Here is a 72089-nt window from a genome sequence, read left to right as displayed (position 1 = left end):
TGGACGTGGTTCTGCTATCATGCCATGCCTTGTCAATGTCATGACACTTGGAGATCAGAGACAGAATCTGTGGGAGTGTTTTCTCCAGTTTTCAAGCTGTCAAACTGCTCAGCCTGAAAAATCACATGCCAGAAAAATATGAAAGAAAAATATGTATATGCCAGGGTGCTGGGAAGGAGGTTCAGACCAACTGTTAGACCTCCATCCATGAAGAGACAATGCAGATTCTTTCCTGTCCAGCTTTTCACTCTTGTAGGATTGCTGTAAGGGTAATGGGAGCACGCTCACCCAGCCTATATGAATTTTGGAGAAACTTGGAGAAAGCTTATGAGTGTGTTGGACAGGGGATCTTGTGGAACACCTTACTAATGTATGGGGTACTGGGGCCATTGATAAGAGCTGTCTAGTCCTTATAAATGCAGTGAGAGTAGGCATCGGCATTCATTAGAATGTGTGCTCTTATTGTAGTTGCAATTCTTTTGGTATCATGAGACAGACCCCTTTATGCATGCACTGCAGAGATTTGCAGTGACTGTAAAGCAGTTAGGATGAGAATCAGCTCCATTAAGTCAGAGGCCAAGGCTTTCAACAGTTTGGGCTGGAAATGCCTCAAGTGAAGGAAATGAAATATCTTGGGCTGAGCCAAAAACTCAAAGCTTTAGATTTACCACTTGACCTGTTTCAACCCTCACCTACTGTATTGTCATAAGCGTTGGGCAGTCATAGACTGGTAGCTGACAGTTGATAGAAGGAAGGATGGATGAAAAATATAGAAATCAGCTAACAAAAAAATTCACCCTGTCTAGTTTACCTAATTGTATCTAATAACCTGGCAGCTGAGTGTATATATATATATGTGTGTGTGTGTGTGTGTGTGTGTGTGTGTGTGTGTGTGTGTGTGTGTGTGTGTGTGTGTGTGTGTGTGTGTGTGTGTGTTACTTATCCACCATGCTTGTTGAACAACAGATTACAGAGCTGCTTCCATTTCCATAGCAGATCTTAAGCAGTCATAAGAGGCCCTGGCAGCTCTAAGTAGGAACCTGTTAAAGTGGCCTGCTGGTAATGCAGTCAGTGTACAGTAGGACAAAATCTCTCCATCTCTCTCCCCCTTCACTCACACTCTCTCATACACACACACGCGCGTCACACACCAGGCAGCCATTTGTTGTTTAGGCTGTAGCTGGTGCTCTTGGGTAACATCTTTATCCTTTCAGCTCAATCTGGCCTGCATCTGCCGGGCAGGAATTACACTGATCTACTGTCACACAGTGCCCTCTCCACCCGCTACACCCACAATGCTCCCACCCCCACCCCTTACCGTGCTATTAAAGCCATAGAAATGCACATTTTAGAAGAGAAAGCAAAGTCACTGATATGCTGAATCACAAGATACATCATTAACAAACACAAAGCATCCTCAAATATATAGAAAATGGCAGCATAGATATTTAGATATTAAAGAGAAATTGTAAAAAACTGTAAAGAAAGAAACACATTTATAAACATATATAATTTTTAATTCAATACATTTACGTATTTTTCTTTTATTCATTACTTTAGTGTTGATAGTGTTTTAAATATGCAAAAAATATAAATGAAAGTCTAATAAATAAATTCTACTTTGTGTTGTGTTGCCTTATTATTAAAAAAAAATGAAAGCGCTCTTTTTAAAACCGCACATTGTGGAGTCATCTGAGATCTGAAGGATTGGGGTTAGTTTTGAGGAGCTTTCCTTGTAGCTTGCTATGAGCTGGGGATAAATACATCCACACTTTCTCTCTTCGTCTCAAGCTGCTAATCCACCAGCGGCTCAGCCATTTAGCAGCAGCACAGGACCTCTCAACCTGAAGAGCAGCATGCTGCGAGGCAAAAAGCAGGGGGGGGGGGGGGGGGGGGGGGGGGTTAGGGGTATAGCTGAACAGCTGCTTGTGGAACAAGACTCGGCACACACACATACAGACACACACACACACACACACACACAGGCATAGATACACATGCATCAACCCCCATATGGAAAGGGGCCAGATGACAAAACCTCAGCCAGGGTCACAGTGGGTACTGACTGATCTGCATTTAGGGTTCCACTCACCAGAGGATTAAGACCACACTGTTTGTGTTTTCGTATGACAGTTTTTGTCTGTTTGCCACAGGGTGCACAATGAAAACAAAGAGCAATTTAAGTCTTCTGAAAGGCCACAAAACATTTAGGAAATCCTGAATGAAAAAGCTATTAATACATGTTTTTTTATTGCTAGGAGTGGATAAAATGCACAAAAGATTCTACCACAAGATCAATATTTATATTGATATAGCTGATGCATATTTCTATGTGTTTTAACAAGGCAACGTGCCATGTGTGCTGCTCTTCAGAGGTAACTGGATTCTGCCCAAACGTGAGGCTGCGTTTTATCATTTTGTCCAGCATTTTTGTGATTAAAGCATTTTTCAGTTTGCAGATTTAAAACAAATTTTGACTTCAATGTGCAAACCTATTTCATCCTAATTCATTACAATGTGTTTTACTACTTCTTTGTCACAATCATTATTAATACTTACAGCAAGAACTGTTAAGGTCCACACATACATCCATGTCCAACAGGTTAACAAAGATGAGTAGTGAAACGGGTTGGAAACAAGCCACGCTCATCTAGATTGTGTAAACCAATCCACATGGAGGACAAACAGAAATAAGTGCATCTTTATGATGTCTGTATAATCTCCTGCAGAACAGGAAAACTGTGAAATACAATAAGTGTGGTAGGTCAAAGTTGAAGCAGAAAGAGGATCGTGATGGATGCTGACAACAGACAGCCTCAGTAATTATTTAACTTTAAGCGTAAAACAGTTGTTTTTTCCTCAGCCTCAAAATAAAGGCATGCTGCTTCTATGCTATTTTAATTTCATTTAATTGTCAATTTTTTGTCAAGTTTTGATCTCACAGGAACAAACTTCTGAATAGTAGTTTAAACAATCAGATTTATGTGCTTAAACACAAGTTAAATACAGAAATTCTTATTACATTTTGAAGTGCATGTTATTATTAGTCATTTCCACTGAGGTCATGAAACATCGGTCCACTTCCTGCCATAATGTCCCTCTACTACTCTCCCCACTGTAAAAATTCAATCTTTTTGTGTGTCCACACATGCACATGTAACAGAATACCGCAGGGATACACCATGTGATCCCTGTTTTACCCACTGTAAGCCTTGGTGTCATCCATCGGGATATCAAACAACCTACTCAGATTAATAACAACCTGTCATTGTGACCAGATCTTGGGATTTATGGGATGGAGGTAGAGCAGAGATGTTGCCTGTGGCCAGCAGTGCACTGGGAGCGCTGCCATTACTTTGAAGTCGATCTTGCACAGAGATTAGTCCTGGACAAAGACCAGCAACCAACAGCGACGCGTCCCACCGCTGCCTCAGTTGTGACAGGCAGATTTCTACTGTGATTAATCACTGCCTGTTAGCTGCTTGAATGGCCTGACAGACAGGCCCTCTGTGTCTCTGTGGATGAAGGATACTCTATAGAGATTCTATCTGTAATAATGAGAGCTACACACTGTCCCTCATACACTGGGCTGCTACTTATTTTTATAGACTCAAGCTGCTGATTGAATATGTATTGTAGCAACAATCAGGACTTTTCAATATAATATATAATTTTCATAGAAATCAGTCTTTCAATCAGAACCCAAGCACCATGATTTTCATTCCACATACATAAGCTTTAGGCTTGATGAAGAAACAATCCTCTGGAAACTTAAATGTTCTCAGTCCAGTTCAGTCTACCAGTAAGATTATGAAGTATCCTGTGTGCTAATGTAATTTGTAATGATCCTACAGTTCCAGTGGGAACTGTACACAGTACTGAATTAGGGATAGATTTTACTTATCAGTGGCCCTAAAAGAAAGGTAAGTTGTCACTGTTAGACTTAATCCTCTTGGGACTATGAGTCTCCGTACCTATTTTCAAGTTACTGCATCTACGTCTCACCTAAACCAAAGAGTAAAATCCCAGACAGTCTGGTGATTGGCCCACCATTAGTGGAGCAAAAACACTCCTGAATTATTCCTTACAAAGACGAAACCTAAATTATTAAAGCAAACATTATATATTCAAAAATATCCAGACTTCACCAGTGAGAGTGGTCGGACAGGAGCATCCATCTCATCTGAATGAATGACTTGACTAGCCAGCATGCAACATTTAACAAAAGCTCAACTTCTATATCAGCGCGGCGCTGGAAGTGCCCGCTGCTCAGATCAATAATCACATGCACCCAGATGGAAAATTCACTCATGTCATATTCAGACAGGGCTTTAGACCGCCTTGACTAACTTGTCATTTCAATTTAATCTGATTCTGAAAATTCACAGACCATTTTTCTCACATGGTAAATATGCATAGTGCATACTGCATCAGTTCAACCTAATTACCAAAGAAAGGAACTTAAATCAATTTCACACACCTCAGTTGTTTCAGAGAAGAAGCAGAGAAGCTGTTACTGTTACAAGCCCTTTAAAGTTTAAAACAAATCTGAAATCAGTTTTAAAATTCCTACAAAATATCGGAAAATGTGCGTACAAGGAAATAATACATGGATCTTCATTCTTCACAGTTAAATTAACACTTTTGTCTATGACAACATGAAAGACAAATGCTAAGACAAATGCGAAATTGACAAAGTAAAAAAAAAAAGCCACAAAAATAAAACCCACAATCAAAAATATTTTGTGGTATGTATTTATGGTGCATTGTATCATTAATGCAATATGGTTTTGCAGAGGTGTTATTTTTATCATTATTAATGTTCTCATTATTGTGTAAGTATTGTTATATAATTATTGTAAATAGGTAACATATTGCACAGGATGTATTAAAAAAATCTAAAAGTAGTCAGTTGTTCAATTCAGTTCAGTTCAATTTTATTTGTATAGCGCTTTTTACAATTGACATTTTCACAAAGCAGCTTTACACAACCAAAGAACAGTACATGAACAGTGTATGTGTATGAATCATAATGAAATGAGATTGAGTTGTTAATTAGTTAGTTGTAATTGTAGCAACCAACATGTCCCTCTCCAATGTAAATGATCTATGTAATTTGTTCCCTCTCACAGGTCCTACAGAAGCATTTGGTGAAACAGTGCCCCTTTGTCAGCAGGCGTCAGATGAAATTGCAGCCCTTTGGTGGCAGGTACCAAAATGGTTGCTGGCAAAACACAATTTTTAATTTCTACTGAGTCAAAAATTCTGGATTACAACTGTGCAAACATAAAAAACAAAGAACTGTGTTTTCATTTCTAAAATGCTTCAGCTTTAAAAAGAGCCTTAACAATGTACTGCTTTAAAAGTCCATTGAGTAAGAAACTTTGTCTCCAACAGCAGCAGCGGTAGATTTTCTACTGACAACCTGCTTTCAGTTTCATCACCTTTCCATCCATCATACTACACCGTTTCCTAGTTGTGCTTATGAGTAATGATAGTGGAAAGAACCTTGATGCGTGCTGTCAAAATGACATCCAGTAAATCATAGTTGACCTTTATGTTTACCTATGTTTTAGCTGAAGCTTTTAGTAAAGTAGTATAGAGCTCAGTATAAAGCTTCTGGAAGCTGTCCAACCAACCAGTTTATTGATGTGAGAAAAATGAAAGCTTAATTGCTCTTCAACTTGCTTTACCTGTGTTTGTTTCTCTATATTTTATGGTTTAATTCTCTGCCTTTATGGACGGCAGTTTTCCATTTTTCCATCCTCTAGGTAACCATTAATAGTTCATTACAGTAAGCTATGAACATGTGAATTTAAGATACACCTGTGTGTGACTGAGATACAGTTACAGATGTTACAAATTAAAAAATAAATAAATCTTCTCCTTGATGAAGGTGAGGAGGTTTTTACTCAACTAACACTAATGGTGAAAAACAAGAAATTGAAACTGTACTATACAGAAAATGTGCACACAGTAAAAAACATTTTTATCCACTCAAGTCATGTTGCATATTCTTTAGTAAATTGTACCTCTTCAACAATCCACAGACAACAAATAGCACGAAAACTGTGTATATATATGAATGTGTGTCTGTCTGTGCGTGCACGTGTGTGTGTGTGCATGTGAGTTTCCCTTCATTACCCCAGAAGCTGCTGCAGGGAGGAATCATTTCATCCTTTCCCTTCAAAAGAGAGATGCCTCCAAGGGAAATGTTTGAAATCCACTTAAACATACTACGATATATTAGACGATAAACATGTGGCAACCATCTCTGTTCCTTCACCTCAGTACACAGGCTCCATAAGACACAAGCCGCTCTGAGCAGCGGGCTGCTACTGCCCCCTGTTGGTTAAATGCAAAACTGAGACACTTCCTGCGAAGGTGAGCAATTTGTTGATGAACAAACAGCATGATCACAAATTGCAGCTTCGCTAATACATGTGACACTTGGTTTCTCTAATTATTCTATTTTATTAGTTTTCTCGCTTCAGCTCATCTGAAAGCTTCATCAACAGCAGGACATGTCAGGGAAGGCACAGCCCAATCACTGAACACCAACTCCATTAAATGAATAACCAATAGAGCATCTAGGTGCAGTAATGAGGGCCACAGGTATATTGTTTGGGTGGGTGGGGGGGCTGTGTGTGTATGTGTGTGCAAAATGAATATTTTAGAAATCATCCCTGTTGAGGAGAAGTGTACTATCAGGTTTATTATATGTGTAAGCTATTTATCTAGCTGCACTGTAGAGGCTTTGTTTATATGTATTCGTTACAGTACCCTTCTTACAGTACACTTCCATGCACAGAAATTTGCATTCAACTTTTGCATTCAACCAAATTATGATTGCTAAAAAAGATCAAGTATTTGTGTTTGTGACAACAAAGTTAAACATTTTAGTGTAGAATAACACTTTTTGTGTGTTTTTGTTAGAATGATTTTAAGCAAGAAACAGACAACATATCTAAGATATTTAGATATTTTGACATCGATGTCGAAGTTAAAACAAACATGAGAATGTCTAAAAGAAGTCCACAATTTATATGTTGTTTATTGAGCGCCTGTGATGTATAATATTCAATTTGTACTTACAGAAATGTAAAATAAATTTGATGTAGCTCTGACTAATGTTTGCCAAATTATTTCAACTAGAAAACAAAATTTGGTAAAACAGATATTTGTAACTGCCAACTATAGAAATTATTAACTTGGTGGGTGGCTGTGTAAATGTGTAATAATGGACAGATTTATGTGAGATTATGAATATTAAACAATAAAAGAAACAACAACATACAATTCCAGTCCCTTTTTTAGATCAAACATGTTTATACATGTTACTTGTCCTGTTCTTACTTTATTTTGTATTCATGAACTTCCATTTCTATCTCTGTATGAAAGCATACTGTACTTGATGTAGAAAGTCACTGGGTCACATTTTTGCCTACAAAAGTAGGTCAGTTACATATGTGAGAGAGAACTTTATCCAACTTGTGTTTCTAAGCAACCACATGCAAATATATTGAAAGGATTTTGGGCCTATCACTCAGTTTCTTCAATCTGTGATGGAGAAATGCATTTTAACAGCACATACTGCTCCTGTAGTGGTTTAGGAAAGAAACCAAACGCTCCATATCAAAGTGCAAAAGACATCATGGTCCCATGGTCCCATGATCATAGGACCAATCAGGATGCAAAGTTAAAACACAGTAGCAAATGTGTTGGCATATAACACTGTATCAACCATAGATGCAGGGCTTCAGCAGTGAGAAATTAACTGACTGGTGTTTACTGGTAAAAACACATGGGTGACCCTATTTTAAATGTTGTAGCAGCACATTATCTTTCCTGGCATCAGTTATAGCGCCTTTGGTTTACATGTACACGGCTTCTGACTCCAAGCAGTTGTTTTAACAGTTCAAATTATTCAAATATTGTACTGCACGGTAAGAATTTGAATTGAAAGATAAAGTGCATGCTGTGTGGTTTGTCTGTTGTTAATCAAAATGAAAGTGAGAGCAGGTTCACATCCAATGAATCAGAAGCTGTTTAGGAATCTAAATTTGAATTTTGGGGTTAAAAAAGAGTTCCCAATATTAGGGGGGTGAGGTAAGTTAGACTGTTATGATACAGGTTAGTTTTACCCCACAAATCATGTGTTGTTGCAGTAGTAATTAACCCGAGTCGGCTAAGACTTGAATTGTAAGTCATTTACAAATTTGGATTTCAGGGGTTGATTCACTTTTTGCATTGTTTGGGTGTGACACTACACCCTGCAACAACATCCCCAGGCTTTTTCTGGATCTGAGAGTGTGAGAGAGATCATCACATGTGAGAGACACACACTCCAACCTTTCATTCATCTCTTTGAAGACAAGTCAGGACTCACTGATTCACTGGGCCTCTCTCCAGCTCTTATTGATTTATTAATCACTCCCCCAAAGAACTAACAGATACTGACCTGCTTACAGTCCCTGAGCATCCCCTCCAAACCCCTGAAACCAGTTGAATTGATCATTTAATGGAACATCAAGGCCACACAGATTATATGTCAGCATTTTGTCGTGCATGCCCCCCATATCCAGATTGGTCAATACATTGACCTTCCCTAAGAAGTGTGTAAACAACAACGGACGGGAGTGAATGCCATTATTAACCTCCGTCATCCCATTTAACAGCTATTTAGACTGTATGATGATGAGGACAGACTGGCTGCAAGGGTCCCTGCTCCTTTATTGAACTTTATGCTTGGCAAAGCCTATGTTTCTGGGTTGTTCCACAAAACATAAAACATAATGGTCACATTTGCATAAATACAAACACACACACAGATTACAGTACAGTATTCACTATATACAGAGATGCTTCAAAGACAGAATGTTCCCTTTTTCTGGACCTCAAGGGGAAAATAGAATGAGGTATTGCAATCAATTGATGCAATTCCCTTTATTATCAAGGAAAGAAACAAAGCAGGGCTACTCACGTGAAAAATAAGAGCAGATATAAATAATTAACAGTACAGAATATAAGATTTCTTCATATGCAGATAATATTACTGAATTAATGTTGTCAAAACCAAACGATTTTTACTTAAATTTGATTGTGCAGCAAGTATTGAGGAGTCTGGCAAAAAAAAGTAGCAGTAACATGGTGATGATAGTACCAAAGATAAATGACATCCTTAAAACTGGAGAACTAAGAAACCTCAGTCTCTGTTTACTAGTACTTGCAGTTCTATTAATAGAGGTGGTTTACATGCCAAATGTGTATTTTTATTGTCTTTTGTTTCCACTTGTATATGTTAATACTATGCTTTGACTCATCTATAAAATTGAAAAACAGACTGCTATATACCAAGGAATAAGTTAGACTACTTTATACTATGCTAATACTTGTACTACAAGTTGTGTCACACACAGGTTGGAGCTTCATTTAAACATACACACAACATTGCACACATAAACCCAGCTCACATTACTTTCTAAACATGACATAAACAGTCTAAAGTAAATCCTTCTCATGGTGGAAACCCAAGTCCACAGTGTCCTAAAAAAACAAAATGGAAACAGGCCAGCTGGAGCTTACTGTAGAGCACAATGGCTACTGTGAGGGCTTGGAGGTTGCAGTATTGTCCCCTGATTACTGCAGGCATGAACTCAACTGGATGCACAAGAAAAAGAGAAGGGGGGCTTGGAAACCAAACAACAATGCGTCTACACTTTGGCCCAAGCATGCCACGCTGGCCCTATCAGCTGGCTAGTGTCAGAGAGCATTGGCTTTCTCAATGGATGTCAGTCACTGCTCCACTAATGGTGGATGACATGGAACATAATGCACCAACTAGATCCCAGGCCGGCAGGAGTAATGGCTCATAAATTCAGCAGCCCTGGAGCAGGAACCTGTCAAAACTCAGCAGTGCATTGTGGGTTAATGTTTTTCATACACCTCCCCTCAGCCTGCAGACACTACAGTGTGCCAATCAGCATGTGCATGTATGTGTATGAATGTGTATACTGCCCCTCCCCCTCTGCCTCACTGCTACTGCCACTCTCCATGCAGCCAGCCATACTAAAAACCATTTTCTTTTTAATTAATCCCGCCAATACTTTGGAGCAGCTCTGAGCAGGGTTTGGTCATGAAGCTTAAGCTCTAATCAATTGTACTAGGTTGAGAGCTCAGGGAGGGTCAATATTTTCCAAAGTGCAAAAAATAAAAGTCCTGGAGGCTCAGAGTGCCCCAAATAAAGTGCCCTGAGGATGCAGGCGTCCCAAAAAGCCCCTGACTCCAGCCTGTTTCTCCACCATGCTACTCTGGTCTTTTGTTCCTGATAGCTGGGTGTAGAGGAGGACAAGGGCTGTGACCCACAGAGCTGCCTTTCAGCATTTGGCCCACAAAACATGACAAAAGATATGGACAATATTCACAATAAAACACAGTCAATTAGTCAACACAGTCAACAATTACTTTCATTTCATGACGTATAATATAACCTTTACAATTAAATTAGATGTTAGCTGCAATCATCAATAAACATTTAAAATACTGTCATCATTCTATTTACAGTTCTTACCATGGACATCCTGCCACACTCTCAGTCTATCATTTAAAAAAAACAATACAAAACCTGAACAAGCAATGTTCTTATGATAGTGGACTGTAACATTCCACCTGTATAATGCAAAGCAATATGCAATGCTTAACTCAGTTTGTTACATTTGATGCTGTGTCAGACAGCGGTGAAAAGTAACTTTTAGGTTAATACCACTCAACTATTGGCTCTACTGCATTTTTGGATTTTGTCTATTCACATGCTTTTGTTGTTTTTTGACCTAGTGAGAAAGAAGGGTTCACTCAGAGCAAACATCACATGATTTCTGTCCTGGGGTTGAAATAAACAGATGCAGAACTGAAATGTGACCGAAGTTATTCAAAGGAATAAGGAAAGTTCAGCCATATACAGTGGCAAGAAAAAGCAGGTTTCTGCATAAACGGGCCATGAAACATGATTTGTTGCTCACTAAATTCACATATATGAATAAAAACAATATTTCTAAGCTGATAAAACATAAACATTCATGAAAGTCAGTGAAACTGTTTTAACAACTGGTTGAACCAACTTTAGTAGCAATAACCTCAAGCGAGCACTTCCTTTTGCTGTGGAGTAGAGAGATATATTTTGGAATGTCTTGTGTCTGGTTTCATAGCATCTCTATTGGCCTTAGGTCTGGGTCCTGACTCCAGGAGGCAATTTCAAAAGGTGGATTTTGTGTTTTCAAACTTCTGTAAGGAAGACTCTGACCAACACTTGCTTTTTTGTGAAAGTGTATTAATTAGTGCATTGAATTACAGCTGTAGAAATCATCTGTTTCTACTACATTTTAAATCAGTCTTAAAACATCAATCATACAGTAAAAAAAGTATTTACATTTTAGAATGTTTGGTCATTGGCATAAGCTGCTATTGCTGTTCAGTTCTCATCCAGTCTATTTGCTTGCTGTTAGCCCAGTTCCAAAAATCTGCACTGCAATCAGTGATGCTTACGCTTCAAGGCCTAAAGATGCAAATCACTCAGATGGCTTATGAGCCATACCAAGTGTGAAAATCTTTACCATTATCTAAAGCTAATGAGGCAGATGTGGACAGTGGAAATGATCCAGTAGCTGTGGTACTGCACTTCAGGTCCTGTGTATCAGTCAGGCTCCAGTGTAGCCTCAAACTGATTAAAGGAATCCAGTCACTGTTGCAATGCAAATGACTGAGATTTGTCTAATTGACTTCACTTGCTGCAGCAACAGCTCTGACAGCCGAGTGAAAGCACATTATCTGGGTGTCGTTCACGTCAGTGCCAGTAAGATTTAATCTGAATGAACTTTGACCTGTTAAATCTTGTGGTTCTCTAATGTTCTTTGAGAGAGGGGGTGGGACTGACCTCTGCTTGCCTACCTTGTCTTTTTATACCTACAGGTAGAATAAGCTAAGTAGCAGAGAAGTAAAGGTGCTGTTTGTGCACTGTTACCCTGTACGCAGTTAGCAGTGGCGGTCCATAGCACTAATGTGTGAGAGCTACAGAGCAGTCATCAACGTCATCTCAGTTTTTTTTCTACATGATTCTGGACAGTACTGACATTGGTAACGTGCTGTCTGCTTTTCAGTGAACTGCACTGACACGCTCAACATTAAAAAATGACTGATATTCCCACAACGCCCTCTAACACTGTCATATTATTATAACACAGTAAATGAACACAGGCTGTATTTTGTTCAGTAGCCAAATGAAGAGACATGTTTTCAGCGTGGCCTTCCCTATTGACCAGCTTCAGTCTGAGCAGCTGACCCAGATTGATTTTAGCTCAGTTTTCTTTTCAAACAAGAGTACCACTGGCCACCGTGGGACAAGACGGCCTAGACACACTAACCAATGCTCATCCAAGCTCCAGAGGTCAAGAGAAACAAGATGACAGAGCATCTGAATCACTGGACATTTGCTCTTTCTTTGTATTTTATACAAATAAAGGCCAAAGCTAAAACACTAACATTTTCTTTTCATCTGAAACTCACATCTTTACTTTATTTGAGTATTTCAATTTCATTACTAGTTACATTGTCATACAATACTGTCATACAAATTAGAGACTTCATTGATTCACAAGCTTCACAGCAGCATACTGTATATAGTAATTCAAAATAAAAAGGTAAATAAAATCTATCTCTATCTCTTGCTTATCCTGGCTTACAATAAAATAGTTTTCACAAATGTATTTAGTGCATCAAAAGATGAGAGAATAAGAAGGCATGGCTGGCAGACTTGTACTTTCTGTTAATATTGACTCATTTATTGGGCAGACGGTATTTTACTTTGAAGTCTGAAGTAAACATAGTAACTGTACCAGTGTGAGTGTAATGACTTAATAAAACACTTTTATTATAGTCTCTGTGTCTGTGCTCTGTCAGGGTAACTTTGACACACTAATCATTTACACATCAGACATTTATTTTATGCAAAAACCATTTGATACTGCAGTGCATAATGAAATTTACTGAAAAAAACAATCATGCTCCCAAACCAGCTCCCAGTTCAGGTTCGGGAGGCAGACACCCTCTCTACATTTAAGACTAGACTTAAAACTTTCCTTTTTTATAAAACTTATAGTTAGAGATGGATCAGGTGACTCTGAACCATCTCTTAGTTATGCTGATATAGCTTAGTCTGCTGGGGGAACTCTACTGATAAACTGAGCTCCTCTCCTCTCTCCTTTCTCCTGTATCAATGCAAATGCCACCATTGCATGTCATTAACTTTGTGTCTTCTCTCTCCTGTAGTTGTGTTTCCTCCTCTCTGTCTCCCTCTCTCTGTACTTTTCTGCAGGTATCCTCGGCCTGGAGCTGTACATCTCCAGAATCCAGTTCATCTGCCCAATGTTCTTGATGCTTGTTGTTGTCTTTATTGCCTGCTGTTCTTTTCTCTCTTCTCTTTCCACTCACCACAACCGGTCGAGGCAGATGGCCGCCCACTATGAGCCTGGTTCTGCTGGGGGTTTCTTCCTCTAAAGGGAGTTTTTCCTCTCTACTGTTGCCTAAAGCTTGCTCAAATGGGATTGTTGGGTTTCCTCTATAATTTTTTGTATAAATATTTTCTGTAAGGTCTTAAACCTACTGTAAAGTGCCTTGAGATAACTTCTGTTGTAAATTGGCACTATACAAATAAAATTGAATTGAATTGAATTGAAAAATAGATGACCCACCACAGTACGGTGGCTCTGAGGTGCAAAAAGCAACAACAATGTACAAAAGCTAATAACAAAATAGAAAGTAAGACTCAACAACAAAGCAACATCATGGAAAACATGCAAAACCATACAAAAAATGGCCAAACAAACAGTTTTATGTCAGTTTTTTTTGTTTAATACCACTGGTCAGCGCAGCTGAACAGGAGAAATCAACACCCGAGATCTTTGCAGGCCGGTTGCAGGTGTAACTACAACTGCTGCTCACATGATGCACAATGGCCCAAAAGCATTTTCCCCCTAGAGAATCGTAGTCAAAAGAGCAGCTATGACATTGTGAATCATTTTTCTGAGCATGACATCTCACAAATGTGCTCTTTTTATTTTCAAAATTTGATCCATTTAGTCAAATACCTTTTGGAAAATCTACCAGAGCTGTAGGGTTATTTTATTTTAACCCCAATCATGTGTGGGACACCAGCAAGCATAGCTGGACAGGGTTGAGAGTGCACATGCTCCTCAGCCGAAAAACCCAGATTTTTGAGATATGGACATTTATGAATCTGGAACTTCCATAATTTGACCATGAATCTTTTTCAAGGGAGGTTTTTCAAGAACAATTTAATCCACAGGCACTGGATCAGATGAGAACAAAAGAATGCACTGCAGTGAGCTGATCTTCAGAACTGTACTGTAGGATTACATCATGTGTGTCATAAATGTTCAGTCAAGTGCAGATATGAGTCATCAATCTAAGTTAATACTTGTCTGCACTAAGATTTGCGTCCCTATGGGGGAAATATCAGCCATGTGTGACTGAAATAACACATTCAAAACACCTCACAATAAACCCACACTAAACATAGCAATTACCTAAAGTATAATCCTGTAAAGTAATCCAGAGACTAATAATACAAAAAATCTGGTAACTGAATCCCTTTTGTAAAACTTTAAATACTTACATACAACATACTTTAAGTCACAAAGCAGAGGTCCTGCATTGAGTTGTCTGTGTTACAGTTTGTCCCAGAGGATTTTTATCCTTCTGTCCTGTATTTTTCTATTTAAATTTGACTGCTTTTAGGACAACAGAAATATAAATTGAATTGAATGTAAAATAAAGTAAACCACATTTTGGGGACTCTCAGATCAGGATTAGCGTTAGACAACAGTGGAGAGGAAATGGGGCCTCCATGGGTCAAACTCCCACAGTGCGTCCTGGTGCCCTCTCTTCCCTAGGTGAATACAAACACATGCATATGAAACAGGATTAATCCGACCAGGCCATCTTCTTCCAATGCTCCACGGTCCATTTCAACACTGACATTCCCACTGCAGAGAAGGTTTGTAAGAATGTTTTTTATTTAATTAAAAAGCTGCAACACACTTTACAATGTCATATAGTAATCAACTAATCCTTTTGCAGCAACTCAGTGTAAATATGATTTTACTTATTTCAAGACAAATCTGTATAGAAGTGTTTTCCAGTTCACATAAGAACTCATAAACATTGATTATTCTGACATAAGATCTTTTGATTTGAAATTATGAAATGAATGAATAAACCTCAAAGAGAGGACTCAGCTCAGTAATTTAGAAAGAAACAGAGATTTTACAGCACGTACTATTAACCTTCCCGAGACTCCCATTCAAAACAGAATGTGCTCATTAAAAAAAAAAGTTGTTGCTGTTGATAATTAGAAATGCCATGATCAAAGTTAATCTCAGTGTACCCATATTTACACACAATATAGACTTTATTAGGCTGGGTTTCCATTGGAAAAAACAATTGCTATTTGCAGTGAGATCGACCTGGTAAAGTAAAAGTTAAATTAAAAAGAGGAATTAAAACATTAAGTACATGTGGTGGATATTTTCTTATGTTCTTAAGTTCAGTTAACTTGACTGTGGTAGTTTCTATTTTCAAATCTCATACATTGACATTAAACTATTTTGTATTAATTCCTAATTTTAGCATTAGAGCGCATGTAAGTTAACTCACATCTTAAAGACAGCAGAGGAACTTGTAATTCTGGGTTGACACAGCTTGTTGTCTTTTACAGTTATTTTGGATCTGGATAATAATTTGGATAATAATTATATAGTGACTGAAAGTGTGAATACATACAACAAGAATTTCAGTCTTTAATGAGCAGCTAAAATAAACACAGTAAACTGTATAGAGTAGTTAATATATACAATATGACAAGCTGAAAAATGGAATCAACCAATATTATTAGCAAAAAGGCAATGCAGAAATAAACCTGAAATGTTGACATAGTGATCAGGTAAGAACGTGGGTTTATTATAGTTGAACAGTCCAGTCAGACACTGGAACATGTTGATGTTTGTTCTACTTACTTACCCAACAGGAACACACACATACACTGTCACCTTACATGTGGATGCTGAAAGACAAATACCATAAAGCTAAATGACTGTATTGACAGGGCTCACACTGAATGTGCACAAGAGACAATTGTGGACAAACACTGTCCTCATCTGGTCACTTACTGCACAGCATGCTGTTACTCCTCCTGAGTGTTGTTCATGTTATTGAAAACATGTTTCAACGACATTCATAGTCCCAAGATACAATAGAGTTAAACATTTAAATTTCATTTCATTTTTTCACAGTAAAAAATTTAGCTAATAACCTTAAAAACTCCAACTTCTAAGGTCATTATAGCTGTGGCCAGATCTCTAGGTAATGATATATGACCTAAGTCTTGTAAGTGATGCTTTATTGATTTGTTAAAGCAGCACAGTCTGATAAGTGGTGGCACACAAATAGTGAAAATACTGTATGACATGTAACTTCCAACCAAATGCTCTTTTTAAACTGATAGTCACTGTATTACAGTATCACAATAAATCATCAGCACCTTTTATTTTTCCCGAAGTGTCTAAAAATACACTGAAGAATATTCTGTTGTGTGTATTGTACAGAAGTGGGTATAGCAGGGTTGAGAGTGATGGTTAAATTTAGTGCTGTTAAATAAATAAGTCAAATGCTAGTGACTTGTGTGTGTGTACAGTTATGTTTCATTTAGTCTCTTGTTGACATCAGTGTGTTTTTGTCATTATGTTGGAACCTTCTGTTTTGTGGCTGTAATTTGGTTTGTGATCCTGTTCTTTCCTAATCTTATGTGTTATGTGATTATCCTATAGTAAACCTACACCCAGAAAGTATTCATAACACAACTTTTTCCACATTTTATTATGGTACAGCCTTATTCCAAAATGATTTATTTATATGTCACATAGAATTAATGAATGTGAAAGCAGTTTTTTGAAATTAAAAAAAACGAAATAAATGGACATCACTTAGGGCTACAGTTATTCCTGCACCACAGTTTAATAAAATACCTGAACACACTGCATTGATCTTACATTTCAATGTTTTACTTTCTCCACTCCACTAAATAACAGTGCGCTTTCATTTTTCTACAGAAGTGAAAGTACTAAAGTAGGCTACATGCTATTACTTTAATTATAAAAGTACAAAGTACTAAAAACCGTGGATATAAATACTGTTGAATTTGATGCTGGTGGTAACATTAATATAGAAGTTTAGTCAAACAGATATGTTGAACTATTATATATTGTATTATTATTATTATTATTATGTATTCTAACATTCTTAAAGATTAAAATTACAGTGGAATAAAAACAGCAGTGGGTAAAGTGGGATGGAGTAAAAGTGCTTTTTCCTTTTTGAATTTGTAGTTGAGTAAAGGTAAAGGTTTGAGTAAATGTACTCCGTTACTTTCCACCTGTGCAGGAACAGTCACGGGTTCTGTTGACTGTTATTTCCATAGCAACCAACAGGCGTCGCTAACACAGAGAAGACAACATGAAGCTGAAAGTGAAAGTGGAGGAGTCGTCAGGAGTCGTCAGGAGTCGTCAGGACTTCACCGGACTCAGAGCAACGACGAGGGGGAGCTGAGCTTTCACCACAGCTCTGCAACATGTCGGCAAGTTTCCTTCTGTTTACATTTCAACGGTTTCACCGGTCAAGGAGAGGTGGTGTGTGAGAACAGGGAAAGGACAGGTTTCCAAGTCGGTGCAGGTCGAGTTTGATCTTTTAATTATCACCGCTGTGGTCGTTTTATCAGAGGAAGACGTAGGAAAACGCGGCAATCTGACGTCTCTCTGTTTATTTTCAAAAGGGATGGATGTGTTTGGTTTTTGATCTAGAGAAGAACACTAACTTCTAGAAAACTGAAATAAATGACTTCCGGCTTGTGCTTTTAACCTTCAAATTAAAAGCGCGCACATTCAAACGGATACGCAAGATTTTAACCACTACAATAATGTGAAACATGAAGGATTTTTAAATTGTACATCTTGTTTACAGTTCATATTGCAAACTTGTAGAACAGTGTGCCTTTAAGTATTTTGCTAATTAGAATTTCGCTGGTGTCTCTTTTAAATATCTTTAAATATCTTTCAGCTCAGTCAAAAGGCAGCAGCCTGATTCCTTGAACAGTCTTTAACATCTGCAGTCTTAACATCTTGTTTTGATTCTGATCACTTAGGTTATACAGTCATATCACATTACTGCATCTGCATCATTTCTGAGCAGAACTGTGTGGCATTTATTGGTTAATGGAATGCACTGTATATATGCAAAGATAAAGGGGTTCAAATTTATCTCCTTTTTCCTGCCGGCTGGTGTTGCCAAGTAGCCTTTATACAGAAAAGGGCACTTTGTGCTTATTAATGGTGCTTCATGCCTTCCACTGCATGTGTGCATGGTACAAAACATACTGTGATGGCACTGACCATTTATTTATTTGTGTGTATATGAATGCAGCAATTCTGTTTGCATTGAGCGCCATTCATAAAGAAGACAAACTGTGACTTCCTTGGCATTCAATATGTACAGTTTCACTGTAGCTAATAACTAACTTGAGCTGTCATGTGTTTTGCAGTTTATTACAGACATCGCTGCCACCATTGATGAAGCTAATTTCAAAGACCCTAAAACTTTGAAAAAGATTCTTCATCCTTATAATCCAAAGAAAAAAGATTCCTGCTATACGGTGCAAGGAACCTATGAGGAAGTAGAGGATCTTTTTAAAAAATTGCAAGGAGAACACACTTCAACTCATGTCAAATCTGTGGATGTATCTGCAGCTGTAATGGCCTACATTGAGAAAAAATGTCAAAATGAATTATCAAAAATTCGGGGAAACAGTTTTGACATTGAAACACAACCTGACCTCAGAACAGTACAGAATAACCCCAAAGGCACAGTACAGGTAACTTTAAGACCATGCCACCCCTCCATATCTCTTGATCGTGCTAACATGGTCAGACAGAGATTCATCACATTCTACCAGAGAACTGCCTCTGACCTGCAGGTCAAAACTATCCCTGTGAGTCCACATCAGAAAGACGACCTGCAGAAGAGATTTCCACACCTGCTTTTTCAAGCCAAACAAAACAATATTGAAGTAACAGGGCCTTTCATGCACATTTCTCTACTGATGGAGCGCCATTTGCAACATACATCGAGTTCAAAAAAGAGCCCAGTGCACAAAGGTCCAGCAGACAGTCGAAGCAGCAGAACCTCAGGTCCTTCTCCTAGACACAGCAAAGATTGTGAAGATGAACTGTGTCCAATATGTATGGATTCAATAGAGAGAGCAAAGAAAGTGAGCCTTCCATGCAAGCACTCATTCTGTAGAGACTGTCTGAAAACAGCTTTTGACTACAAGCCTGTTTGTCCAACATGTGGAGAATTATATGGCACTTTGACAGGGACACAGCCGGATGGTGGCAGAATGATTGTCAACACAACCAGTTCATGTCTGCCTGGATATGAGAAATACAGAACAATAATCATTGAATATCACATTCCAAGTGGTATCCAAAAGGTAAGACTCCACAACACTGAATGAATTGAAATTCACATTTCAAGCTGTATTTTGACAACATAATCTTAACTTTAGCTTCTTCTGGATACTTCTGAAGCTTACCGCTTCATCTTACCACTGTTTCTAACTTTTATTTAACCAAGTAAATGCTTGTATGTTTACTTATATGTTCAAAGGGTTTAAAGTGTTTTACAATAAAGGCATGAGCAGGATAGTCCAAATAAATAAAAAATTAACATTTATAACACAGAATTACACAAAAATGATTTGAAAGCATGGGAGCAGTAGGATTGAATTGGTCATGTCAAATGTAATGGTAGTTTCCTATTATTAAGATTTGGACACAAAGATATTTGACGGAAATTTGACTTGTTTGTTTCTCAATAAGAAATGATTCACAACAGAACATAAAAGGAACAGCTTTAGGCAGATAAATCCCTACTGTCTGTCTGCAGGAGGAGCATCCAAACCCTGGTCAGCCATATGAAGGTGTGTCGCGTACTGCCTATCTTCCAGACTCCACAGAGGGCAGGAGGATCCTCAAACTGCTGAGGCGAGCCTTTGATCAGAAACTCATCTTTACTGTTGGTCGGTCCACTACCAGTGGAAGGAACAATATAGTCACATGGAATGATATTCACCACAAAACCTCAACACATGGGGGACCCACACAGTAAGGAGTCTTATTTGCCAGTAATGCATTCAATAAACAATGAATTAGTATGGTTTCTTTCTTTGTTGTACAAATGTACATTTACAGTAGCATGAAAATTTCATGGTTTTCTCTTTTCTGCATTAATTTGTCATCACATGTGATCTGAACCCTGATCTAAGTCAAGAGTATTAACAAATAATAATGTGCCTAAGGTAATTACGCAAAAAAATCTGATCTTCCATGTCAGAACAACCATAAAAACCTCACAGTGCAAGTGGAAAAAGTATGTGATCTCTTTGAATAATTACCTCAAAAAAGCAAATTGAAGTCAGGTGTTAGCATAAGTTAGAGAGATACTTTGATTTACATAAAGAGATAAAAAGTGATGTCAAAGACTTCACCAATCGGTTAGGCAAACTGTGGCTGAACAATGTGCAGGTCTGATTCACAGCTACAGGAGGCACCCAGTTGAGGTTATTGCTGCAAGGGTTCACATACTTCTTCCACTATCACTATGAAGTTTTTATGGTTGTTCTCAATAAAGACATGAAAGATCAGAATTTTTTTGTGTTTTTATTTTAGGTACATTATATTTGATAATGCTCTTGACTTAGATGAAGATTGGATCACTTTTAATGACGAATTAATGCAGGAAACCATGAAATTCCAAAAGTTTCACATACTTTTTCTTGCCATTGTTTACAAGTGAAACTCATTATTGTGACTGAGCTGTAATCAGAGCAGAAGCCTGATATTAGTTTAAGGAGGCACTCTGTGGGGCTTATGTCCCCTGTTTCCAAAATAGCAGCAATACTGTAAATATAAATATAATAATAATAATAACATTATTTTTATATATATATATATGTGTATGTGTGTGTATATATGTGTGTGTGTGTATATATAATCCAAATGATTATTGGCAGATGACTAATTCAGTGGTTAACTGAAATAGGCTTTAATGTCAATCATCTCTTTTAGCTTTTAGCTCAGGCCTCTGGGTTCACTGCTGAATGCTATGTGTAGAGGTGATAGACCTGTGTAAGCCTGTGACAGATCTTGTGACACCGCCCCACCCCCGGTTTTGACAGTATGTCAGGAGGTGCTGATGACCCTTGACATGTGTGATTGTATAAAACGTGTCTGTAATGAAATTACTGATGCAGAAAGAATTCATTTTAAGCACAGTGTTAGCAAATTAAGCTCTGTCGTTTCACATGACATGAGAGCTGGAACACTGCAGCCCCAGCATCCATCCCTATCTTATTTGTATGAATAACCTAAATATTATACTACATATACTCTACAGCGTATACCCTGCCCTGCTTTTACTGGCTGTATACTGTGACGCCTGGTTTTGAGGTGCATTAGTAACATCAACCTGTTTTCTTTTCTCAAAGCACTAGTTCAAAAGGGCACCATGGAATTCGATTAATTAATAATTATTTTAAATAATAATTACTTTTTCTCTGATTTATTGATCAAAATTGGGGTGTTTTTTTCAACAGCCCTATTTTATAAATTTTGTTTTGCATGAACTTACTGGATTTGGTGCCAGGAGCACATTGCTAAAAAGTTGGACAGGGGAGTCAAATAACTGGAAAAGAGACACATTTTATAATTTCACTATCTAATGCCAGCATCCCAACATTGGAAAGGGAACTGTCATCAGTTATAAAGTTGTCCATATGTAGTGACTGAGTTTCAGTGATTGTGTTTGCAGCTATGGATACCCAGATCCTGATTATCTCAGTCGTGTTCAAGATGAACTGAAAGTCAAAGGAATTGAATGACTCGCTTTAAGGTTGGTATTGAAGCTCAAATCTTATCTCATCTCAGTAAAATAAAGAATATATTGCAGGGCACTTAAACGAAGGCTTTGAAATAACACCACCTTACAATAGTCACATATATTTTTTCTATACATATTAATAATTTATCATTCTTTATTCCTTCTTGAATTATGGACTTCTGTTTAATTTATGGTTAAATTACAAAGCACTTTATTTAAACAAATGTCTCCTTGGGTAAGATTGTAAGTTGCTTTGGATAAAAGCCAAATAACTAAATGTAAATGTACCATCTATCAACATATAGCTACTGGTTTACTTGTTGGGGTTAAAGCTAATGAGGTGCATGTGTGGTGAGACAGAGAGCTAACTGAACTAACTGTAAAATGCTATGCTATTACATTACCATTAAATCTCTCAGCTGTACCAGCTGCAACTCAAAAAGCTGAATACTGTTAAAAATATTTTTGTAATATAATTCAAAATGTTAAATTCATATATTGACTTATTGAGTCTTTCACATCGCAGTGGAGGAATTTTAGCCCGCTCTTCTTTGCAGCATTGTCCCAATTCAGCCACATTAGAGGATTTTTAAGCATGACGGACCTGTTATAGGTCCTGCCACAGAACCTTAATGCCACTTAAGTAGAGACGTTGACTAGGCATCTACCTTATATTGCTTTATGTATTTATAGAGCCATACAGAAGTGGATTGCTGGTATGTTTCAGATCATTGTCCTGCTGCATAACCCCAGTGTGCTTTAGCTTCAGTTTAAGCACGCTTAGTCACGCTGCAGTTCTTTAAGAACTTAAAACCAAAAAATATAACAATTGAACTTTGGAATTAATTTACCAAAAAAAAAAAAAAAACGCGTGTAACTTTTTCATGATATTCAGACTTTTTGAGTTGACTTTTTTAATCCATGGGATGTCTTGAGTTGTTACCTTAAAACCAGTTGAGCTCAGCTTGCTCTGTCCTGTTTCACCTGCCAAGTTTCTCTTCTCCAGTCATCAACTTGGTGTTGGTTTCAGTTAATTTAACTAAATAAACCAAATACTTTGGCGACAGTGATTATCATTTACTTTCTGTCCAGATTCTAATTAAAGTTGGTTGCTATATTCATGCACTGCTCTGTTCTCTCTATTCTCTAACAGGAGGAGGATAACGTTCCTGAGACCATTCAGACAACAAAACCAGCTACAATCCAAAATATTTGGTTTACTGTTGTGTGTACTTCACTTTTTTCTGATGAATTGAACATATTTCTGCCCTGAAGTTGAGAAAATCCATGTGTTTTTTTGAAGAGGCCTCCCTTTAATGCAGTGCTTCTCAATTATTTTCTGTTACCCCCCTCTCAAGAAGAACTAAACATTCACGCCCCCCCTCCCCCGCCACATAACCTACCGCTCTCTCTTTCTTTTTGTCCCTGTTATATTATAATTATAATAATATTTTTCTTTGGTGACTCTTGAGGGTTTGTTCACTACACTTCAAACCTCTAGCTCTGTGCAGTGCGCATACGCACCTATTCAAGAACGGCCAAAAAGCAGGTTTCCTGACGTCAGACCGACCCCCCCAGCATCGCACCCCACTATTTGAGAAGCACTGCTTTAATGGATTAGCAAGTGATATATGGGCGACTGTTTGTGTATAGCTGTATATATATCTATGTATAAATCTATACACAGAATGCTACACACGTACAATGTATTCACCATCTTGTAATAATGGTTTTGACACTAACAGTACTTTAGACTAATTACCTCACAGTAATTACAAATTCAAGTATACAAAGTATTTGATGAAATAAATATTCCCTTTGATCATGCCATTATTTAGTTGTAGTCATGTTTAGCTGCAACAAGTCAGCAATGGGTCTAAGTAACTCATGCCAACAGTATGCATTGTTATGGAGAGAGGAATGTGGGAATAATCATGCCATGTAGAAAAATACAAGACTGAGGGCTGTGTTCACACAGTTGTCGGTTGTTGGTAGTCTTTAGTCGATGCATCACTGTTTTTAATAAATAACCTTACAGTACTCTGACAAGCGTCTCGTCAATTATATTTTCATGTGAACACGCAGTACTGCATTTAAAATGTAACTTAAGTACCTAAATATTAACACAAAACATACTTGGAGAATAAAAGTAAAACTCTTTATGGACAAAAATATGATATTGGTGTCTGGTGACTATCATGACTATCATGTTCATAACTACTGCTGCTGCAGGTATTTGAAGGCAGGTTTTGAATCTAATTATAATTAGATCGTATAAGATTTAAAAGAGCAAAAAACGGAAAGATTGAAGTAAAATAGAAAAGTGGCAATTGTCCAATCAAAAGGGAGTCTCAAATGGTGCAGTACTTAAGTAAATGTTTTTACTTTCCACTGTGGACACACTTGTTCAACTTGACATGAGAGGCAGTTGTCACACATCCCAGACATTTTGTTTCTTACTTGTTATTCATCAGTGTTAACAGAATCTATGCCCATGCTGAGTTTCATGTTTATAATTAAACTTGTCCCATAAATTCTGTGTACACCCACTGAGATAACCTCATAAAGTCAATAATTTAGGTATGAGCTAAACCTGAGGCCCCACATGGGATAAAGAAGTTGTGTTTAAGGTCCACAAGCTTCAAACAAAACTTTAAATCAGTTATATGATTAGGCACTTCCAAAACTCTTGGTTTATTTTCTAGGGTGGAAAAAAGGTACACAGACTAGAGGTCCCTTTATTTAGATAACATATAATCTCTCATTCAGTCCACAATAGGTGATCTTCAGATGCAGAAACCTCTCTGTCACCTCTTCTCCTTTCCCCATATCCACTGACTAATCACTTCCAGCCCTTTGCTACATACAATTTCAGAAGGAGGCCATCTGTAAATAAAGCAATGACTTTCACAAAACCTATAAGATGGAGTAGCAAAAGTTAAAACAGACAATAGTTAAACAAATGTGGGGGGAAAATTAAAAGTTGAGGCAATCTGAAATTAAGAGCATGGTATGATTGACAGTGAAAAGGCTTTGTTGGATGTTTTAGAGCACAACGTCCAACATTTTGAACCATGATAGTTTGGAATGCTGACACTGCAATTGTGACAAAACGTCCTTTGACTTTGTGCCTGATACAAATACACAAGTATATACATCACCTTCTGGAATGAGAGCCCATCTTTTAAATCTTCTGCAGACCTTTGGCAAATGTTTTAGGCAATCCATCAGATTTGTCAAAGTTTAGTAAATGCAGTTGATTTATTTTGACAGCACTCACAAGTTACTGCACAGTACGACTGTCTGTACACAACGCATAAGCTGATATTTAGGAAATGCACTTAGTTGTCACTGAGCCTGCACTTGCATGAGAAGATCGGCATCTAATTTAAACCTATGAGTTCAATACAGTGACGGGTCTGGAATATGATTAGCCAAGGTTAGCGCAAAGATGGAAACAGGTGGGAACTGCTAACTTAGCTCCATCAAAAATGAAAATCTCACTTTCCAACTACTATGAAGCTGTTTGACAGATATTTGTATATTGTACTGGTGGTAAACCAGCTAACTAATGGGTTAAAAAGTAGTACAGGAGTCAAATCTCCTAAGTGAAGACAGGATTTTGAGATGTGTGGAATTTTGAAGTACAGTAGGAGTCAATAGCAGGTTCATCTATGAGTTTCTCAATGTCTAAATTAGACAATATATTAGATCAAATATATTTATGTGCATGAGCCAGTGGCTAACTGCATTCATGTTTGAGGGAGCAATGGTAGCAGCTGGTATCTGATGCAGTCATTTTAAAGCGACTAAACACACTGTGTACATATTTCACTGGATGTATTGAGTCAATGACTTGAAGGGCTTTTTTTCTGAATCAAGTTCAGTTCCTTACACAAACATCATAAATGCACTCCTCCTGCATTAGACCCCACACACTACTCCCAGCTTTTTCATTATACTTCATTTCACTAACAAGTGAAATCTACACCTCTATGAATTTGGCCAACAAAGGGAGCAGGCACTGATTGCTCTGCTTTCCTGAGTTTGTTGCTGCCATGAAAGGATTTAGGTGTTTTATCAATAAAGTATTCATTAACGTGCTCAGCTAACACAGCTGTGTGTGAAACTCATATTTCATTATGAATGAGAAACTCCTGACTGAGGATATATTAGCTTCACTTTTTATTACTCTCTTGCCATCCTCCTACCTTGCATTTCTATGAGCTGAGTGTCTATTCAGAAATTCGAGCCAAAACAACAAAAATCCACCATGTTTTGGCATTTCATTTGAGATTTTTGATAAATATTCAGTGAGGCTGAGATCTAAGTAAACGTCCTACAAGTCAGCTCTCTATCTACCTACAATGCATGTCTGAGCTTACTGAATGAATGACGTTCCACGTGACTCTAGGCCAGGAGGGGTGGAACATCAGACGGCACGGATGGCTCAGTGAGTTGCACTTATTTCCTCACAGCAGGAATATCCTCTGTTGGAATCCAGCGGGTAGCTGGGTATACCATCAAGTGTCATGATCTTATGACGTAGCTCATGTAGATACAGTGCAAACTTGCCTGCAGGTGTGAATAGTTGTCTCTGTGTGATATACTGGTGACATGTCCAGGTTGTACCATTGTGAGCTGCGACAGTTTCCTCTCTGCATCCCTGCACAGCAGGAGCAGGCAATGGAATATAATGGAAGGATGGGATGTAGGCATCAACCGAATATAAATGTTCACAGCATACACTACGTAGTAGGCTAAGACTTTTCGATGTTGTCTCCAGTACCTGATATAAAGTCAATGATCCTGTGACACAGAATGCATCGTATCCATACACTTCTGACACATTTGATAGAAGACATCTATTTAAAGTCACATCAGGATCATCAGCTAATCTGTCTTTCCTACAAAGTATTACTGCCCTGTACATGTATTTAAATGTGCACATCACATGGGTCAATGTAAGTTCTAAGGTGTGTGAGAATGGTACCTCCAGTTATCTGTGCCACACATACTGTGCCTCTAAGAAACTGTTTCAAAGACAGACCTAACAGAAAAGAAAGAGGATATGACCCAACACGTGGATTCTGGCCTCATCCATACCATCAGCAACCATTTTGTTCAAAGTTATGTAAAGTTTTTTTTTTTTTTTTTTTAGCAAAACCGAACAGAGAAATGAGACATGAGGGCGAAACAGGGCCATGAAAGATCAACAAGGACAGTCATCCAGAAGGAAAAGAAAATGAGGGAGGGAGAAGAGGGGTGTGAAAAGAGGGCAGCCCCTTCCAAAAGTCCAGGCAGGAGGTGGGTAAACTTTAAGTCAGTCAAGTCACCAGGTTGGGGCCAGTACTCCTACCCCAACATACAATGCCACTTGAAAGCCACAACGGCTTGCTGTCCTCTAGGGTAGCCTCATTTGGTAAAAGCAGCAACCACAGCCCACAACAGCTCGTTGGAGTTGGCCTTCATGCTCTCCCCCTCAGGCTCCAGTTCCAGCAGCTGCCGCACTCTCTTCATAGCCAGGTCGTATTGGTCATCTAGCAGCGGGGCAAAGGCATTTTCCAGGACATCTGATGAATGGGCTAAGTAGATGAGTGCAAGCAGTCGCTTGTCCATTCGATGCGGGTCATTTACCCATTTGTCAAGTACTGCCTCCTGAACCTTCTTGATGAGGCGCTGCTTGATGTTGTTGTTGGTCAGAGGATGTGTGGTCATGTCAAAGAGCAGGAAGTTCTGCTTCTCTGTAGTGAGGACGCCCTTTTCCACCAAGTTTTTGGCCAGCCGTTCACGCACATTTCTCAGTTGATAGTGAAGCTTCAGGGGGTTCCATGTCTCTCCTGAAGATAAAACAAAAACAGCTCATCACAAAAAGATGACATACATGCTCATCTATATTTATAACAAGTTGCTGTGACGAAGACAGTAGAACAGTATAAGCACTAGTATCTCAGGCGTGGAACAGTAGATACCCACGGTTCTACATGACATCACACAATTTATACCCAAAATGTGTCATAAACTCACAGAATCTGCTGAGTTTCATTACATGTTAAAGAAAAGAGAACAACAAACTCTAAACACTGTACCCTTTCTACCCAACAATATTATAATTACAAACATACACTTCTTGTGGTGTATACAGGTGCTGGTCATATAATTAGAATATCATCAAAAGGTTGATTTATTTCCCTAATTCTGTTCAAAAAGTGAAACTTGTATATTGTATTCATGCGTTATACACAGACTCATATACTTCAAGTGTTTTGTTTTTTTTGATGATTAGAACTGACAACTGAAAAACCCAAATTCAGCCCAGGCGAGATGCTTCAGACGCTGTCAGTTTTCAAGAGTTGCTTGACACAAGGAATGCAACAACTGAACCCATGTCTTGCATACGTCTGCATGTAGGGGTTCTTGAAGCACCGACTCCAGCTGCAGTCCATTTTAAATGAGTTTTGCTTCACAATTCTTTCCAGGATGCGGATATGCCTATTGCTTGTACACTTTTTTTCTACCACATCTTTTCCTTCCCTTCGCCTCTTTATTAATGTGCTTGGGCACAGAGCTCTGTGGACAGCCAGCCTCTTTTGCAATGACCTTTTGTGTCTTGTCCTCCTTGTGCAAGGTGTCAATGGTCGTCTTTTGGACAACTGTCAAGGCAACAGTCTTCCTCATGATTGTGTAGCCTACAGAACTAGACTGAGAGACCATTTAAAGGCCTTTGCAGGTGTTTTGAGTTAATTAGCTGATTAGTATTGGTCTTAATTAATATTCTAATTTTCTGAGACACTGAATTTGGGTTTTTTATTAGTTGTGAGTTCTAATCATCAAAATTAAAAGAAATAAACCCTTGAAATATATGAGTCTGTGTGTAATGCATGAATATAATATACAAGTTTCACTTTTTGAACAGAATTAGTGAAATAAAATCAACTTTCTGATGATAGTCTAGTTATATGACCAGCACCTGTATAGTAGCTCAAAACTAAGTTGGGTACAAATAGTATGATGCAACTTGGACCCATCACATCTATTTACAAATGTTTCACCAGTGTGGGGCTGTGGGCAGTGGAACTCACCACTGAGCAGTTCTATCCAGCTCTGCACAGTCTCTGGTGGCTGAGTGTCTTTGATGTGCTTTAGAGCTTCATCCAGGAGCACGTCACCTGTTGGAGCATCTGACTTACAAATTACCTGCAAATGCCATTTAGAATAGTAACAGCCAGTTAGAAGGTGTAGCTATCAGAGCACAGCTGCCGATATAGATGCAAAGTATCGTTTTCTTCAAACTCCTCAAACCTCAACTGATATCATTAACTGACATGCATGTGCTTTGCAGTTCAATCACTCAAATGGGACTGTACCTAAATTACAATTATATTATCAGGTAGAACAGGTCAAAGATATCCACTGAGATAAAACAGAAATGCAAGACCAGCAGGGGGAGAAAACTGAAAATCCAATTATTTATCACTGTAGCAAAACTGGAAGCAGCTACACATGTCCTACCTTCCTGGCCAGCAGACCTTTTCTTCTCATGCCACAGGCCTCCAGCTGAAGGCGTCCTCGCAAAGCCAGTTCGATCAACATGCACCCTCGCAACCCTGATGAGATACAGTCATTCCAAAACGAGGTGTAGCCCTAGATCATGGAAACACAGTGTCAGGATTCAGGCTGGGAGACCCTGAGACCCTGAAGATTTCCCGATGGTCAAGTTGATTATAAGAACACAGCACTCCATCGTAGTGTGACATAAAAGCAAAGTTGTGTGCTATGTCTAAAATGTTAAAACATTAATAATGAATACTTTATTGATCCCCCTTGGGGAAAAACTGCACCGTTGCATAATGTTTATTTGTTCCTAAGCTGTAGGCTGTGTGTAATTAAAAACTGTTTAGACAGACTACACTGAAAATATTTGCCAAGATTGAGAAAATATACAACTTGCTATTAAGCCTAACTGCATGAACAAGTTAAAAAACAAACCTCTGATCAAGGCATATAAAAACTAAAATAGAGCAACTAATGTACAGTTGTTCATTGTAATAATTTTCTTCATGTAATTTTGTTTGCTTTTACAGTTTTGGAAGGGCTGTGGATCTGCCACCTGTTGCAACCACAAGCACAAGTATAGCCTGTCACTTATCACACCTTAGTTCAAATGACCCAAACTCATAAATGCCTGCCTCTGTTGATAAGTGTGAAATCCTAATTGCTTCCACTGAGATTCAATGTGCTTAAAATACAAGACAGGAGACAGCACATGGGTTGTAAATATTTTGTAACTGGCATTGTATCACTTACTCCTTAGTCTGTTTGTTGACTGATAAGAGGCCACACAGCTAAAGTAACCTACAACAGCATATTAAGAAACCCACTGTGCGCCATTAGTCAGCATTCAACCAAACTCAACTAGCTATACACAGTAACACGTACACTTGGAAATCATTAACAGCTTTGTTGAATTTCACCGACTAATCGTTTTCATAACGAAATTCAACGTTGGTTAGTAGGGCTAGTAAGGTAAATACACGTAACGACTGCCACGAGATGATATTTGATTCGTTGATCATAACACAATATTCACTGAACCTACGTTTAAGTATTTTCGCTTAAATCAGCCCGATGTTCAGCGACGATGCCCATTATTGTTGTTAGCTATAGCTAGCATTATAGCAAACAAAGATGCTACACACTTACTAGCTCACGTTAACTATGTGTGCTAGGAACATACAGCTTTAGCCAAGGTTAGCTTTGCTAACATCCTACCGTCTAAGGTGAAGGTTTGTATTGGATTTACAGCGCTGTAGACCACAGTGTATCCGTCATTACCTCTCGGTCCTTCAGTCCTAACAGCAGCACTTCTTCCATCAAGGTGAGACGTGTTTCTTTGGAGTCTCCGGTATCGTCGTCTTCTTGCTCGTCTCCCCGCCGGGGCTCGTGTTCCTCCTGGCCGGACGGGCGGTCTTTGTCAGCGGCGTTGCGCGAGGCTTCAGTCCGCCTCTGCACGAGGCCTGAACTCCGCTGAGTCAAGGAAGTCATGTCTGCCGGCAAGTTAGCTAAACAACGACGAAAACAGCACGCCTCGGACTGCGCTGCCCGAAATGTCTGGTTCGGTTAGTTTCCGTCAACCATTCAGCAGTTACCGAAAATGATCTTTAAACTGACTACTGCGGTCCGAGTGCCCTGATCATCTGGATCACTGCTTCCCTTTCTTGACTTCCTCCGCAGCAATATAATGTGTATCTAATATGGCGCCGTGCAGTAAGTGTGCTACCGGACTCCTCCAGCAGGTGGAGGCCGAGACGACCGGAGCAGGCAGCTTGAACTTTGCTTAAATGCTACGTCAGCTCATTTCTAGAACAAATAACTACATTGACCTGATCCTAGGCTCTTTATCAAAACCCTCCTTATTACCAACTCATTAGTCTACCTAACAAGAAACCCTTCTTACAGTGAATGACACACAGTCTGATATTCACATATATTATAATAATCCCATTTTTAATTCAATCCAATTCAGTTTTATTTGTATAGCGTCAAATCACAGCAGAAGTTATCTCAAGTCACTTAACACTGTAAAATGTAAGACCTTACAAAATATAACTGTGTAGATAATTATATAGAAAACCCAACAACCCCACTGGGCGACAGTGGAGAGGAAAAACTCTTTAGAGGAAGAAACCTGCAGCCTAAAGAAGAACCATAACCCTAAATGTACTGTTTATTTAGTAGAGAGTTTAGACTTACATAGTATTTTTACGGCCCACTGCATAGCATAGATTGTAAGGTTGTCCTTTTATTTCAGTATAATTTCATTTTGAAACTGACCTGAATGTTTATTTCTTTTTTGTGCTGTTTTTCTGCACAGTGTTTTTATCATAGTGTATTTATGTTTTTCATCACAACATCAGCTGGGTTCGTATCTTGGTGCTGTTTTTATCTTCAGCTATTCTGAACGAGCCCAACAAAAAGAACCTAAAGTACTACACTAAGAAAACAACGCATTTGAAACAGAGACTTGACCTGGAACAAAAACAGCGCAAGTTAAATGTGTGACCAAGATTTATAAAGCAGAATGTATATGCATAGTTACATTCTCACTTACTTCTTATTCTCATTCTATTTGTTTTCACCTGCATAATGACTAATGTTGGCTATGATGGTTTCTGTATGGATATGTAGATACTGCATTTTAACACCAACTAACAATATCTACATTGTAAAATCTACATTTGAAAATCAATACATTTTAAGTGAACCTACATTTTTGAATGAAAGTTCACAAACTTCTTTGAAACATTTTCCCTTTGTATTTCTGATTTATATACATACACGTATAGTCATGAGTCTACATTTTAAAGGTATCTGCCCTAGGCCTGACACCTGGAAATTGACGCTCAATTGAACAGAAATACTGGAAAGAAGACGGACACAATCTTAAGTAAAGTCAGAATGTCAGCACCTTATTGGTAGTTCATCGTTGTGATCAAGCAATAAAGCAAAAGTTTAATAAACAGTGCCATAATGTTTCTGCTGACTGGCATTCACCATATCCTTAACAGGGTTATATAAACTTAACAAACTAAACTTGGTTCGATTTGGTTTGGCTCATTATCCTCTTAATTTCTAAAGTCCCCCAATTTAGGACAACTGAGAAGCATTTAGCAAACAGTGTGAAACAATGCACTACACACTAGGCAAGTTTTAAAACTTAATTTGTGCTGTGTGCCATCTTTATTTAGTCTTCACCAGTAACCTACAGGTTGATATTTAGCCATCTTAACAAATATCACAAGTGTTCCCTTTACTATGACACCAAACGTATTGGTGGTTGCAGAGATATAGTCATGTCATAATATACTCATTTAAGTGATATACTCTGAGAAACCATAAGCTGTCACTGAAACTGAGTATCTGACACTGGACAGTATGTTTCTGTACAGAACCCTTGATAATCTTCTGATTACACATTACCCTGCACATGTAGAAGACACACCTGTACCTCAGGCATGATCCTCTTTTTATTTCTCACGTGTGAATATACCTTACTTCCTAAAAAGCCCAGCTTTAGGGACATTCTCTCAGAATCTTTATGGTTTGTCAACATGTCTTTTAGCATCATTTTTTATATATCTCTTCTAAAGTTGTCTCTCTCTAGGTTTGCTTCCACTGACCTCAGTTTCCTTCAGAAAGCCACATATGATCACTGGACATTACCTTGATCTCGGATCAGCTTGTATCTGTTTTCAAGTTTCCCTTGGTCGTTTTTCCACTATTTGAACTTTCCGTGTGTTTAGTTTTCCACTTGCAGCCCAGTCCTGGGAGGCTGGACGCAGTCCCGTGGTCCTTAAACCTCTTAATAATATTAGCAGCTGTGGTCACAGACATATAAAGCAGCTTGGAGATGATCTTGTCTTTATTCTGAATATGATCTGAAATTATTTTCTCCCTTTCCTCCTCTTCTGTTCTTCATCTTGCCCATGTTTAGGTAAATGCAATGATACCAAACAACACAATGATGAGTTTTATCCCATTTAAATATGCCGAATCACTAATTAAAAGAGTTACTACAACATATTTACCAACTGTAGATAAAATATGCTTATAATATCACTAGAGGCCACTAGCTTGTAGCCATTTCTTCTTCAATCTTTAAAAAGTCCTCCAGAAACAAACACTGTTTAAAACCATATTTCATGCATGTCTGAGCACAAACACATTCTGTTGAGTGTGTTCCAAACCAACAGGTGGCAATATAACCCTAACCATAAAACTATGTGGGCCAGTCAGAAGCATTATAGCTTACATATTCTTTGGCACTGCACCAAAAAAAGTTGTAGTGCATATCTGAAACACAACTTTTAGTCAACACAGTGGGAGAGTAACTGTATGTGTATGTGTAAGCCCTATAAACATAAAGATGTCAGTTGACAGTTAATAATTGTTTTCAGCTAATGTGGATGCTGAAGCCTTGACTTCAATTAATCAAAGTCAGAGTTAATTTCTTTGCATGAAGACACCGCTGAAAACCAATTTTCTGAAAATCTTCACCCTGGAAGGTGGTTCCTAAACCCCAGTTTGTGTGGATAAAAGGCGTAGAAAACACGTAGAAAAAGCTACATTTAAATAAAATGTGTATACATGTCGACCAACGCAATTATTTTGCTCATTGCATTTTATATCTTTGTAGAATAAACAGGAATTTCGATATTTTGATTTGCATTTGTCTTCACTTTTCTGTAATGTTTCTCAAACTTTCAGTGACAGACATAGGCCCAAATATAATTCAGAGGGAATTCAAATATAAACTTTACTGTCATTGTTCGAGAAAGTACAATGACTTTTTCTGCGCTAACTTGAGATAAGAAAAAATGAACATCAAATAAATACACACAAACAAGCACATTTCTCCTAAGGACCTGAGTAAAAAACAAACAAACAAACAAACAACAACAAAACCTCACTTTATCAGAGCATTACTTTGACTTTTACTCCACCATAATTAAAAGGGTAATATTGCACTTTTTACTCAAACAGCCGCTGAAGTTAATCCACTTGTTACTGTTTGCAAATGCAGATTGCATTTGGTTTCACACAGTTCTAACATAGATCTTCACTATTTATTACTATGACTTGAAATTGATTTACCATTTTTACACTCAGCATCAACTTCAATAATAAAACTAATACAAGCAGATTTTAGATTGTGTTCTGAAAAAAGAAAAAGAATGTAAAATGACACTTTTCCTTGCAGTAAGTGTACTTGAGTAGCTACTACCAGCTCTGGTGGGGATACTGCGCCAGCTCACTGATCCCGGGTGGGGGGCTGGCTGGACGGCAGCACACAGTAGGCTGTCTGTGGGGAGGAAGTGGTGTCTGGGCGGCGGAGTTCGGGGCAAAACAGCCGCCTCAACAAAATGTGGACACGCTGACTCCGCCCTCCGCCTGCAGCCGAGAATAGGGCGGCCGATCGGCGTGGAGGCTCATCTGTTTCCCAAAGCAAATCACACGTACCTGTGGAGAAAGAAGAAAGCAGAGCATCAAAGAGCCCAACCGGAGAGTAGCCCCCTTTTCTGGGATGTTTTTCCTGCGGTGGATGTGTGTTCAATGAAGTTTCCAGAGTCTGGAGCCACTTTTTTTTTTTTTTTTTTAATCCAAGCTGTGCGTAAATCCAGCTTGATGCGCGGATCGAACCGTTAAAACGCGTCCACAAGTTGTGAACGTGTCTTATTGATGTGTTTAAACTCCGACAGCGTGGGACAGCCCAGTGTTTTCAGCTGGACCTGGAAGCCTGCGAACTGCAGGATCATGTAGCCCAAAGGTACGATGTGCTCCCTGTAATGTACTGACTGACACGTTGTGGTGCAGCCTGGTCGTACTGTCAATGTAATTATAGTACAATGTAAAAGACCAGTCAATATGCGACCAGCACAGGGGGGTCTGGCTCCCACTCTCTGTGTGGAGACACTGCTCCTGAGCACAGTGCCAGTGTGTATGTGGGATTCACGGCTTTATTATGAAGCAGCTATTTGACCTTTGTTGCCTGTTTGTGAGGGCAGCCTGCAGACAGAACAGATTTCTTCACACCTCTTGCCTCAGTTCAAGTGATTAGTGATATTTTGTCAACAGCACACTCAGAAACACAGACTTAGATTATTCTATATTCTGTATGTGTTTGAATGAAAGGGAATAATCCTGCTCCAGAATGCACATGATGATGAACCAGTTCACTTTCTCCCTCCTGTTTGGGCCCAGCCCCTCCGCACATCTGTCTGTCACACTCACATTGTTTGTCCTCTCGTGTCTCATGATGAGAATGAAAGGAAGGTGAAACGCTCTCCTACGCTCCGGCTGAGGAAACCTCTGCTCGCTGTCATTCCACTCACTGTTCTGTCTCAAGCTCTTCTGAGTAGAGCTTCGCAATGACCTCACTGTGAAATAATGTGATAGCTTTTACATGGACGGGCTGCCATCCACACTGCTCTGATCGTTCCCAGACTACCACCACACTGCGTGCTGCTCTGCCTGGTGCCTGTGCACAAATGTTCCGTCTCCAGACTCATACAGCACGGTTCTGCTCTGTTGAGTCTGTGTCACCATCTTCGGTGAATCATGGGCTTCACTAGAGTAAAGAATATTCAGTTTGCTGATGCGACACTGTGGCTTCAATGGAAAATAGAGACATCGCAGTGTTAAAATAGATAAGGAAATGGCAGAAATAAGTTCTTTTATGATAATAAAACTGAAACAGAAACATAGAAAAGCACTGGTCTTTACTGCACTGGATGTGATTTTAAGCTTTGGCTGTTCTGCACTCAGGTTGTGAGAGTGTGTGTGTTTGTGTGTGTGTGAGAAAGAGAGAGAGAGAGGAATGGAAAGGTCAGGAGGAGAGTTGTGATATCAGAACACTGACAGTACTAAACTCTTGTAGCTGACAGAGTTGGAGTGAATCAGGCATGGGTTAGGTGTGTGCTTAGGAGATAGAGTCAGATTTTTTCATGTCTATTATAAAACAATAGTGAGGTGGTCATATAAACAATCAAACTGGCTTTGCTTCCTCCCTGTCAAATCTCTTCCTAATATACTTCCAGTGAAAGAGATGGGAGCAAAATTGCAACATGGATTATAAAGTTCAAGTTAAATGTATAATGCTCAGACTTTCTTAGTCCCAGTGTTTGAATTTCCTTATTGTTTCTGTCTATTCTCTGCAGCTCAGTGAGGAAACACTAAGACAAATAACAGGGTGAGTGGGTGACTATATCATAAATTCTAGTGATAGATAGATGATCCATTTCACACACGTAAATATGAGTTCATATGAAATTACGGCTCGTGTGACCCACTCCTGTTAAGATGGAAGAATATTCATTCATTGACTTTTGATATAGTCGTATGCAGTCGTTAGTTAGTTTGAATCGTTCTGTTGTGTTGACAGCAAAGAAGATCCTTTTCTGAAAGGATAGGGATCAGGAACCTGCAGTTCCTACTGTGGCTACAGTACCTCTGATCACCTCCTCATTACCGTTCGTCTTTAAATACCCGTGACATTTCGTTTGGCAGCTGCATAGAAATGTAACATTTCTATAAGCATCAGCATCATAGACAGAACATTTTGATCCCAGATAAAATATTAGATGAGTAAAATAGATCCCTGTACTTCAACCACCTCACATTCTCACTTTTATATTCTGTAGTGTTTCCAAAATGCTAATTCACACAGATTCAGCCTGAGGTAACACAAATGAACATTAAGCTTAGGGTGAAATTGTTTCAATTTGAACTTGACTCAGTTCTCAATCGGTGTGCTTTACAACTGCAAGAGGGTCATAAAGTCAGGAGCAACATGAGAGGACCTGCAGGACAGTAACAAAGTTCAGACAGGTGGCAATCACATAAAAACAGTTAAGCTATAATCAGGTGAATCAGTCTGTGTTTATTTGGCTTATTTGAGTTTGCTGGGAGGAGTGATGTGGGTTGTGAAGTCTGATGCCTGCAGGGACGATGGCAGTGTAGCTGCACAGCATTACACATTGTGGCTGTCACTGAATGTACTCAGTGTGTCCTGCAGAGGGTGGGAGGTTTTGTCCAAGACATTCAACAGTTTGGCAGTTTGTGACTTCCTCTACAAAGAGCCAGAAAACCCCAAACTGCTATCAAAGTTGGGAATAAACCTCCCCCACCTTTTTAAAGGTGAGCTTACCCTTCCAGTCTACAGAGAGTCAAAAAACACACACGTGGTAACATCAGCAGCTTAAGTCACTTCTTTTCCTTCATGATCTGTTTTTAGAGCTCAAAGGGAAGAAGGGTTACGTAGTTTAGTGGGTTCTAAACCTGGTCCTGATGCACCCTGTCCTGCTTGTTTTCCAGTTATCCCTGACCTGCCCACAGCTGATTAACTGGATCAGGTGTGTTCAGTCAATCTGAAGCTGCAAGATTCTCAGATAAGTGAGAAATAGGGAGACATAAAGTGAATTGGTATCCTCCAGCTTCCTATTGACTGAACACACATACAATAAACACACATTTCCAACATTTATAAACATCCATTTAATAAAATCTACAATCTTGCAGCACGGCATCTTGATTTGTGATTACAGCATCATTAAACTTCTTATGATGCGCTTTGAGTACCAGTTAGGTAGAAAAGCGCTATACTGTATAAGTGCAGAGCACTTGCCATTTATGCTTGGGTTTTGTCTTTTGTTTGTTGTGTTTAAGGTTAGAGGAACACTTTTTAGACAAAATCTGACATAGTACTGGCTCAACTTGACTCAACGTAACTGTGGTTGGTTTTGATAACAGCTCCTTCATTTTTCACTGCTATTAGCACCCCCTCAGTGGAACTGGTAATGGCAGTCTTCGTCCTCTTTTTCTTTGAGATAGCCTTTGTTTCAGAGACTGACGGCAACTAGACAAACAATTGCTCAATTTTCCTAGAAACAAATATTTTTCAACCTTTATCCTTGGGATGAAACAAAGGTAAACATGATTCAACGTGTAGTGTAATGCATATTGATGATCATCAATATTTTTCAATATGAAAAGAATCTATCCTGAACATTTTTGGTCAGTACTGCAAAGAGACGTCACTCTGCTGCCAGTCTGTGAACACACACTAGGCTGTTTGTGGCCACCTGATGCACACTATAGAAAAAACTGTTGTAGTCACAGTAGAATGAATGTACTGAGGTAAAAAATTCCCTACTCTGCTCCTGGACACAATTAGCCCGCTCCGCTGTCTCTGCATGGTGCTCACATAAACTGCTGACAGCAGCTTGCCATGGCCTGAAACAATAAGCACCTCTAATCCCTAGCATGTTCCAGTGCCCCTTGTCCAGCCTCAGAGCCCAGAATCCATTCCATGTCCTGTTATAAAATGTCCCGTTGCATCCAACATCTTCTAAAATATTGATTAATCACTTACCTTTAAACGTCATCTTGACACAGACTCTATTGGGTAAAACTTGTCAGCGTTAACACTGGACTGCTTCACTTGCAGTGCTGCTCACGCTTCCTCTTTTGTGTGTATTTAGTATTTCCTCTGTCCCTTGACTTGTAATTGATTTGAGTCATTGTCTTACTTTTTCCAGAAGGGAACATTCGAGTGTCTAAATATTTTTATCTGACTCTAGGATGGATTGCTAAGAGGAATTCTGTGATGCAGTCAATTAAGTCAGTGAGTTACTTAGCTGATTCAAAGAGATATTGATGCTTGTGATTGGTGTAGTTATCAGTGCTAATGTTGAATTTAATAGTGGTGGTATTTACTATGGGGGAGGCCAAGAGTGTGACCTGAAAAGCACAGATGTGTTATTGCTGTTTTTCTTTCATGGTTACCACTGGTAGCATCCTGGGACTGATCCCTGTCCAAATGACTCCACACATGTACACGTGTTGGGTTTGTCTCCAGTATTCCATAGATCCATTATGGATGAAGCTTAGAGTTGTAATGCTCTGCATGCTGTGGTAAAACCGCAGTGGTGTACCGCAGATTGCTCTTCATAGAGCAAAAACTGCATAGAATAAACAACTAATCATTAGGCAGTAGGCCTTTATATGGCCTCGGCATTATAGTCTCTCATCATCTAATCAACACTGCTTTTACAGTAGTTGCTATTTGGATCTAGTACGGTACTTTAAATCTTTAAGATTGTTGGCTTCACCTTTTAAAAAACCTAGAAAATAACAGTTGTGAAATGCATTAGAAAATGTGCTGCTAAATTGATCATGTGTGGCCGTGACGGGAAAAGTAATCCTCTGCTTGGAATGACATATCTAATCATCACCTGGTGGCATTAATGTTGTGGCGGACAGAGGTCAGCATGGGCGCTCTGATCAGTCTGTGGCTACACCTGTGATGCACTACGCGTTCTGACACCTGTCAATCATGACCAGCACTTTCTTAAGCTGACCCTTGCGCACCACGACTTTAAAACCACCAGGTGGATTTAATGCTGCAGCAGTGTACACGTACATGCAGCGTTTGTTATAAAACAGATACAATCCTCTTATTGTAGAGTGAAGTCATCCCAAACATGGTGACTAAAGTGTGCAGACTACAGCTGACCTCATGGGTGTTGTTTCCTCCTTTATCTTCTAACAATGTGACATTTTGGATATACTGAAATGGGGCTTTTTCTAATCTTTGGCCATATGGTGCCTAGGAGGAGTGCAGGATAGAGGGGGAGGGGTGGGATGAGACAACTAGGTCAGACTGAATCAGAACAAATAGTGGGAAACTAATCCTTGCTGCCAAACTATAAGGTGGAGAATCCCGTTCACTCGCTGAGTGTGCACATCCTCATGATGGAGCATCACACTTAGGGAGTAATAGAAGGACTTCTAAAAGTTTAAAGAAAATTAAAGATGGGATGGAAGCAGATATCTACTTTTGTACACATGTAATAACTTAAGCATTGCGTAAAGAATGCAGTGCATTGTTTTTCTTTTCAAACTGGATGGTTTATATTAGACATTACTGGGGCTGGAAGATATGATTAAAAATGATCACAATATTTATTTTCTTATCAATTGATATAGATATTATAATGATGATAATGACATACCATACTTTATTACCTTCTGTCAACACTGCTGTAATCTGTCATTTTTTGATCTTTTGCAGTAAACTAGGCTATTACATAAGTGATATCACTGTGTTTGTTTTGTTTTTGTTTTGTTTTGTTTTTGTTAAAAGGCAGCTCACTAGAGATTGGACACTATCAGGTCAGTTGTTGATGTGGTGGTATCACACTGGTTGTTTACCCAGCACCACTTGCTGTCTTGCATTGTGTGTGTTCTAGAGGATGATACTGCTTCGTCTTTGTGGGAACATGCTTCTGACACAGTCTGTAGTAGCTGACACTTCTCGGCCGGACTTTAACTAGTCAGTATATTTTCACACCTCCTGCTCCTGACGCACTGCTGTGCACAACTGCAGTAGTTGATACGGTCTGAGCCATGCACCTCAACCTAAAATCACTTCGCTGGAACTTTTCCAGTTACATGATTGGTTTCTGTGATTTCTGGTTCATGCCTATTTTCTTTATCATTGTTTTTTGTGTTTTCTGTCAAAACATGGATGAAACAGGTTCATTTGTTCACTCATCCTCACTGCCAGTCTACTACAGGCTATGAAACACAATGTAAAAGTTTTTTTTAATTGTAAAAGCCTTGATTCATGATGTTGACATTAAGGCTAAAAAGTGTATCTATCAGTTATTTGCACAGTGCAATCCACCCCTGTGCTCAGGTAAATCTTTGGCAGAGTCTTGCGCTGGTCCAATTTCGCTCTCACAAACCTCTGTACTGGACCCAGTCTCTAAATCAAAGCTGCACCTGACCTGACTAATTAATGTAAGAGCTGGAGCCTACACTAACTTTAGTTAAAAGTCGAAATCAGTATTTTTTTATTTATCGCCACTTTGACCACCAGTTGTTGTCACTGTTGTGACTGATCAGTGTCTCATCCAGGCTGTTGGCTTTTTCAAACTGTCCCTGTCAGGATGGCTTGTCCCATTCATATGTGCAAAACACTTTTGTAATGCAAAGTGAGACAAAGATACCTAAATTTGTGCCACTTATCTGTCCACTGTCGACATATTCAGTCAGCCAGCTGCATTCTCAATTATGAAATAATAAACAGACCCAATCAAAGAAAAACTGCCCTTTTTCACTTTTACTTTCATTCTCATATTTCACACTGCTACCTGTCAATCAAGTTTTTACAAGCAATTTGATTTTAAGTTTCTTACCTGTGTCAAATTGTTTTTTTTTTTTGGTATCCAACCTGGTGTAGGACTCTGATCCTTAGAATAAAACAAAACAATGATTTTGCTTACTTTTCCCATATTGGGGGTGTTTTATAGTGGCTGTTTTCAGTAAAAATAAAAAAATATATTTTAATAGAATTTATATTTATAACATTGCAGTATGTAAACCGCTTCTCCTGATGACTTTATGAGAGAGGTACAGGGTTCAAGTGAACCATTATATAAAAAGTGTGTGTGTTAGCCCATAGAATTTGTATATGATGTCAACATTTTATCACTGTCTCCAAACACAGATGTATTGCATTTGAAATAAATGATAATGTCAGTGATGGGCGACAGTGCTGCTGTATTTTCTGTTAATCTGTATCAAAGCGTGCACTTCTTTAATTGTGTTACAGGTGTTGAGCCAGAGATTATGTGCTGTGGGGGAAGGGCTCCATTTAGAAGGATTTAGGTCGTTACTGAAAATGTCATGTTAATACTGTTGTTGTTGTTGTTAAACGGATGTGTGTCAGCAGTTGATGAACTGGTTTAGTTCCTGTCTCTCCTCCTCATGATCAGAAGATTACAATTTAAAGCCTTTATGAAAAGACTTGACCTACCAAACTCACAGTAGGGGTTTGGCAATCTGGGTAAAAGATCATATCTCAATCAGAGTCCCAATCCACAATCTCGGTTCTCAATTACCAGGTACTGTACGTGACTGAAGGTCCTAATTCAAAACCAACAATTGATCTGTCACTCTGTTCACTGCAGTTACAGCTACAGGAAAACTGTGGTGGTTTGACGGTGATGCGTCTTTCCCTGTAAACAATACTTGGTTTATAGACAGCATGGTTGTGTTAAATAGTAAATGGTCTGCGCTTATCTACCTAACTGGTACTCAAAGCGTTTTACACTGCGTCTCATTCACCCATTCGCACACACCGATGGCAGAGCTGCTATGAACCTGATCTGACTCACTGGGGGCAACTTGGGGTTCAGTATCTTGCCCAAGGACACTTTGGCATGTGACATGGAACCATGGAATTGAACCACCAATCCTATGATTGGCAGATAACTGCTCTACCTATTGAGCCACAGCCACCCCGAGGTTGTGTTCAAGCCTGTTTTTTCACCAATTTCCACACACAAACACACCAGTTTAATTTTGCCATCTGTCATCAATTTAAAACATTTTACACTAGTTAGTTAGTGACCTGCATGCTTTTTGGCATTTTAATCAACTACAACGACAGTCAGCGCAGTGTGGTGAATATTTCAGCAACAGGGATTTTGCAACAACATCATAATTTCTCACACTGCCAGTACTGTTTGTTTGGAAGCAGCTGCTGAGGATTAAAAAGTGACAGATGTAGAAAATGCACTGCCTTCACCAGGTCCAGATTTGTCTTTAAAGACTATTTTTAGTTTTAGGAGCGACTGTCCAACGTGATTAGAGATGGTCTTTTTAGAGATTCTGATGATGTTTTAAAGGAGTCTGAGTGAGAGCTACTTCCTCATTGTTCTCTGTCTCTTTGTTGCAGCAAAGTATCTGTTTGTTCAGTCCACGAATGATGAGCATGCATCTTTCTTCATCTATTAATAGCCATACAAGAATACACATCTGTGAGTGAACTACATGCTTCGTAAGGCTCACTCAGCATCTGTTATATTTTGAGAGCTTCATCCACCTTAGATTATACTATATTGTCACCTCTACTACTTTCTTGTAAACATACGCTTCCCAATCCAGCCCACAGTGGAGCTAGGGCCAGAACAGGGCAGGCCCTGTTTGCCTTTATTTGGAGTGTACAGGAATAGTAGAGACAGATGGTACCACAAAGCCCAACAGTTTATTTGAAGCCCAAGCTCTGCATAGTCATTAAAGTGTGGTCTCATGGTAGCCTGCGTTTTTGCCTATATCTGCCACAGATGTGGCTAAACTCAACTCTCTGTCTGTAGTTAAGCATGTAGATGAAGGGACAACCCAGATTCCTCACTTTACATAGGATTCTTTTATTATGAGTGGGGGCCCTGAATGACTGCTGGTTTTGCATGTTTCAGACCCTTAACAACAAAGTTGACATTACTCCCAGCTGTTTACATGGTATAATGTTTTGTAGAATAGATTTTATGTATTTTTACATATAGTTATACATATTGTGGACAGGAGTCAACCTGGGAAATATTTAAGTCTGTCCATGACTGATGGGTGTCAGAGCACTCCGTGTATTACAGCTTGCTGAGTATAGGCCTCCATAGCTAAAGACTGTTCACTACATGTTGTGGCTGATTGGTGCATATTCTTACTAGCTTTTCTGAAAGTATAATCTATTTTAGTTCACTTTTTCTTCTAACAGTAAGTGAGTATGGTATATACATAACCTCCCTGACATGAGGAGAAGGCAACACATTTGAGGAGAGTTCATGGGCATTCTGCTGCAGAGAATCTTTTGTCACGACCATCTAGTGTATTTTTAACAGACAGTTGTATTCTGCAAGAGGTAAATTGTCAGATACGGTAGAGATGTTACGTTCACAAACGGTACGGTTCTTTGAAGGCTCCTTGATAGGAACGAAGGGATCCAGGTCTTACATAAAAGCTGTTCCTTTTAACGCTGTGTCCTAATTACTCTCTTGGAGGCTGAGAGGATGCCAAAGCAAAAGTTGGTTCCTTTTTTTTTATTAATTAGTCCCACAGTGGGTAAATTGCATCGTCTGTGGACAGGCTGCCCCTTGGAGGCACCAAGGGTTCTGGGTTCAGTGTTGTGTCCATGTACATTTTGACAAGTAGCGAGGAGAGTCTAGGAATCTAACCCTGAGGTTCATAGACGACTGCTCTACCACCTGAGCTACTTACACCCCTGTTCTGGGTGGTTTAATACTATTTTGTTACTACGTAATTATACCATAACTTTACCTATAAATACTTTCATAGTTTGGATGTTTTCAGTATTATTGTACAATGTCAAAAATAATGAAATAAAAAAACACTGAATTAAAGGTGTGTCCAGATTTAGTCAACCTCCCTTAACTTAAACCCCCCCCCCAAAAAAAAACTCAACAACACAAAAGAAAAAGAAGAAACAAACACCAAAACAAGAAACAGGTCTGAGAAACTTGGGTATTCATCGCTCCATTCACCAGCACTTTAGCATGATTTCTACTATACTTTTTGCCTCTTCCTGCAAATCTCATGAAATGTGACTTTTTAATATTTAATGAAAGCTTTTTCACTTTTCTTTACATATCTTTGTGTATGCTACTACAGTGTGTGACAACATGTTACTGTGTTTTCTTTAGGTAATTGCCTACAGTAACTACAGCAAAAGTCCTGCCAGTCGTCAGATATTTTCCATCCCAGCTCATCTGGAAGTTCAGTTTGTACAGTTCCTCTAGAGCCAGAGATGGATTTGAAACTGGCAGCCCATACTGGTTCCCGCGCCTGTATTAACATCTTGAAGCTTCAGTGTGGCTGTTGATAAGGGACCCTCAACAGGTCCAGGATGCCAGGATGCCCATCACTCAGGACAACGCCCTCAGCATCCTCCCACTGCTGGAGGACTGGCACAGGGCTCAGACCACAAGATCACAGCAGGACCACAATCTGATTCAGGAGAGTTCTGTCTTCAAGGTACTCTTTACCGTAATATTCTGCTTCTACTAGATGGGGTTCAGACCTTCTTGTTCCTCGGAAATACTGTTACGTAATCCATGTACTGTATATGACAGCATCTAAATAGTTAACAGCAAAATTTAATTTTGTACATAAGACCAATTGCGACTGTGGTAATAGATGTGTTTGGGTAAAACAAAATAAAAATAAACGTAAAAAATCATGATTAATTATATGTTATGTTATTACACCAGTATTTAATCTAGTTACAATAGCTCCAATTATGTTAAATAAGCATGAGCACATTTTGTTAATATTTCTTTTGAATTTGTTTAGTTTAGAGTTTTTACTTTTAACATTTCTTCACAGCATGGCATTAATAGCTTTTTCTTATTAAAAATGCATATATAAAGCTGATATCACCATTTACAGTTAGAGAGGTAAAATAAGATCAGATGGAGGCCCAATGCCTCAATGTGCCTAGGGCCCCAAGTCACATGCACCCATCCCTGTGCATAAGCATAACCAGGAAGCCACGGTTATATCTGTTTATGGATAACAGACGAGTGGATGAATGCTGTTTGAAACACATTGGGCTGGGTAGATTGTATGTGGAGTGCAGGAGAACTGATGATTGCAGTGTGCTGTGACAGTGTCTACTGCCCCTAAGCTGCATCAACAACTGAAACAACCTTTCGGATCATCTATCAATAAAATATTGGCATCATGGTGGTGTAGTGGTTAGCACTGTCGCCTTAAAGCAAGAAGGCCTTAAATCTGCAGGGTGCCTTCCTGTGTGAAAACAATTAGCATATATAATAAGTATAAAATAAAACCAAGCAGCATTACAGTCAAAGCCAAAGACTTTTTATCACATGCTTTTTCAGCTTCACTTGGTTACTGAATGGTTTCTCCTCTTCTTTTCCTCCAGCATGGGGATCAGGACTCCTACCAGAATGGGGAAGGGGATAGTGTGTGCAGTAGTAATAGTGTTAACAGCATCAATGTGGAGGACATGTCCCTTTGTCTGGCTGCCATTCAGAAGCTGGTGGAGTACATCAAGTTTAACTTCATGGAGAGTGACACAGCTCCGTCACCCAGCCTGACCTCCTGCAGGGAGGGTTTAGACGTTGAGGTTCATGCTGTTTTCCTCAGCAAAGATGAGGGGGATACAGCAGAGTTTGGCCTCAGCTTCGGAAACATTCCAATTTTTGGTGACCCTGATGGTAGAAAGAAGGGAGGCCCACGGAGGAGGAGGGACCAGGGTCCCATCATGGACGTGGGCTGCATATGGGTAACAGAGGTGAAGAAGAAGAGCCCAGCAGCCTGCTGTGGGGGAATCAAACTGAGAGATGAACTGCTGTCAATGAACGGGCAGCTAATGGTGGGAGTAGATGTCAGTGGAGCCAGGTGAGACTACTGTAATGAAACGTGAGGCACATGAGGACACATTTTACTGATGCAACAATGAGCTCAGAATCCCAGACTTTATGTAGCCAGGCATAGCAGGCTTTCATCAAGTGTGTTTTAATGTTAGCTTCCCAAATGTTGCATATATAACCACAGTAGAATAATGAATAAAACAGAACAAATAGTGAACAAACATAAACAGCAGCAGGACGTCATGATTGGAATTAGAGATAATTTGCATAATAAACAAAATAAAAGTTAAATTTAAGTCTACTTGACTATTATCAAGTACTAAACTACACCAGTTTAATAGGGAAAAATCCATTCACTAGTTATTTAGTGGAATGTGAGGCAGTATTTCCACTGTCACAACTTGAAAGCAGATGTTTGATTATCAGCTTATGTCTTGTAGCTGAAACATTTCCAAATGAAAAATGAAGCTCATTTTTTTAGAACTTAACTTTTCCTCAGATTCTCTCAGTCATAAATACTTTATACTAGTTATATCAATATACTGTATGCATTATAATACATAATTACGGCACAACCCTACTGCTGATCTAATCTTGTGGGTCATCATGTGTTCACTATACTCATGACCTGCTTACCTAACCCTTAACCACAGACACCAAGGAAAGTGCTCAACTAGACAGTGGATGCTTGAGGTGGATAAAAGCATAAGGATATTTGAAAAAGTATGCACAGATTTTGCACTGGTAATTTAAGGTTTTCATGTTATGTTCAAATTAGTTGCAACACAAACAGTACAAATCATTGTCTTCCTTTCTGTAACTGTAACCACTATGGGCCTGCACAGGAAGCAGCTCTGAGAGTCTAATCCAAGCTGGAGTGTTTCCATTTGTGGAGGTGGAGTGGAGCTCATTTAGAGATCTACTGTGTAGTTTGAAAATTTTAAAGATAAACTCATGACCAGAAAAACCATGGATCTATAATCAATAGTTAGTCACTGTGAGTGAATGGTATTGATATTGTACATATTTGTCCACACAACTGCTCTGTCCTAGTCCATAAACCTTTAAATCATGGCGAGCATAGCTTATTCTGAGAAAACTCCACAATTTTGGTTTTGATTTCTGAGAATAACTTGATGTCAGGGAGAGGCCATAACTAAACCCACATTCCTGTGTTTACACTGCTTTGCTAGTTTGATGAGCTGACAGGAACAAAGTGGCCTCTGAATGGAGGACTTAATTTGTACCTGAATTAATTATCCTTTCATTTCTTTTGATAGTTACCTGGCTGATCAGTGCTGGAACGGAGGCTGTATCTACCTGATCATGCTGCGACGAGTCAAACGTAAGGCTCCACTCCCTCCCTGTGACATCAATGGCACTGTCATTCCCCCAATCAGTAGCGACAGCTGTGAGGGCCAGCAGCAGGACAGAGCTGCCTCTGAGCCCTCGGACAGATCAGCAAACTGCAAACGGACACGCAAGTTTGGAGTGATATCACGATCTTCTTTCAAACAAGACACCGGGGACAATACTCACTCAGAGCAAAAGAGCTGTTACAACGGCTACAACTCTTCAGCTTCCACTGATGCTCCACTTAGTCCTGCAGGAGATGACTCAGGTTGCATTCTCTCCACACATGCCCCCACAGAGGAAAGCCTAGATACCTTTCCTCAAGTGAGAGCAGTTCCCCAGCGTCTACACAGAGGAAGTACTGCCACCCTTCCAGTGAGGTGTCACAGTCAGCTGTTAGACTGCAAAATGGATTCTTTCAGTAGTGAACCTTCAGGCCAGGTAAGACATACTGCTAGCATACTAGTACATGGCTCCTAATCAGAGGGTACACAATGGCTCCTACCTTGCCGCACCTTTCTCCCAAAGAACCAGGGTTTTGATTTAATCAAGACCAATGCTACTTCAGTGACAACCATGTTGCCAATACACCTACATAACACCTTTCTATGGTCTATACCTACATAGCACCTTTCTATGGTCTACACCTACATAACACCTTTCTATGGTCTACACCTACATAACACCTTTCTATGGTCTACACCTACATAACACCTTTCTATGGTCTACACCTACATAACACCTTTCTATGGTCTACACCTACATAACACCTTTCTATGGTCTATACCTACATAGCACCTTTCTACCTTATCAGTACCCCAAGCACTACACATTTTTACTTGTCATTCACCCATTCATACACCCGTAAGGGCAGAGCTGCCATACAAGTTGCCTGATCTATCAGGAGCAACTTGTGATTCAGTGTCTTACTCACCACTATGTCACAGGCACCCCAATATTTAAATGTAAAAGACGACTAAAATGTCTCTATCTAATTCATGAAAAATGATCAAAGTTTCACTAAAAGTAATGTACATTTTTGATTGCGTCAGGGTTCAGTACACAGGGTAAATCCCAATTTCCTTAATTAATTGTTCCTCGATCTTCAATTCTCGCTCATCTCAGAAATTGCTCTGCTCATCCAGTTTGAAGAAGGTTCTAAAGCCTCTTATGTCATTCTGAGGAGGGATATTTTAGGGGTTAGATGGGTTAGGATAAACAAGACAATCTTTCATGGATGTCTTTTACCAGACTGTCACAACCCTTCATTACTTTCATTACACCTCCAGATGATTGGCTGCAGCTGATTGCATCTGAAACTGTACCACACCCCCAGTGCAGTTTTTTGAAACGTTCAAGTCATAAGCTTAACGCTGAGTATTAAAACACTGAGAACATTAAAAACACACAATGATACAATGCAATGATACACAATACAATGATTAAAAGCTGTTTTTGTTTTGGCCATGATTGAACTGCTTAGGATCAAATCTGAGTCAATTAAAAAATACCTAACTTGAGTTTTTGCTTTATTAGTTCTGGAGTTAAGCTCAACAACTTGCATTATTTTTCTGTATTGCCAAATATTATGATGATACTGATGTAGGGTGTACTCAAACTTTATTGTATACTGTGTAAAGGACATTCATTGTTACTGTATATAATGCAGACACTATCTATTGTGTCCAATTAAGTGTACTTGGTTCAGTATACTAATGTTAACATTTTTAATTTCAAAGGTTCAAAATCAACTAGGTTCAATAGGTAGACTCAGATCAGTGTACAGATGTCCAAGAGGATAAATAGGATAACCATCCAGCAGCAACTGGTATGAGAAGACTAGAGAATGTGATGGGATAGTGGTTTAACATGTGGGTCAGAGGATTCAGAAAGACATCTGTTGTATCATCGCAGCACATCAGAGGGATTGTGAATAAAGAATAATGGCTATAGCAAGCATGTTTGTGCCCTAGATGGAGATGACCTCTCTTACATAAATCCTTCTAGTCCAAAAACTACAAAATGACTGCTACTGAGGTGCACAGGTTAACAAGACTAATAGTATTTTAAGTGAAACAGCCAGCACAATGTGGTCATTCATGGACATCCCCATGGTCACCTTGTGTTTTGGTCCATGTTGGTAAAACAGCCCTGCAAAATGTCTAAGGTGATATATAATCAGAGAAAGATGGTGCCGGTCATAAATGGATTATGGCCATTTACTCACATGCCATGTATTAATGCGCACATGTCATGTGAACAGCAGAAATGCAAGTTAAAACCAGCCTGTATCTGCATAGAGAAGTGTGTGGTTATTCTGTAGCAGTCTAGTGTGTAACCATACTGGACAGTTGTGTATAGTGGCACCGTGCTTGCTTTGTGGGGTTCCAGTGAGAGACTGTAGGTTCATCAGCGAATGTCCTGCTGCTTTTAGATGGCCGCAGGGATTTAAAGCTTGAATGACTAAAAGAAAAAAGTTACTATTACAGAAGTAGTAGAAGTACTCACATTCATTTATACGTTAGATTAATGTTAGATTATATGACATTCATGCCTTCACCACACTGACTAGTCAGTGAAGCTCTCAGAAATAATTACATTTACTTTAAAAAATCTACTACAGTAGTACAGCAGGCAACAAAAACAACAACAAGCAGTAAAAATACTGGGCCGAGGATACCTGTAGAAAGGTACAGAGACAGTGAGTCAGAGAGGAGGAAGCAAAACCAGGGGAGATAGAAAAGACAAAGTTAATCTCTAACTATAAGTTTTATAAAAAAGGTTGAAAGTTTTAAGTCTAGTCTTAAATGTAGAGAGGGTGTCTGCCTCCAGAACCTGAACTGGGAGCTGCTTCCACAGGAGAGGAGCTTGATAGTTAAAGGCTCTGCTTCACATTCTACATCTGGAAAAAATGATGGAATTTGTTTGCATTTGTAATATAGTTATTTAATTTAATATTTCTGAGGGCATTTGAGAGCTGGCTTACAGTAATCCATCCCTCTACTAAAACTGTGTGAAATGATGAGGTCAATGAAGTTATAAAAAAGATTCCACACTTGGCCTCTCATTCACAGCTTTAATTCACGAGTAAAGAGGAAAATTACCAGACGACCACTTTGTGGAACAGGTGTTTTTTCGATTTTTCGAAGACTTCACAATCTTTGCCTCTTACACAATGTCACTTTTCAGACTGTGCAGTGAAAGCAGCATCCTAGCAGCGCATACTGAGCTCACCGTCTTCCATTAGTACCACTGCAGGACTCGCCCATGTGGCTGCACTCAGAGCCTAACACATACTCAGTGTGGTTACACCTGAAACAAAATGGAAGAATGGAAACTTGTAGTGTAAAAAAAGTTGGTGGTGTATATGTTGTGAGTGAAACAGGTATGCATGACATGGACAGTATGCATGGATAAGACTGAAATCCCTCCTGTATGGACAAGCCTTTAGAAGAGACACACCCAGATTACATGTACATGTCAATACATGTTTAATCCATGTGCAGATGGTTTACAATAGAGGGAGTTATGGCTTTCTGTTAGAGCTCCTCCTTGTATATACTGTCTTTTGACCACTAATAAGACATCAAAATGCATCATAACATCATTATCACGCAGCTTTTAACATTTTAGCATTGTAATAATGCCCGATGAATGTATACATAATGTACAACAGCTACGGCCACGAAAACTGTACATGCACATCCCAAACCCTCAAAGATCAGATTTTGAACCCTGGAGTTTTCAAATCTGCGTTCTTAATCATAGTTTTCTCTCATGTCACATTTTGTCTAAGCAAATATGGTCACGTGTAGCAATTGTTTTTCTGTTTGATTGTGTATGGATGTTATTACATTTGTTTCTCAACCCTGTGTGATGTAGTGTTTGATTTGTGCTTATTTGTGCTCTTTTGTAGGTCAGAGAGGGCAGTAACATCTGGAAGATGCATATGGTGAAGGGTCAGGAGGGCCTGGGCATACAGATAACAGGGGGGCGGGGCTCCAAGCGCTCTCCTCATGGCATCATTATAACTCATATTGAGGAGGGGGGTGCTATTCACAGGTACATGTGGTCCTAATGACATCAATTTGTCTTTCATTTATTTTCATATGTATATATGGCTCATGCTCCATTATCCACCTGTGTGTTCCTTAGTACTGTAGTATTTTTTTGTAATTTTACTTATTTAAAGCAAAGAAATTTGATCCTGAATACTCATCACTAATCTGTGCGTGTGTATGTATGTATGTATGTGCGTGCGTGCGTGCGTGCGTGCGTGCGTGCGTGTGTGTGTGTGTGTGTGTGTGTCTGCCTTTCAGAGATGGCCGCCTTCGTGCTGGTGATGAGTTGCTGATGATTAATGGTCAGTCTCTGGTTGGACTTACTCATCAGGAAGCTGTTGCTATCCTCCGCTCCACAACTGGTCTGGTCCAGTTGGTGGTGGCCAGCAGAGTAAGGCACATAGTGTTTCTACAGTTGTGAGTGTATTCCCTGTCAACTTAACCATTACATCTAAATGTCTACGCCCAGTACTTACCCAAACTCTAGTCTATACCTGACTCTAAAATCAACTCTCAGCCCTCAAACAATCCAAAGATTGTGACAAACTATCCTCACTAGGATGGTATGAAACTAAAATTTTTTGACACAATGTTGTGTACACACACACACACACACACACAATATCTTAATCGATAACTTTCTTCCTGACCCTGCAGGAGGAATCTGATGTGGGTTTTGAGCGTTTCCCATCCACCAGTCTGCCAGACCTGGTCAGCACCTGTAGTTCCTCGTCCTCCCTGTCTCAGACTGCTCCCCTTTGCTCACCGCAGACGTCTATCAGCAGCACGAGTCTTCACAGCCCCTACATGGTACACACAGTTAATAACTTGTACATGTTGGTCAAAGGTTTTGATGGCAGCAGGGTACCTACCCACTATTTATAGCCACTGTTTATTTATTCACTGTTTATTTGTTCTGGAGAATTCTGGGATGGGTTTTATTAACTCCAATTTGTTCTGGAATTGTCCCAAGCTCTCTTCCTACTCAAGCAAATCAAGATTACCTCCAGACGGAGGCCACAGAGATTCAGGGCAAATGTCTGTTTGTTTCTGTCCTTGCAGTTGACTAACCTGGAAAAACTAGAAGAAAAAAGTCCAGAGGAGGCTCCCAAAGGCCCCTGCTGCAGCCCCACAACCATGAAACTCTGTAGGTCCCAAGGTTGGTACTTGAAGGACACAGATTGTTCTGAACAGAATAACATTTACATTCACAGTCACATTCTGTTCATGTCGATAAAGATGAGATAGAATCAGTAAATGAGAGGTGGCTCTGTTACCTTAGTGGTGCTCCTGCGGGTGCAAGCAGTGCTGCCTGATCACAATGCACTCAGTACAGTACAGTATGTGTGGCATAAAATCACATCTGAGTAGATAAATGAAATACCTCATTTCCTGGTTCAGGAGGGAGCAGCCGCTTGGAGTCTGTGGGCGAGGATGATGAGCTGTTTGTGGAGGATGGTGTGAGCAGCTGTGAAGTGGTGGAGAAGCCTCCACCTGGCAGGCGTAAACACTCCTTACCCCATCAGCTAGATACTGCTGGAGTGAGACAGGTCAGTGAAGGCCTCACCTCATTCGTTATAAAAGTGAATGTGTAAAAGAAGTTAACACTGCTAGAAGACCATACATGTGCTCTCTAACGGCTGTGTGCTACATTGTTATGGAAAAATGAGAAAAAATAGCGAACTTACTGTAACTAAAGTCAACCAGACAAACACTGCATATTTATGTAGTGTTTTTAATGCACATTTCAGTAAAAGCTTATTTGAGAAATTGTCATTTGAAGTTGAGTAGTGTAAGCTAAGCCACTGAATATATTGTATCTTATACAATATTCAATTTTCATGTTAAACACCCTATATTGGATGTAAATCACCAATTTTAAATGCAATAATAATAATATTGTTGCTGTTGTTATCACTTATTAAAATCATATTGATCATGAGCATGCCCACATTATAATATAATAAAGAGGCAGACAAACATAAATGCACAAGTGTGAAATTGTCATTTCAAGTAGTACTATCATATGCATATGTACTGAAAGTAGGCTACATATATAGTAAATGTATTCTGATGACTTTCATCACCATTCTACACACAAACACACACAGAGAGCTAGATCAAAGCGTGGTTACTCACTCTACATGGAGTGTCATGATGACAATGCCAAGGAGAGCTGCACTAATTGCTCAGTTAATGAGAGGTTAATTTAGAAAAGGAAATAAAACCAAAAGGGGACTACATTCACAATCCCAGCATTTCATATCCCAACCAACTCAGAGCCAAGTTAAATCATCAAGACATACTAAACATCTTCTTACAGCAGCTGCAGCATCAGCCAAGTTGACAAGTTATTGAAAAGTACAAATGTCCCAACAGAATAATTAATTGAAGAAATAAATATCTCATCACATTATGAATACCTATTCTGTTTTTAGGAGATATTGTGACAGTTTTATGCCATTTATGTGTCTGTTCCACATATCTGTATCTATGCCCCCTTGTAGGATTATCAGATAATTAAGAAATCAGCTCGCTCCCTGAGCACTGTTCAAGTGGAGTCTCCATGGCGACTGGCACAGCCATCTATTATCTCCAGTATAGTGCTGATGAAAGGCCAGGGCAAGGTGAGTGCATTGCTTTGACATGTGAGTATGAATAAAGCTCACAGAATGTGAGTATGTGTGTGAACGTTCACAACAACACATGGATTTGTGTGTTGGTGCAAACACAGGCTGGTTTAAATGTTTACTTCAATTATGTGTTTACTTTGAAATAATTTTATTATCAAATACAAAAGTGATGCTGCACCATCACGCTTTTGCAAGAATGGTGTTCAAATTGTCATACCTTAGTTATGTCCTCTTGTTGCACCATGTTATATGATTCTGCATTTTTGTCTTCATTAGCTAGTGGACAGTATAGAATCGAACAGGAAACCTGAGGTCACCTTAGGGTTTTTTGACTGATAGAAAGGTTCAGGTCTTGTTCCCAAAACAAGATCAGAGCATTTTGACCAAAAATAGTCTGGTTAAGAACCTAGGACTATGGTTCCCAGTGGAACCTAAAAGCTGTTTGTCAATCACCAGTATACATTAAAAGAAAATCATAAAGCAGTGTGTTGCCTAGCCATCTGAAGAACCTAGTCATTTAGTTTTGACGTCAGCTGAATTTCAGTCTGCATTTGAGCTCTCCCTGCAGCTACTGATGCCATCCACCATCTCCGGTGTTATCACTGGTGTGTTGCTCTTACATTTACATTTACATATACATTTAGTCATTTAGCAGATGCTTTTATCCAAAGAGACTCGCAAGTGAGGTACAAGTCAAGCAAAAATATCTAAGCTAAGGAGAAGAAGTAAAATGCTCTTGGAAGAGCTGTGTCCGTTTCATGATGTGTAAGTGCAAGATTTTTTCCTTTTTTTTTCTGCAATGTGTCCCATGAGACAAAATGGTTAAGGGGTTTAAATGTGTTGGTTTGATTAAATGCTTGGTTCTGGATTTCCATAACGGAACTGGTTTGACAACAAGAATCAAACTGGTTCTCTGTTGATGACTCATGACCACAACTGGTAATGACAAGGCTCCAGCTGGGGGTTTATGTTATAAATATGTACCGATGACACCAAAAAGCTGGGTATGAGTCGTCTCAGCTGCTGATATCATGAAACTAATCATGTTTACCAAAAGTTTATCAAATTTTAGTTCCGCATTGACATAAATCAGCCTCCAGACACACTAATACTAGTCCAACTTTTATTAGTCCAATACAAGTCTGAGCCGTTGACTCATGAGCATAAAATACAATAATAATAAAAGCAAAAGTAATAGAAAAGAAGAATAACAGAAAAAGCATCTTTACTCTGACTGTTAAAGTGAGAAATTCCCTCTGAGTTCTCTACATACTTTTTTCTGCCCTGCAAATTGCATATTTCTAAATTCCTGGATAATTGAAAGGATGTGTTGCCATCTTAGTATCTCATTTCATAAAGAGGCATAATTCACAAAGGGTGGCACCGTTTCCAGTTCCTTCCACAAGACAAGGACATGCAGTCAGGTTAATTAGTCACCAACATTGCCTATAAATGGTTGGTCTGCATGTCCATCTGTCTCTGTATGTCAGCCCTGTAATAGACTGGCGAGCTGTCTAGGGTGTACCCTGCTTCTCACTAAGCTGGGATGACCTCCAGCACCCCTACAACTCCAAATAGGAAATACAGTTAGGAAAATGGACAGATTGCACATTTAGCAAATTTTATACAAAAGTAATTTTGTGCATTAAAATAGCAAACCTGAGCATAACATTTGTTATTCATCATATATCAACATTATAAATATTTGTTGACAACCGTTTATTTAATGACTAAATTGTAATGACAATGTTGATTTTAAAAATAATAATGCTGAGCTATCTCTTCAAGATGAATAAAGACAAGACAAACTCATTGTCTCTGTTATGGCGGACAATCTAGATCTCAAAGCAATTATGGTTTTTATCTTTTTTGCGTGTACCTGCATATTAAAAATGAATATGTTTTTTTTTTTATTAAGCTCAGAAATATTCTTCACAATGGCCATAACAGCATCTTGAAACATAAACTTTAATTAAACTCTGACTAAAAACTCATTTCCACTCCATCATTGACTAAAACTAACATCAAATCTATTTTATGTTTTTATTTATTTATTTCATGAGAAATGTGTGGTCATGGAGCAGGTATATGTTACTCTTCTCCCTCATGTCATCACCATTATCCATTAAAAAACAGAATATTCTACCAGATCCTGTGTCTTTGCCCGTTATTTCTGACATAAGTGGAGATCTAATTTTTGTAGGGTCTAGGATTCAGTATTGTTGGTGGGCAGGACTCAGCAAGAGGACAGATGGGGATTTTTGTCAAAACCATTTTCCCTCATGGAGCTGCTGCAGCTGATGGACGACTGAAAGAAGGTGACCATACGTCTACATTCTGTCTTACTGAACCAAAAGATTACACAGGAGAGTCAAATATAGAGTGGTCTACATTTACACTTAGAACCTATATCTCAGTCTAACTGTTTGCTCCCATATGTAGGAGATGAGCTCCTGGAAGTAAATGGAGAGTCTCTCCAAGGACTCACCCACCAACAGGCCATCCAGACCTTCAAGGTACACTGTATGTTTACAATGGGCTCTGTCTTATAGTTTTGTTGAAATCCAAGGCTCAGTCAAAAGGTTAAAGCTAAAACAATCTAGAGCTTCAAGCTACAAGTTCAAATTTTATTTTATTTTTTTCAACAGCAACTGAAAAAAGGTGTAGTGACCCTGACCATTCGAACTCGCCTGCGCAGCCCCAGTTTGACACCTTGTCCAACCCCTACATTCCTCAGTCGCTCCAGCTCACCCAACTCCAATACCAGTGGGGGAACCCCTGTCCCCTCAGGGTTTGATGAGACTGATGGTCGCAAGGGCCCCGGTCCAAAAGACTGCATCATCATGGAGGTCACACTAAATAAAGGTGAGTTGACTTGATGGAGAATTGTCTTCAGTAGAACTGAGGAGCCCGAACCAGGAAACACAGATCACAGATACTGTATATATATTGATCAGTACTGTATGTCCTCGCTGTGGCTGTTTTTGAGAGCACTTTGTTTCTGATGGTGAATGTTGATCTTTTTAGAGCCTGGTGTTGGACTAGGGATTGGAGTTTGCTGTCTGACCCTGGAAAACTCGACTCCTGGCATCTACATTCATAGCTTGGCACTGGGATCTGTGGCCAAGATGGATGGCAGGCTCAGGTAAAAACTAGAGCTTCATATTTTAATTTAAAAGTGATGGACAAAAATGAATGATTTATTATAATGTTAACATGAATGCACAGTATGTAAAGCATATGTGTGCATTTTAAGGGTATGTACTGTATAAAGAAGTCTTTGACAGTGCTGTGCTGACACTTTTCCTTGCAGTCGTGGAGACCAGATACTGGAGGTGGACTCAGTCAGTCTTCGTCATGCTGCCCTCAGTGAGGCCTATGCTATCCTTAGTGAGTGTGGCCCAGGACCAGTCAGTCTCATTATAAGCCGACATCCTAATCCAAAGGTAAAAGATATCTGTTTCTATTTATCTGATCCATTCTCTGGTGACCCTGAAGCCCCAGGTTATTTTTTCTAGTATGGAACCTGTTTGATAACCTACTCAAAATTGTGGCCACTATATATGCACCATAGCAGATGCTGTTGATCCTGGTAACTTGATTGCTAGGGTGGAATGGGTTAAAAGGTTCAACATCTATGTAGAACTGTGTGAAAGCCTGGTAACCGGTACAGCAGCATGAAATCTTGGGGTGTCTGTTCAAAACCTGGAAACTTGGAATATATCCTGATGACTCCCCGTGTCCTCTCTATCCTCTCCAGACTCTCTGTCTCACCTGGGTTCCATAAGGAGGCTGTGTGCTTTCATTCATTCATTCATTCATTCATTCATTCATTCATTGTTTCAGCACTCTACTTTGTGAGTGACAAATAAAAACCGTTTTTTTCACCTCCTGTGATTTGTCTTTTGTCAGGTGTCAGAACAGGAGATGGATCACATTATAGCTCGATCCACACACAGGGACAAACTGAGCAGGAGCAGACACCCCTCTCAAGGTTTGAGATGTTTACTTACAGTTACATTTGACTTTCCTCTTCTCTCGTTTACTTCTGTGCTGCAGTCGTGCTTTTACAGATGCCTGTGTTACAAAACAAGCACTCCAGTTCAACTAAGGCCACAAATAAATCATAAATCAAACAAATCATTTCCTCTGATTGTTGTAATCTGTAGGTCTGTCCTGTAAGATCTCCTACCCAATGACGAAGGACAGTCCAGGAGACAGCTCCCCTGCTCTCAGCTGGACCATGAAGAGATTCCTTGAGCCTGCCAGTAGAGTAAGTATTCATCTAGTATTTCATTAATCATAAAAAATAATCCTAACATGTGATCTGTTTAATTTGACATGAACTCACAGATTATATTATGTTTATATATACAGTCAAGCCCAAAATTATTCATACCACTGGCAAATTCCCATTAAAGTTACTTATTCAACCAGCAAGTTTTGTTTGACCGGAAATGACACAAGCTTCTCCCAAAAGATAATGAGGACGATGTACAAGATAAATCATTGTGGAAAAAATTATTACTTTTATTGACATTTGAACAAAAAGTGGCATGTCCAAAATTATTCATACCCTTCTTAGTAATCAATAAAAAAGCCTCTATTGGCTATTACAGCAATCAAACGCTTCCTATAATTGCTGTCTAGCTTTTTGCATGTCTCCACTGGTATTTTTGCCCACTCATCTTTAGCAATGAGCTGTCTGTTACATAGCTTATTGTGAAGAATTACATAAAAATGTGTGGTCATAGTTTTCTTCTTTCTTTTATTTGATTTGTTCTTTGTCTAAATTCTAAAGCAGGGCTCACTGAGCTCAGAGGCAGAGTTATCTCAGTACTTCTCAAATGAGGTTTCCAGTCACACGTTTCTATCTGAGTCCATGCTGATGGGCTCACACAGTGATGAGGCACTCCACCAGCAGAGCTGCAGTACCTCCATGGAGGACAACTCCTCACAGCCACATGGTAACATGTTCTTCATCTGGTACCTTCATCCACATACACTGCTTCCAGTGACTGTCAGTTTTTGTCTCACTATTTTTTCTATATGTTGAATTCAGGTAGTTTGTAAGCACAACTCATAGGACTGGAATCTTCTGATAGAGTGCAAGACACGTTGTAAATTCTTGATCAACTTTTGAATGGGTCAGCCCAGACTGATACAGGATATAGTGACTATGATACATGATGTTTAATGTTTGTTTCAGGAGAACAGTTTTTAGATTGAGGCCTATTCTGGGTTTAATATATGCAACGTGAGCCTGTAATGTTGTAATGCTTTGGGATACTGTCTTGTTTGTTTTATTTTGCAGTGACTTTCTTTAAATTAATTATATTAATTTTAATCTTTTTGATTAAATCACATTACCTGTGTCTTCATTTCCACATTCATTCCCTCTCATACAGAAGTGGAGAGTGGCCATGTGTACAGCACATCACAAGACAAGAAACCTGTCCAAGTTGCTCAGCCTATTGCTGTCTCTAGCCCGTCCTCTGTGCGGAGCCCGCTCCTCCGTCAGCGACGGGTGATGCGCTCTGAGGATGAGCTCAGTGACGATGAGGACTCAGACAACACAGGAAACGTTGGGCTTTTCCACAGAGCAACAAAATCTGACTCTGTTAACCCCACTGATGTCCAAACTTCTCACATTTCCAAAACTGATTCAGAGGTTATAATTGCTACATCATCATTGGATGTAGATGGAGACAGTGAAGATGGTGGAGATTTGCAGAGGTGTGGAAGCCTTGATGTAACAACACCACCCTATGATAGTTTTCCACACTTTGAAGAAGGCATTACCAATAAGTCTGAATCACCTGCTTCTGAGTCGCCCTTTCTGCCATTTCGCTGCTCTTCTGAGTACAAAGCAGGAGTAGCGAGCAGTATGGGCTCTGAGTCCAGTAATTTGACCGTACTTAATGAGAACTATACAAACCAAGATGATGGACAGTTGGAGTCCAAGCGCTCCCCTAAGCTTGAGCACAAAGCAGTAACACGTGTCAAAAGTATGCTGAGCACAGAAGCACCAAACTTGCCCCAACAGCATAAGGCCAAAGCTGATGAAACCTCTCCAGGCTTGTTGGTCTCATCTCCGCCCCCACCCCCTGCCATGCAGTGTGTAAGGAACCCCAGGACAGCTGGCGGGTTGACACCCCATCAGCATTGCCAGAAGGGAGATGCGAGCGAGCTGGTGGGTGTTTATACCATTGACACAGTGACCCTGAGGAGAAGTGAGGACGAATCTTTTGGCCTTAACCTGGAAATTATGTCATCCCCTCTGAAAGTTGTCATCACTGGGTTAAAGCCTGGAGGTGCAGCAGTAAGGGTATGTCTGATTGGTTTCTTCTTCATAGTGGAGCTCAGTCAGTGAATGGATAGTTCAGAATGAGAAATACTTGAACAGTTAATGGAATTTGAATCACTGAGGGGACTCTCAATCAGTAACAAAGGTTTGATGTGATCTCTTTCCTTTAATCCTGTTTCCAGGAATCATCAGCCAAGCTGTCTCCAGGAGATGAGATAGTAAAAATTGGAGAAAAACTGGTGTGCTCCTCTAGCTACCAGGAAATCTGTGACCTCATGTGCAATCTTCCTATGACACTGTGCTTTGAAGTCAAGCGACCAGTCTCAGGTAATGCCTTGCTTAAGCATTTCTAGTAGTTATTGGCCATTCAGTGTTGATGCCGTTGTGTTTTTTTTTTTGTTGTTGTTTTGTTTTTAAGTAAAACTGAATTATGGTCTTTTGTAGTTAGTGTTGGTACCCTAGTGTCCAGGACTGTACAGCCTTGGGCTGCGTTAAGGCTGACAATAGCACAATGTACAAAAAAACCCAGCCTCTTCACAAATGCAGTTCTGGAGTGGAACAGGAGCACATTTAATGGAAAGTTCATGTTCAGGAGCAACAGCCCTCAACCTATCACAATATCATAACTGAAACGTCTTAAATTGATTCTATTTTTTAACCTCAACACTTAATCATGCGCTGTATGAAAGCGTTCTACTCTTTAAATTCCTCTACAATGTACTGCACAACAAAAACTCCCAACATTATTCATAGGAATAGTTATTGCTGAAGCCTTAATTTGTCCAAGTGTAGTTCACTCTTTTTTCAGCTAAATGGTTCCAAAGCACCCGGCCTGTTGTGAATGTGCCGATATGGGCCTGGGTTGACGTTACATAACCTTTGTAAAATAAGCTGTGTCGGCCCAGTGTGCAGATGTTCTTCATCAGTGCTGTTTTCCAAAGTTTGCACCTACATATGTGTGATGTAGTGGTGTAAAATAACATTTATTTAAACTTGTGTTACAAGCCATTAGTGACAGAATGCTGCTCAGTGTGCCTTCAAATAGAACACAATGTCTTTCCCTTTTATGCCAACCTAAGATGTAGGACCATCCCTCCCTCAGTCAGTTCCCCAAAGCAACCCACAAGCATCTGGCTTTCTCTCCATGGTGACTATCTTTACTGCAATATACCTGTAGTTACCAGCATTAGATTTAACCTGTACTTCCCCTTTACGCTCTCTTTGTCTCAGTTTTGTAATTTAACACTTTCTCGTATCTTAGTGGAATCTTAGTATAGTACAGACATTACTGTGGATGGCTTGGTCTTCAGGATCCATTACAATGGGGTTATTCAGGGATCTTCAAGTGGTGGCCCTTTAATTGCATTATAATCTTTTTGTAAACATTTTTAAAAACCTATTTATCAGTTATATAATCCCAATTCCAAAAAAGTTAGGAGGCTGTGTGGAATAAAAATAAAAACAGAATGCAATGTTTAAAAATCTGATAAACCCGCTTTCATTCGCAATAGAATGCAGAAATTATATCCCCTCTGCATTTAACAAGAGTCTGTGTACGTTTAGGAACTGAAGAGACCAGTTGCTGGAGTTTTGGGAGACGATTGTTGTCCCATTCTTGTCTGATCCAGGATTCTAACTATTGTATAGTCCTGGGTCTTCTTGGTTGTATTTTATGTTTAAAGATGCTCCTAATATTTTCTGTTGGAGAAAGGTCTTGACTGTAGGGGGAACAATTCAGCATCTGGGATCAAACATTTCCCCTTAAAGTTAAGACTAAATCCTAGTAAAGATGAAAATTATTCACAAAGCATATCAGCCCTTAAAAAAAACTAATGTAAAAACTGATAGGAGTAAGGAGGAGGACTTTTAAGAAGAGTTTCTAAGCTGAGGACAAAATGGTGGAAGGACAGAGAGGTACAAGAAATATCAACTGAATTTGTTACTAAATGTTCTTTCAGCTCTACCTTGTTAGTACCACTTACTTTTCCAACCGTTTGGTCTCTCTGTTCCAACTTCTTTGAGACATGTTGCAGCCTTCACTTTTAAAATTAACTGATCTTTTTCTCAGTTTAAATGTTTGACAGGTTTTCTATATTCTTGTAAATAAAATATGGTTTTACGATATTTTTAAATCATTACATTCTGTTCTTTTATGTATATTTTACACAGCTTCCCAATTGCTGGTGCAATTAAAATATCTAATTGGCTGCTGATTAATCAGTAAATTAGATATTGATATGGTCACTCTTCTGATTGTAACTCCTCCACATTGAAGATGAGTTACTATTAGTTCATCTTCACCAGCTCAGTCTTTAATATGAGATACCAGTACCAGCTACTGAGGTGACATTTTGCAGCATCCACAGCAATATCTCTACTTCCTACATCTAGAAGCTGAATTAATATGATGAATTTAACAATAACATTTTAGTCTTTTCTGACATAATCTGTCATTGTTTAGGCCCTGTATGCCACAACAGTGGATTTGAAATGAAACTGTATTTTGGATTTTGGATGAAGTGTGTAGGAATTACAGTTTTATTCATAGATCTCCCATTTTAGCGGCTTATAAGGACATAAGATAATTGAACATCAAAAGGAAGGAAGACCATGGAAAACCACTGTGGTCAATGACAGAAGAATTCTTTCCCTGGTGAGAAGAAAACTCTTTACAACAGTTGGCCAGATCAAGAACAAGAACAAACGAAGTTTGAGACAAGTTTGTAAGATGGAAGAAACTTGTGTACTTAAGCTACCACCTTATATTTGAAGCACAGGTAGTATTGGTGTGGAGATTCATGGGTTTCACATTTAAGGGAAACAGTTTAATGTTCTGCAGTGGCAGTGGACTAGTTAATGACATAACCTGAAAACAATTGAGTTTCATTTAGTAAAAGGTAAAACCCCCAATACAGGCAGTAAAGGCCTGTAGAGCATCGCCCAGGACAGAAACCCAGCATCAAGCATCAAGTAAGGACAGTAGTAAAAATTAAAGTTTATAAATAATTTATAACTATGTTTTCCACCAAAAATGTGGGTTCATGAATTGAAATAACTTTGATTCCTGGTTCCATGGTTCATCCAATATTTTGATTTAAAGGTGATAGTCTTCACATTAAGCACATTTTTCATTTTTGTTGTTTCAAATCCATTGTCCTGAGGTACAGAGCCTACTGGACAACAATAAATCACTTTCCAAATAAGCAGTGTATACACCTGACTGTATGTAAGTTACTATGTTCAACAATATATCTGTATTCAAGCCCTGTCCTTAATTTATGTGCAATGCTCTCCAACAGATCCACTAGTTAGTAGGATTAGATTGACCACACTGGTTCTGCTAACTTGAAAACCTTCAACATTGAAATTCTTTTAGTATTTATTGATTCTGTGGTATTGCATGCATCTAACCTAGTTGTGCTCTAAGATAACATAGCATTTCCCCTTCTTGGTGTGTGGTTTGGAAACCCTTCATCTGCTTGACTAATCTGCTTACTTTTAATTTCCTAGCTGTAGATCGACTGTCCAGCTTGATATTGTCGTCAGGAATCAATGATGGAGCCACCAAACAGAACCCAACAAGTTCTGTTCAAGGGATGTCTAATGAAGGACAAGTAATAAGCAGAGATTCAGGGAACATTCAAATACCCATCACTAATACAGATGACATGCTTTGCAGTGATGAAAGTAGACACATTCAATCCTCCAAAACTCCAGTATCTAAGGAGCCTGTATCCTGCTGTTCAAGCCAACCTACTGTAGCCCTGCCTGAGAAAGCTGGATTTCAGGTTATAGCACAGTCCAGTCCTCTGGACTACTCTATTGTGGATGCAGACAAGGTGGATGAAAAAGGTGGCATCCTCTCTGTGGAGACACCACATGAGAACCAGCCAATGGAAAACCACTCAGAAAGGCGTAATGCTGGTCCTACATGTATGTACCCTGACAGCGATGACAGTGACTCCAGTAGTGACAGCAGTGTAATAGTCAATAAGATGGCTGACAGCAAGACTGGTCTTCATGAGCCCTCATCAGATGAAGAAGAAGTGGAGATTTGTTTAGATGATGCCCAGCAACCTGCTTCTGGTGGCAAGTCTTGTTTAAGGCTGTCTCCTACAGGGTCTTCACCTTTTCAACGTCCCAGCAGTCAAAATACAAAACTAGACATGACTTCGGAAGTGTTGTATGTCCCCTCTAATGGCTTACTGAGAGACAAAGATAACTCTGTGACAAAAGCACAATCTACACAGCATTCTCAGGTATTCAAGGTGTCCTCTGCACAACAGTCAAGCCAGTCTTCCAACAGTTCAGTACCCGTGTCTTCTATAGGGTGTCACGTTAATAGTGCTATTGACCTTTATAACAAAGTTACAGCATGTGCAGCATCCAATCCTGCTAGTTTAAGTGTTTACAGCAGCTCTGCACCACCAGATACCCACTGTGTCACTCAGTGTGCTACTGCAAATGTGCATGCAGACACCTCTGTGGCTTCAGATTTACTGAAGAATTTGAACACACAAACGCCTCATCTACCATCACTTGAATCAGATACATCAGGTTCAAGCATCAGCACATCAGAAACAAGAGTGTCAGTGTCAATGAAAAACATGGAAAAAGTCTTGGAATGTAGTCCTAATTTAAATCCTCATGCCAGCTCATATCTCCTTGATAACTCAGACTTAAAACTTAAGGTTGAGTCTCAAATTAGGCCAAAAACCAATTCTCCCAAACTTAAAGGCCTAAGTATTAAAAGTAAGAGCAAACCAGAGGAAGAGTCTTTCCAAAAACCTTCCAGCAGTGAAAATCAAGTTCTTGCAAACACCAAAGCTGCCTTGAACCAGCCAACAAAATTGCCTCCAATTACAACCATGTCTAGCTTTTTGCAAACCAGTAATCAGCCTAATACAAACAATTGCCATAGCTTGCCCAAAGTAAGTGAAGGAAGGCAAATCCCTCCTGAGCACGGGCACTCAGGTGACACATTACAAACTGTGAAACTGGCCAAGGAGAAGGACGTACATTTAGGAGCAAAAACGCCAGCTAAATCAAATGGCCAAGCACACCAACTTACTACTCAGAGAACATTTATAGAAGTTAGACTGTCTTCTCTATCTGGTTCATCATCACCAGTCATGGCACGCAATGAAAGTGTACATTTCAAACATGCTCAAAGAGGCACAGACAGATCAGCACCTGTGCTTTCTTCTGCCATTTCCACAGAAGTAAAAACAAGTAGCATGAGCAGTATCACAGAATATTCACTGTGTTCCACTAAAGAAGATCACTCTTTAACCACAAGCAATGGCTCAAAGCCCAGCCCTGTGGAAACTAGTGAGACCATAAAGTCCAGCACATCCAGACTCTATGTAAAGACAACGGAAAGGAGGAGCTTCTCTACAGACACTGCCTTGTCTGCAGAATACAATCCCTTCTCTGTCCGACATAAGATAAAGTCCTTTGAAAACCTGGCTAACTTTGACAAGCCTATGTCTAAAAGCAGTGACAGTCAGTCTTATGCTCTGACATATAGAGCCTCACTTAACCAAAGGATTGCAGGTTATATGGGCTTGATTAATTCCGGTGACTGCCAGACACGTCACAGGAGCTCTTATGTAGAGAGTCTACTACCTACCACACCCTCCTCACCCCTTCTTGGTAAATCTCCACATAGCATTACACTGATCAACCTTGAGCTTCCACATACCGGCTGCAGGACAACTCCTTTGACTGAGGCTCAAGTTCAAAAAGCTTCAGATGGGATCTCAACACAGACCCCTCCAGTGCTGCGGAGGAAACACAACAAAATTCCCTCCAACAGGTTGCGGCAGCTCAGGGCTCTAAGTATGCCTGAACTGGAAAAGCTATGCACAGAGGACTTTACAGCCGTAGATAATACTCAGGCTAGCATTCATCAAGAACCTACAAAACTTACAGAGCCTGAGAGCTTTCTACCTCCTGCAACACTGACAAAGGCGAATGTGAACCGGGTAAGCCAGGGTGATTCCCGATCCACTGAAGAGACTCCTCTGGGAACCTCAGAAACCCGTGGACAACAGCTTGGCTGGTCCATCAGGTGGGAAGCTCTACTAAAAGTTGTATGACTTTGGTGCCCACAGTGGTCATTATGGCCCTGTGGCTTCAATGAAGATGTCATAGATAATTAAATCCTCAAATTTGTTGAATCATGGAATTTAGTCACCTTATCACAATAATCATGTAGTTTTACATGACCGTGTAAATATAAATATAAATATAATATATTGCTATATTGTTGGGGGAAAATATGTTCACAATATGTTCAAAATATGTTCAAATATATGTACCAGTGCTGGTGGATGATAAAGTAGCAAGACCACAGTGTACATATAAATACTCTGTTACCAGTAAAGGCCCTCAAAATATTACTTAGGTAACAGTACAGTAGTATTAGGTTGAAATATGTAAGTTTACAGTATTCAGAATGGCTCATTTCAAATTGATTAATATAACAGTAACATGTTTATCACTATAAATTTGCAATGAGAAGATGACATTTTATTTTTGCTTTAATTGGTTGTTTCTGATGAATCTCATAATACACTATGAGTAATTAGGTACTATTGTTTAAATAGCTCAATTAAGTTTAATTTAAACTATCCTTTAAAAATAACTGTAAAGATTTAAAGACAGACATTTTACCAGTATTGGCTGCAGCTGATATTACTTAAGATAGCTGTGGGATTGTTTATTTCCAGTTTATTATTTAGAGGAATCTATAAGGTCACCCTGACAACCTTTCTGTCCATGATCATGTCATGGACACTGATAACTGACTAAATGTTATATAACTGTAATTGTGTTTGATTTCAAATGGCAGTATAGTTTGAAATCATAAACATGGGAAAGTAAAAGCCCTATATGATACCTTACATCCACAGTTTAAAGGAGCTGGCTACTTCTCCGATGAGTCAGTGTAAGCTGCAAACACAGCTGCGCTTGATGACGGCTAAATCACACGTGTCGGCCCTGCTTCAGCAGGTCAGGGACCTCTCTGAGGTAACACATTATTGATAATTCATACCACTGCACAGCCTATTCTGCATGTCATTTAATATGTAGAATATTCCTGTATTATCTCAGTGCTACTTTCTGCATGCATTATTGTGTCACATTGATTATGTGTCTAAAACACTCTGCAGGTTAACGATAACACTCACATTGTTGTCCTGAGTAAAGAAGGCGGCTCAGGCCTTGGTTTTAGTATTGCTGGGGGAGTCGACCTTGAGCAGAAGGCAATAACTGTGAGTATAATGTACTGTAATCATGGACATGATTCATTACCGATTACTTATGTTTGATGCATTTAAATCCGAAGTTCCTAAAAATGTTTCAACTGTTATAATATATATATAATAATTGTTATAATAAGTTTCACTATATAAAACCTCCAGCCAAATGTTGATGAATATGTTGGTTGTCTGAGTGAGCTGCTAACTCAGTTAGCATGCAAATTCTAAATGATAAATTGATGTATAACATGTGAATTATACATAAATGTTTAGAAACAAACAAACATAGAGAGAATGCTGGTCATGTTCTAGCCAGCATCACTGGACAGCAGGGGGGTGACACTGTAACCTTTGTGTCCAGGTTCATCGGGTCTTCAGCAAAGGTGCAGCTAGTCTCGAAGGCACAATCCAAAGAGGTGACACCATTTTATCTATAAATGGCACAAGTCTGGAAGGAAAAACCCACGGAGAGGCTGTGTCCTGCCTTCATCAGGCCAGGCTCTCCAGTCAAGCCCTAGTGGTCATCTGTAGAGTTAGGGACAGTGGACTGAGCCTGTCACAGAATTTGTGTTCTGCCAGGAAGACCTCTATGGAGGCGGGAACTGGTGAGTCCTAAACTTATATATATGATAATCATAGCTTCAGCTACTCTTTACATTTGCATTGCTTACCTTTGTTGCATTTGTATAGATGTAACCTGTGGAATTAACCTTGCATTATGAAGGCTCAGCTATGTTATCTGGCTTCTTTGGTGCCTTGAATCTGTGCAGGACTCAATAATATCTCAAGACTTTCACTTTTTGTTTTTACAAAAGGGTACCAACAAATTCGACCACATCTGTAACTTGGCTACAGAAGCAGTAGTAACTTCTCATAATATCTAGCTACAGTATGTTATTACTTTACTTTTGTAATTCTGCTTGTTGAATGTTTCTCAGTGATGGATGTAGGTCCAGATGGTGCTCTAGCAGTGGAGCTTCACAAGACCTCTGCCGGCCTGGGCTTCAGTCTGGAGGGGGGGAAATCTTCAAGCCACGGAGACAGGCCTCTCATCGTCAAACGCATCTTTAAAGGTGACCTAATATAGATACACTGTAGGTATCTCTAAAATAAAGTTCAGGCTAAGTATAACTAAGCCCTCTATCTGTAGCAAGTAAGCAACATAAAGGTAAATCTGTGTTACCAACACTAGAATGGATGTATGAACTCCATGAACTGGAGTGATCACCACTTGTTTCAGTGTTGCTTCACTCAGCTGCGTGATTTGGGGCCATCCCTCTTGAGTCTGCTCTGGTCTTCATTTAATTTTAACAAGAGCTCAGCCTTGGTTCATTTATGTCAACAAATAGACCCAGAGAGAGTCAAAAGTGTCAAATGGTGAACTGTGACCATGACAACAGTGTAATGTAAATTGCCCAAATATTTCTTTTCATAATGACTCTTTACTTCACTGCTCTGACCAGTGGAAATAAGTAGTATTATAATGACCAGGACTCAATCTGATCGTCACACTTTCAGACTAGCATTCTCTTGTAGCTTGTCCTCAAGCCATTTTTACAAAATATCAAAGCTGCAATTTAAAGTCAGAAAGCAGTGGTGAGAGATAACTAATTATATTTACTTAAGTACTGTGCCTAAATACAGTTTTGAGCCACTTCTGTTCTAAGTATTTTTGTTTTCTTGCCACGTTGTACGTTTACATCACAGATTTTTAGAGGCAAATACTGGTACTTTTGCTCCACTATATTTATTTTATAACTATAGCTACTAGTTACTTTTCAGTATCAGGTTAATCATACAAAATACAAAATACGGTATAAAATACTGTACTGACGACCGGTGTGAAATTCCCAAGTTACCCATCAATTTGTAATTATAATTCTGAGATTCAAAACAGGATCATCAAAATGATCACCTTCATAATGAAGATCATTAAAACAAGTATAAGTAGTATAAGTCCATTACAATACGCTTTGTGGTTGCAGCAATTACATTATAATTCATAAGTAATTATACTGCAGTAATTTGACATTTAGTAATGTGAAAGGAGCCGTTGTGCACAAAGCATACTTTTACTTTTGGTCCTTCAAGTAGTTGTTGAGCTAATATTTTTGTACTTTTTTGTAATTCGGTCACTGTAATATTGCTACTTTTAATTAAATAAATGATATCAGTGCTTCATCCACCACTGGCAAGGACTGTGTCTTTAAGTAAGGCCGAGCTGCTGTGCTCCTCTGCTACAGGAGGTGCTGCAGAGCTGTCCGGGCTTATAGGCGTTGGCGATGAGGTCCTGTCTATTAACGGCTGTTCTCTTGAAGGCCTCATGCACCACGATGCCTGGAAAATCATCAAAGCCACTAACGAAGGGCCTAACCACCTGCTCATCCGCAAGCCAAGTACCTCCTGAAAAGGGGGCAAAGTGAAACTGGCCCCTAAACCAGGGAACTAGATGGATGAGCAGTAGAAATGCTGACAAGCATGTTCTCACTTTGTTTTTGCAGATTTTGTGATGGACTTCTTTTGAGGTTTTGTGCTTTGTCTTATTACATCTGTTTGTACTTATAAACAGGTCAGAGTGGATGGACCACTACAGGTTGTGGGATAAAATTCTGAATTATGATTTCTTTCAGATGGCAAGTGCAGTTTGTTTACAATAGCGTTACTTTGGAACGCTAACAAAAAGAGTGTGTCAGTTGTTGAATTTTGTAAATAAAATCAATATGTCAAGAGATGTGTGGCTGGTTGTGATTATAGTAATAATAATAGTAGTAGTAGTACTCTGATGTCTTCCCTACACTAATTAAATGTTACTTTGACAGGTTTTTATGGGTCCTCTTAGGGGTTTTTAGTCACTGGCCCACGACCAAAGTTCTACGGGCTTAACCCAACGTGAAGTTAATCAAAAATACTCCCTAAGCATCAGTTAATCCTTTGGAGAGGCTAAGGTTGTTCACACGTCCTAGGAATTTGTTTTCATGGCAGTGCAACACAATGAGAATGACAGGACGATAAACATAATAACAGATAATGATATATAACATAGATCACATGTGTTGATGGATTTATTCATTTGAGGCTTAGTGATATCAGTGATCATTGTAATGGATTACCTGTGCAGATGATAGATAAAATATAAAAGAAAAAGGTCAGACGATATTATAAACCAGAACTTCCATCCACAAACAAGGCTTCAGTCGTCACTGTTTGGGTGAGTGTTTGGTGTCCTTTCACTTTCACCTGTCTTCTCACTTACAAAAAAAAAAACTGATGACAGACATGTATGGCTGGGGAACATTTGGACCAGGTCTGTGGTGAGGCAGAGGGGCTAGTTTTGAGTGACACTTTAAAACCAGAGAGCAGTAGGGTTAGAGAATTCAAGGAACATAGGGCATCACAGACAACAACTGCCTTGAAGCCTTCATCCACACCTGTCCACACATCGCTGTGCCTGCCAGTGAATGTGACGCCTGCAGCAGCACGAATGGCATTCTTCTCCTAAATGCAGCGGAGATTATGGTAGGTCAAGGGGAGAAGATGTGCTGATGAACCTGCAAGTGAAGCCCCTCAGTGATCCAGATCATCTGACACCAAGACCTGCTGGAGCCTTTTTACTAATATTGTATTTTGGATTTCATCTCTTTTGTCAAGCTGAA

General features: G+C 39.3%; 3 protein-coding genes across 3 annotated transcripts; 2 read left to right on the top strand and 1 right to left on the bottom strand.

Annotated features, from left to right (window-relative positions):
• Positions 1 to 17560: 17560 nt before the first annotated feature.
• Positions 17561 to 27224, top strand: si:dkey-3h3.3 (RING_Ubox and Deltex_C domain-containing protein). Its single transcript, XM_026342939.1, has 5 exons — positions 17561 to 17701; positions 18662 to 19609; positions 20065 to 20282; positions 21988 to 22068; positions 23210 to 27224. Exons 1-4 carry the CDS (start codon positions 17696 to 17698, stop codon positions 22055 to 22057), a joined length of 1242 nt encoding a protein of 413 aa, XP_026198724.1. The 5' UTR covers positions 17561 to 17695; the 3' UTR covers positions 22058 to 22068; positions 23210 to 27224.
• On the bottom strand, positions 25937 to 31315 carry golph3 (golgi phosphoprotein 3). The gene is made up of 4 exons (XM_026342940.1): positions 30892 to 31315; positions 29569 to 29700; positions 29139 to 29253; positions 25937 to 27896 (listed from the first exon to the last, which is right to left on the bottom strand). The coding sequence occupies exons 1-4, from the start codon at positions 31099 to 31101 to the stop codon at positions 27472 to 27474; spliced, it is 882 nt and encodes a 293-aa protein (XP_026198725.1). The 5' UTR covers positions 31102 to 31315; the 3' UTR covers positions 25937 to 27471.
• A 4028-nt stretch (positions 31316 to 35343) lies between these two features.
• On the top strand, positions 35344 to 71115 carry pdzd2 (PDZ domain containing 2). The gene is made up of 26 exons (XM_026344372.1): positions 35344 to 35383; positions 45120 to 45450; positions 46364 to 46842; positions 48095 to 48608; positions 52084 to 52229; positions 52487 to 52619; positions 52886 to 53038; positions 53291 to 53387; positions 53630 to 53778; positions 54736 to 54855; positions 57065 to 57179; positions 57304 to 57377; positions 57510 to 57726; positions 57889 to 58006; positions 58175 to 58307; positions 58774 to 58855; positions 59031 to 59134; positions 59663 to 59828; positions 60270 to 61189; positions 61351 to 61495; positions 64679 to 67241; positions 68086 to 68203; positions 68347 to 68448; positions 68798 to 69041; positions 69375 to 69509; positions 70680 to 71115. The coding sequence occupies exons 2-26, from the start codon at positions 45331 to 45333 to the stop codon at positions 70841 to 70843; spliced, it is 7311 nt and encodes a 2436-aa protein (XP_026200157.1). The 5' UTR covers positions 35344 to 35383; positions 45120 to 45330; the 3' UTR covers positions 70844 to 71115.
• The last annotated feature ends 974 nt before the right edge of the window (positions 71116 to 72089 follow it).

Source organism: Anabas testudineus, chromosome 9 (genome assembly GCF_900324465.2).
Source record: "Anabas testudineus chromosome 9, fAnaTes1.2, whole genome shotgun sequence".
NCBI classification, from domain to species: Eukaryota; Metazoa; Chordata; class Actinopteri; order Anabantiformes; family Anabantidae; genus Anabas; species Anabas testudineus.
This window is presented reverse-complemented; position numbering and strand designations above follow the sequence as displayed.

Excerpts from the sequence above, each read along its gene's own strand:
- si:dkey-3h3.3 (XM_026342939.1), top strand. Across the intron at positions 19,610-20,064 it reads TTCCAAGTGGTATCCAAAAG|GAGGAGCATCCAAACCCTGG; the intron begins GTAAGACTCCAC and ends GTCTGTCTGCAG. Across the intron at positions 20,283-21,987 it reads ACACATGGGGGACCCACACA|CTATGGATACCCAGATCCTG; the intron begins GTAAGGAGTCTT and ends TTGTGTTTGCAG.
- golph3 (XM_026342940.1), bottom strand. The coding sequence starts at position 31,101 with ATGACTTCCTTGACTCAGCGGAGTTCAGGCCTCGTGCAGAGGCGGACT. Across the intron at positions 29,701-30,891 it reads TAGGACTGAAGGACCGAGAG|GGCTACACCTCGTTTTGGAA; the intron begins GTAATGACGGAT and ends TCCATGATCTAG. Across the intron at positions 27,897-29,138 it reads CTGGATAGAACTGCTCAGTG|GAGAGACATGGAACCCCCTG; the intron begins GTGAGTTCCACT and ends TTTTATCTTCAG.
- pdzd2 (XM_026344372.1), top strand. The coding sequence starts at position 45,331 with ATGCCCATCACTCAGGACAACGCCCTCAGCATCCTCCCACTGCTGGAG. Across the intron at positions 48,609-52,083 it reads GTAGTGAACCTTCAGGCCAG|GTCAGAGAGGGCAGTAACAT; the intron begins GTAAGACATACT and ends GCTCTTTTGTAG. Across the intron at positions 58,007-58,174 it reads AAGATGGATGGCAGGCTCAG|TCGTGGAGACCAGATACTGG; the intron begins GTAAAAACTAGA and ends TTTTCCTTGCAG.